This window comes from Diospyros lotus, chromosome 1, assembly GCF_014633365.1.
Source record: "Diospyros lotus cultivar Yz01 chromosome 1, ASM1463336v1, whole genome shotgun sequence".
Lineage (NCBI taxonomy): Eukaryota > Viridiplantae > Streptophyta > Magnoliopsida > Ericales > Ebenaceae > Diospyros > Diospyros lotus.
In genome coordinates this window covers 32,491,427-32,562,282 of record NC_068338.1, presented here as the reverse complement: position 1 = coordinate 32,562,282, position 70,856 = coordinate 32,491,427, and the positions used below count along the sequence as shown (strand labels likewise).

At 36.4% G+C, this 70,856-nt stretch overlaps 8 protein-coding genes and 2 non-coding genes across 17 annotated transcripts in view; 6 read left to right on the top strand and 4 right to left on the bottom strand.

The window, feature by feature from the left end:
• The window catches only part of LOC127814061 (probable inactive receptor-like protein kinase At3g56050), a 6,395-nt gene extending 6,225 nt beyond the window's left edge, over positions 1-170 (top strand). The window contains exon 10 of one of the 2 annotated variants that reach the window (XM_052355293.1): positions 1-170. This exon is cut by the window's left edge and continues 737 nt beyond it. The gene's annotated coding sequence lies outside the window, so the exon portion shown is untranslated. The other variant, XM_052355301.1, reaches the window with a different exon arrangement.
• A 685-nt stretch (positions 171-855) lies between these two features.
• LOC127814053 (ethylene-overproduction protein 1-like) lies at positions 856-5,531 on the bottom strand. Its single transcript, XM_052355280.1, has 4 exons — positions 3,262-5,531; positions 2,476-2,767; positions 2,076-2,385; positions 856-1,534 (listed from the first exon to the last, which is right to left on the bottom strand). Exons 1-4 carry the CDS (start codon positions 5,304-5,306, stop codon positions 1,302-1,304), a joined length of 2,880 nt encoding a protein of 959 aa, XP_052211240.1. The 5' UTR covers positions 5,307-5,531; the 3' UTR covers positions 856-1,301.
• Positions 5,532-8,912: 3,381 nt separating this feature from the next.
• On the bottom strand, positions 8,913-17,005 carry LOC127814072 (pentatricopeptide repeat-containing protein At2g30100, chloroplastic). Its single transcript, XM_052355309.1, has 2 exons — positions 15,773-17,005; positions 8,913-10,019 (listed from the first exon to the last, which is right to left on the bottom strand). Exons 1-2 carry the CDS (start codon positions 16,505-16,507, stop codon positions 9,246-9,248), a joined length of 1,509 nt encoding a protein of 502 aa, XP_052211269.1. The 5' UTR covers positions 16,508-17,005; the 3' UTR covers positions 8,913-9,245.
• Positions 17,006-21,683: 4,678 nt separating this feature from the next.
• Positions 21,684-23,783, top strand: LOC127812452 (myb family transcription factor PHL8-like). Of its 2 annotated transcripts, none has more exons than XM_052352843.1 (5): positions 21,684-22,220; positions 22,340-22,416; positions 22,528-22,564; positions 22,689-22,785; positions 22,981-23,783. In XM_052352843.1, the coding sequence occupies exons 1-5, from the start codon at positions 21,977-21,979 to the stop codon at positions 23,561-23,563; spliced, it is 1,038 nt and encodes a 345-aa protein (XP_052208803.1). In that variant the 5' UTR covers positions 21,684-21,976; the 3' UTR covers positions 23,564-23,783. The 2 variants fall into 2 exon arrangements, with proteins under 2 accessions (XP_052208803.1, XP_052208809.1); XM_052352849.1 differs by having other exon boundaries at positions 22,692-22,785; positions 22,981-23,780.
• Positions 23,784-32,987: 9,204 nt separating this feature from the next.
• Positions 32,988-33,060, bottom strand: TRNAE-CUC (transfer RNA glutamic acid (anticodon CUC)). Its single transcript has one exon. It is a non-coding gene; the product is annotated as a tRNA-Glu (tRNA).
• Positions 33,061-38,398: 5,338 nt separating this feature from the next.
• LOC127811655 (BAG family molecular chaperone regulator 4-like) lies at positions 38,399-40,759 on the bottom strand. 6 transcript variants are annotated; one of them, XM_052351728.1, is made up of 5 exons: positions 40,616-40,759; positions 40,217-40,453; positions 39,420-39,676; positions 39,198-39,329; positions 38,399-38,738 (listed from the first exon to the last, which is right to left on the bottom strand). In XM_052351728.1, exons 2-5 carry the CDS (start codon positions 40,437-40,439, stop codon positions 38,577-38,579), a joined length of 774 nt encoding a protein of 257 aa, XP_052207688.1. In that variant the 5' UTR covers positions 40,440-40,453; positions 40,616-40,759; the 3' UTR covers positions 38,399-38,576. The 6 variants fall into 6 exon arrangements, with proteins under 6 accessions (XP_052207688.1, XP_052207678.1, XP_052207706.1 ...); XM_052351718.1 differs by having other exon boundaries at positions 40,586-40,750; XM_052351746.1 differs by having other exon boundaries at positions 40,217-40,420; positions 40,586-40,746.
• Positions 40,760-54,187: 13,428 nt separating this feature from the next.
• LOC127812151 (probable N-acetyltransferase HLS1) lies at positions 54,188-56,274 on the top strand. Its single transcript, XM_052352489.1, has 3 exons — positions 54,188-54,588; positions 54,733-55,216; positions 55,325-56,274. Exons 1-3 carry the CDS (start codon positions 54,385-54,387, stop codon positions 55,831-55,833), a joined length of 1,197 nt encoding a protein of 398 aa, XP_052208449.1. The 5' UTR covers positions 54,188-54,384; the 3' UTR covers positions 55,834-56,274.
• A 6,782-nt stretch (positions 56,275-63,056) lies between these two features.
• LOC127791807 (zinc transporter 6, chloroplastic) lies at positions 63,057-65,947 on the top strand. The gene is made up of 2 exons (XM_052321904.1): positions 63,057-63,872; positions 65,431-65,947. Exons 1-2 carry the CDS (start codon positions 63,207-63,209, stop codon positions 65,743-65,745), a joined length of 981 nt encoding a protein of 326 aa, XP_052177864.1. The 5' UTR covers positions 63,057-63,206; the 3' UTR covers positions 65,746-65,947.
• Positions 65,948-66,331: 384 nt separating this feature from the next.
• Positions 66,332-66,405, top strand: TRNAI-UAU (transfer RNA isoleucine (anticodon UAU)). The gene has a single exon. It is a non-coding gene; the product is annotated as a tRNA-Ile (tRNA).
• A 2,477-nt stretch (positions 66,406-68,882) lies between these two features.
• Positions 68,883-70,125, top strand: LOC127788881 (zinc finger BED domain-containing protein RICESLEEPER 3-like). Its single transcript, XM_052317582.1, has 3 exons — positions 68,883-69,542; positions 69,626-69,935; positions 70,034-70,125. The coding sequence occupies exons 1-3, from the start codon at positions 68,883-68,885 to the stop codon at positions 70,123-70,125; spliced, it is 1,062 nt and encodes a 353-aa protein (XP_052173542.1).
• Positions 70,126-70,856: the final 731 nt, after the last annotated feature.

Sequence of the window (70,856 nt, the reverse complement as noted above, 5' to 3'; positions counted from 1 at the left end):
CTGCTTCCTGTTTGGTAAATGGTTGTGTCCGCTGTAGGGCATAGAAGTACACCTGTATATATGGAGAAGGAAAGTCTCGTTGGATCTTATTTGCTCTGTTTTTACCATCCAAAATAAAGTTGGGCTTTCGTTATCTACAAATATTCTTATCTCATCAATACAATATACGAGCTTTTCAACTTTACCTAATATATATACAAAATAAAATGGGTAAATTATATGAAACCCTCTTGCACTTAGGGTCATGTGCAACTTATTCCCTATGTTTTTGATTGCATCAAATAACTCCCTTACACTTTTAAAATATTACAATCAATCACAATTTGTTATTATTTTACATAATTTTATGCAATCTATCGGTTGATTAATACAAAATTTTATAATTTTTTGATATATTAAAATTCTATATTTTGTATGTAAATTATTGTATAAAATTGTGTAAAATAATAACAAATTGTGATTAATTGTAATATTTTGAAAATATAAAGAAATTATTTGATGTAATTAAAAGTAAAAGGGGTTTTATATTCCGTGAACTTTTAAAAGTTTTATCACCATATGAACAATAAATTTACAAAAATAGATTTATCAAATGACACTTTGTGTTTGTTCTCAAATCAAACCATATATTTAGTTTTTATTTTTTCAACTGAAAACGAAAATTAAACACAAATTTGAAAATTTAAACTGAAAACAAACACATAAAATCGGACCAATAAATAAATAAACAAGCCTAAGTGAAAAACCTGAGAAGCAGCCCTAAGATCAAGTCAGCCATCCACTCTTACAGATAAAGAGGTGGTTTTGATAAGAATTAAGATGAAACACTAAAAGGAGAATAAACATCTCCAACCATTGCATTGGAACAGAGAGGAATTCAATATATGTATGACCTTGTGCATGTACAAGAGAACATGTATGAAGAACTCCACTTTAATCAGGCAAATTGCACATGGCTTGTGCCTTTCTCAATATATAATGATACAAAGATGCAACAAGACAAACTTTTTTCTGCAACCAACACTATCTTTGCAGACATCCTTTTTGGGTTTTGTTTTAGTTCTTGAGTGGTCTTGTTGGCTACTTCCGCAATGTGTTTTGCCATCCTTGTCTTCATCAACATATATACATACGACAAAATGCAATTTTTCTCCATTCTCACGGACAGGGCCAGTTTCCATATAAATGCTCTCATCCTGACAGCATTTCTGTGTGAACTTAGTTGAATGGACATTCAACTAATACTCATCTTCCTTAAAGACAGGCAATAGGAATAAGTCAATGAATGTAAGCACATTGAATCATGTATGCAGATGGACAGCCCGGCCTTGTGTTCGATTGTACAGATCAAGAGTGTCTCTGTGGTTAGGATCCAAGCAGAGAGCAGCCTCACAGTCTCGAAGAGCAGAAGAAATGTTACCCATGGATTCATAGAATGCTGCTCGGAGATGGAGCATTTGCAAGTCAGGTTTAAAAGCTACGGCTTTTGTCAGTTCTTCGGCAGCTTCATTTTCTTTTTGGTCATCCATAAGCACTGGCGGTATGCGTATTTCATGTTAGTGTGAATCAAAAGGAACAAAACATAAATCTGCACTAAATTAATCAAATCCATATTTCATAGGATGGTAAAAGAACAACTAAAAAGGAAAGGTAAGACTTCCACCCTAATTGACCTAAGTTGATGGGAAAGCACGCAACTTTTTTGGAGCAATAGAGAAGCAAATTTCTTCTGTCCAAACCATCACGACTAAAATTGTACACCCCATGAAAGGTGCAAAACCTACTAATTATACCTTGCGAAAATGAGATATCAACAACTTGCTACAACCTGGCTACCTAAAAGAAACTGTAGATGCTGACACCTTGTTTTTGAGGCTGAACATCCAGAAAAGGACAATTTTCAAACTAAAAAAAAAAAAAAAGAGTTCCCATGTTATTCCAACATTTAGAGCAAATCTTGAGTAAGTATATATCTTAAATCAGCCATGCAAAATTGAGATATCAATAAATCATCAAGGAACTGTTAGCAATAAAAAATTCAGTTTTGGTAAAGTTGAAAATTCACAGAAGAATACCTGCTGCCCTGTATCTGTAAGGATAAGTCCTTAGAGGATCCAACCGTGTTGCCATACTAAGATCCTCATTTGCCAGGTTGCGGTCACAGTATTCTGATCGTTTCTCATAAGCTGATGCTTTATTTTGTGCCTTCTCTATCAGCTTCGTCATTTCATCATAAGCATCTTTTCTTTGATTTTTAAGATGATATACACGTGCCAATCCCTGATGAGCTCTTGTATGCTTGATGTCAAGAGCATTAAGGTAACAGTCTGCCGCAAGATCCAATTTACCACAGTCCAAATAAATACTGCCTAGATTATTAAGTGCCTGTGACATCCAAAAACATAATCCATAAAAAGACCCATCTTAGATATATATTATAGAAATGTGGATTTCTGTTCCATTATAGATCAATACCTGTCCTTTTCGAAGACCATCTGAAGGACATCTGAGGGCTTCCTCCAATAGTTGGATAACATGTAAAGAAGATTCAGGATCCAGAGCTGTATCTGCTAGTATGTATGCCTTGAGGAAAAAGGCTTCAAATGACCTCTGGATAGAGATGGATGATTCAGCCTTAGAGAGTGCTTCTTCGCGATAGCCAGTGTCATATAGAATCCATCCTTCATATATAAGCCTTTCATACTCTGAGCGAGCATGATTTCGAGCCAATCTCAGACTGCGCATAGCAGCCTTTTGACAGTTTAACCTGTGTCACTTATAGATGTGAGTGAATGTTTCATATTTTGTAATATGATGAGCTTAATGCTGATAGTCACTATCTGCGTACACAATTTCCACTGACAGAAAATTTCCATGTTTGCCAATGTAGAATAACATATTAACAGCTAATTAATCCATCACTATATATTACAGGGTTGGAAAATTAGGCTTAAAACTTCAGCACCTTAGAAGCAGGTTACAATATGGAAATGGGAAGCCATACAAAGGTAAATTCATCAAAGTGAAATATTTCCTTACGAAACAGAATGAATTGATTATTGTAAGAAACTATGAGAATGCCGGCTTTACCTTCAAAATCAAGTGTAAGTAAAGAGGCCAAAGTTCATGGTTTACATATTGATTCTAGGTATTAATGAAAATGACTGGATTAACTTAAAAAAAAATCAGAAATGACAGTGAATCACTACATTATGTAGGCACCTTGGAAAGACAGTTCTCATAATTCTAGTACAGACTTACCGCAAAAGAAGTAGAGATTGCCGAAACAGTAAAAGGCTCTTTCCGGGATCATTTGCCAACATTTGGTGAACAACAGCCAGAGAACCAATATCATCAACAGAGGACCATCGATCATAAAGTTGCAACCAGCAGTCACCAGGACCCCGCTGTTGAACATGTTGGTTGAGGAGCTCAACCAAGTGATCACCTCTGATCTTCCCGTTAAACATCACGTAATCAGGTTCCAAAGTCAGAAGAGCCCGGATATCTGTCAAAGCAGCTTCATAATCTTCAAGTGTAACAAAGAACCAAGCCCGCAATTCAAGACAGTCTGGAGAGACCTTGAAGCCAATGATTTTGTTGATCTCTGAGATGGCTGCTTCGATCTGGTTCTCCTCAGCCATTGCAGCTGCTCTATACTTGTAAGGAAATGAAAGAGTTGGATCCAATTCAGTGGCAGTCCTGACATCCAAACTCTTCTTTGCCCCCATATTATACAAGGACCTCTCCTGATAGATCCAACCAACTGTTTTATGTTCGGAGATGAGAGAATCGATTAGCTTGTAGGCTGAAAACCTCTGTCCTTGCTTGTATTTGGTTCTAGCAACACCCGCATAGGAATAAACATGACCCATCTCAGCTGCTGCCTCAAAGCAAGATTGGGCATCCTTGTACTCCCTCCTCTCCAACAACACACAACCCAATTGATGCAATGCCAGTGCTTTCTGCCACCTTTCTGAAGCACATTCTTTCAATCTCTCCAGTAACATTATTGTAATGTTTGATGTCATGTTATCTTCCATAGCCACCTGGCTTAGGAAGGAATACAACAAGAAAGAACAATGCCCCGATGTAGCCAATCTCTCCCTGGCTTCAGAGCCACAAAATATTTTCCTGACCTTAGGATTGTACAAAGAACTCGGAAGCTCTCTTAGAAGGACCTGCAAACAACTGGCTATAAGAAGATCGGCCATCTCCTCCAACCCATACTCAATTAGAATCAAAGCATCCTCTAAATTGGAAACTAAAGAAGCTAAAAAGGCATCGCAAGCAGATTTCATTTCCTCACAACAGAACCTGTTTGCAAAGGAGAGTAGCTCCAGGACTATATTGGGGGAGGAGTCCAATCTTCTCGTCCTACTAAACACTTCCACTGCTCTCATTCCTTTAACCGATATACCCAGGTTTGAAAAATCGATCTTTTTTAGCTTTGACTCCATAAAAATACCATTTAGCATTGTGTTCAAAGGCCTTGAAAGTGCAGAAACATTATCCCTGCGACACCAAATTTCTTCCCCACCAATGCAGAAACAAAAATCACCTAAATCATCTCTAATCGAATGCTCATCAGCCCCATCCCCAATTGAGATATCTCCGGCTGCTTCCTCCGGTTGATTGCTGTGGCACAGGCAATGATCAAAAACCGAATTAGAATCATACCCACAAACCAAAGCAGCCTTTGGACACTCAAGAACTCTGCCACTGCATTGCAAGGATGATATCCCGGCAAGCTCATCCTCTCTCCGGTCATACCTCAACCACGCCGATAGCACCACTTTCCAGTGGACCTCCGCCGCGTGCTGACGCGCCGCCTGCAGGCAGCGCCGAAGCAGCTTCGGGTCGCCAAGGCTGCGCAATACCGAGTACTGCTCCAAGCACACCAACGATTTCTCCGACTCGGGACAATTCTGGAAGCTCTGATAGAGGTCAGCAAAGCCTTGCACCAGATCTACGGGCTTGAGGAAGGGGTCAACGGGCGGCTCCAGAAACTCGGGCCTGGGAAGCCCGTAAGGAAGCAGAGTTTGATCCGATGATGACACTGAAAGGTCGTCTGAATCCGATAGTATAGAACTGATAGTGAGGCTGTGGCCATGCTTGGCGTTGCCGGAGGAGGTGTCGGAGGAATTCAAGGCGTGGACTTGGGTAGTCTTGCACCGGTCAATCAGCTTGAGGCCAGCACGAACAGTGTTCTTCATGGGGAGAATGTATTGGCGGATGAGACCCGCAAGTTTCGATCTTGAAATAGGGTGCTCGGATTGATCTCCATCTTCACTTGGAACTGACATGGAAGGCAAGCGGCCAAGTGGGTGGTCTCTGAAACTGTTGATCGATCACCTCTGTGTTTCCGCCACCATCACCACGGAGGAGACCGGCGGAGAGGCGACGGCGACGGAGGCCGGAGCTCAGCTGTGGCGCTCCTTGTGCAAAGAACGTGTGTCAGATTAGATCTCTACCATGACTTTATCGAAACCCAGGACAGAAAAAACAAAGCAAAGCAAAAATGGTAGAAGTTATTTTATCAATTTATGTAATAGCTATATAAAGGTAGAAATCAAAATAAAATCCCAATTGTATTTTTCAAATATAAGTGTAAAATATATATTTTTTAAAATAAATTTATACTTGTTTACTTGCAATAGCAAATCTAGTTATTTGAAAGTTCAACAGCGATGAAAGACGTGAAAATATCCCTACTTTCTGAGAGGGAAAATGTCATTGGTTTGTGCACTTATTGGGCTACATAAAGATATATTAATGACAAAAAAATTATCATGAGACGGGTGAGACATATGTGAGACACAAGATATTTTGATCATAATATTTTTTTAAGTAAATCAAAATGTACAAAATAATTATACATACTCTCAGAGAGCATGATATAGTGAAATGGAGGAGACTGAAGAATGAATGGCACAGGATTGTCCTTCTCTGGGCACAAGCATTGATGAGATCGGCCTTGTACTGGACGGACAATCAGTAATACCAGTAGGATAATTTAAATTTTAATTCAAATTAAAGAAAGCCATTTGAAAAGGGCCTCAGCACATGGAAGACAGGAGCGAAATTAAATGTTAAGCGAGATGACGAGAGTTTGAAGTCAGTAACCTTATCAATGGAAATAGTTAATTAGTTCAAACGTCTCATCTTTCAACAACAGAATCTTTCAATTAAATCGTCCCCGATTGATGACCAAGAGGAAAAAATATAGAATTACTTGCACTTGGACTTGAAATTTTAACTTCAGTAGCTCTCTCTCTCTCTCTCTCTCTCTCTCTCTCTCTTCCTTATCACAAGTCCAAAATCCAATCTTTCATTTCCAATTTCTTTCATTCTCTCGTCACAGATTCCAGTTCCATACCCACCAAGAAAGAAACAAGAACATAGGAGCCGGTTACTTAAACTTATCACTAGTAATTTGAAAAATGGAAATAATCCCACCTATTACTTTCAAACAATGAAGAAGCAGCCAAACACCGCAATTTAGCAATATATCTTTACACGTATGAGGGCATGTATTCATCAAGATGAGCTAATTATAAACCAATAATTGAACACCCAACTCCAAATACCCAATTATTGAGGGTTGGGTAAACTGTCTCCAAAACCAGATCATAAGCGGTGCTCATTCATCCACAGTGGCACGTCCGGACAGAGCTGTAAATGGTTAGGTCAACAGCTTCTCGGCAAAGTAAGTAAATGAAAGTGAATTAAGATGAAAAGGAACAGAAGGAGCACGTCAGCCCTGGAAAATGACAAGCTAAAGTACAGTCACGTGTCACAATGGGTGGTAGAGGTTTTGAGTTCCAGTTGCATTTGAGGCGGTTTTGATAGTCTACGGTCATGAAATTATCATTAGTTTTAAGGAGAAGGAATTAAAGATAATGTTGTGAAAATTTGTTAAGGAAATATTATATATATATTTTTGTAACTGAAAATTTTATAATACAGAAAAAGCGAAATTATACACAAGCAAAACTAGAACATATCAAACAAAAGCACAAGAAAAACTAAACACATACTAGAGATTTAATGAAATATTATCAATCTAATGAATGACACCTGAGTGAACTAGAATAAGAACTTGACCTGTCAAACCTAACTTAATAAGGGAAGCGATATGGTAGGCTGATTCTTTTTGTCCGCAGGTCATCCACTTAACCATTTGTACCTGTCTGAAAAGAGTAGAATCACGTGTCGAAGCAATCTGAGTTCTGAATTCACATGCCAAGAGGAAGATAGTATCCAGCTTAGATTTACAGAGATACTTGAATAATGAGTACTTAAACGTAGTTACTTTTTCACTCTCTTTGACAGTATAAATGCTGCTGATTGTTCATGAATCATGGCGGTGGAATCTGACCATCATAAACTGAAGAAGGGGTTGGATGTGAAGTGAAAGAACCGAAGATTCAAAATAGATTAGTTGGGGACAGAACATGGAAATGCATGGTTTGCACAAGACGTATATCAGCTCAAAAACCAACTACTTCTTGTGTGGGCAGATAGGACAACCTTGTGGGAAGATTATGTATAAAACGTGAACAATTGTGTCAGAGAGTATCAAAAATAGTTTATTTCACAAATTTGGACAATTGACAACTGGATCCAGTCCACTGTGTCTAAATAAATTACAAATATGTTAGAATCCACGCTATCACTCACTTAACAGCAAATACCCACTTGCCAACAAGGGTCCATCTAATCGCTATGATCTCAACGGAACTTATTCTATGTTCTAAGGTCTTACCTTCTTTAAAAAAAAAAAAAAAACATAATGAAAAACGAAGGCTCGAGAGCAACAAATAGTCAAGGGTACCTCCTTCAAAAGCGGGCCTCCAAGAGAATATCTGAAGCGAAAGTATGGAAGCTGCAAAAGACATCAAGGCAAGAGCCAATCAGCAGCAGATAAATAGCTGAGTATTGATTTTCTATTCGAATGCGGTGGCTCACTACAGATCGAGGTGTGAAACACCACCCATTTTTTTCATCTTTGCTTTGTACGAGGAGTGAAATAAGGATTAAACCCTGCGGCCCACCACGACAATAGAACAGAAAATCATTACCTTGAAAATAAGTGTGGTTTGGAGTAAAGACGCCGTACACAATCTTTTCGATGATTGAGGGGCTCCAACATTCAGTGAACTGGGTTAGTCGTCGACCTAGTTTTGGAACTTGTCAGTGTCATATGATATGACGCAGAATTCACGCATTACATGGGTAATCATGCATCACTTGTTTTTTTTTTTTTTTTGGCCTTCGCTTTTGTAAGAAAAAAATGAACATCCACAAGAAGGCATATCCAGCACTCCTTCAAGTGGACCACAAGAAAGGATGAGGCAGCACGAAACCTATGAACTCTATTAACTCTGTTGTCTGGAAATGCAAATGCAAATAAATTTGCCATCCTGGGCCATTGTCCAGCTTCTAAGTTGGCATTCAAAACCTCTGCAGGATTCAAAGTTCGGATGTTGACATTAACACGATATATACTCCTAATGGTTCTATGATTTCGTAAGTTCACGGATTTTAGCACCAGGTGTGTTGGTGTGTGTGTGCGCGTGTATATATATATATGAATCGGCAGCTAGCTTATATAAATCCTCCATCATTCATGTGGTCCAAAGTAGGTAATAGGTTAAGAAATGGCATCTCCAACTATAGACACAACAAAAGGACCGCACCACCAAAAACCAAAACACCCTTGTGCCCCTTTACCTATTTGGTTTGTGTCTACAAGCCTTAAATGGATTGCATGAGAATGATAACAGTAGAAAAACCAATCAAAATGGAAAGTGAAAAAAACATGAACGTGCACAATCTGTATATAAAGCGAGTTCCCCACTTCAAGAGCAGATTTAGTTCATCATAAAGCACAAGAAATTAAAATTCAGGGCAGAAAGGAACAAGAATATGAGGACATACCTGTGCAAACATGTACAGCCTTTCTATTACATGTAATATTTCTAATTAGGTTTATGGCATCCACCATTTATACAACTGTTTTCAGTTTGAAATTGAGAGCAAAATACTCAAAATGCATTTTAAATATCACAATAATCTGCATAATTGAGCTGCTCCGACAAAATCTTTATACTGCTCTTAAAGCCATGAGAACTATACATATGTTATCTATACATGGATTTGCAATACAAAGTGGGGTCTTAGTAGCTGAATCTCGTTTCTCGGATTCAAAGTAAGTACCTCACAACTTCTTATTTGAGTGATCAAAGCATTTTTATTATCCAAAGCCTGTAATTCTTCATATACACATAAACCAAACAAGGTCCAGTCAAATTTTCATCAGAGAGACGCTTGCAGAGCTTGAGGTAAGCTTCCACATTTCCAGTCCGTCCAATATTTTTTCTTAGTCCTTGCAGCACGGCTGTCCTGTCCAGAAACTCTGGATGCAAACCAGAATCCAGCATTCTAATCACTGTATCTGCGGCATCATCAAAATGACCACCTTTAATATACCCCCTTAGCAACCATGACAACGTTTTTTTCTTACGCACAGAACTTGTAACCTCCATTCTAGAAAGCAATCGTGTGACGGCACCTGTTTCCTTCTGGGAAGCACAGATGGCTAGAACAACATCATAAAGCTCCCCATCTGCCTCCTTACCCACTACCTTCATAGCCCACAACTGTCTTTCAGCCTCCAGTCCGCGGCCAGCACAAATGAACATGGCAAGCAGCCTCTCATGCACCATCCCATAAAATGAAGAGCCTCCCTCTTGAATCAGCCAACTGGACAAACATACTCCATCAGCCAGAAGATCTGATTGATATCCCTCAATAAGCCTAACATTTTCTGAATCCAGTTCAGCAATCCAACCAACCTTGCTGAAACCTTTTAACTTGCGCAATGCTTTGGCAAATTCATTCAGCTCTTTCACCACAGCTGTCATAGCAATCAGGTAGCTGTAGACCTCAGGCTTCAACCCGGATTCTCTAAGGCGAATCACAAATTTGACTGCATCCAGGTATTTACCATCTGCCTGATAGACCAAATTGTTGATAGTGTGTTTACCATTAGACATGAAAGATTATCAAGATAAATGCATGCACTAGAAAAGGCCAGCATTAAATTCAAAAGTCAACATCAAGAGATTTTGACATGCGACCAAAAGTCACTCTTTTTAGTGGGTAGGAATCATTTTTATTATCCTGGACTCAACACAAAAAGCAATAATGAGCCTATCATACTACATTAATAACTTATCAATGAAGTAAGCTGACCCAGCTTGTTATAAGTAAAGCCTGAGTCAACTTGTCAGGTCCAAGACACAGACTACTGCCCCATAAGGAAACTTTTAGCATCCTGAACATGAGCCGAACATAAAAAGGATTGCTTTGAATCATTTTCCTTTGGCCACACTATGAAATCCATTCTACAGAAAAGCTTGATCTATAGAATAGTAAGAGTGACTAGACTCATTTCATGCATAAAATCTGTGGCATATGCAACTTCCAACCTTTTGCAGGCCCAATGGGCAAATCAAATTGAGGAGGACAATGGACAACTCAAAGCCAACAACAAACATGATTATTACAAACTAACAACCATTAACTCGGTAAGTAATTCTCCTACATCTAAAGATATGAGATACAACATTTTTCAAATGTCTATTTCACTTTTGTTGTAAGGTGATAAAATGTATAAAAGAGGTACTCGTCAAATAAATGAATTAAGTATATAATAGAGGTGCTAAGAGGCTGAAATGAAATAAGAAGGATGAAATGAAAATACTGAAATATATTATTTACTCAAAATAACCACACAAACAAAAAAAAAAAGAGATTAAAGTATAGCTCCATGCCATCCTAGAACCACATGTACAAAAAAGGGAAGCGTTCTCCAGCTTTAATCTGACTACCTGCATTCAGTGACTAAACAGTGTATGTTTAACCCAGTCTATGTTAGATATTATAGCCACTAGAATTTCTAGCGTTTTTCAAAGTCGATCTGATTATTGGAATATCTCAGATTCTGATAACCACTCACAAATTTAGATCACTATAAATCACAGTTTAGTCCCGATATTTTACTCTTGGAAATTAAAATAGTTTTGATAATGACTAAATGTTATGAAAATCAATCCTTAAATCTAATAGAATGAGTTTGAAGCAAAATTATGAAAATCAATCTTTCTTGAATTCTATAGGAAGTAAGGTTGAGTATTTAAATTCAAAATTAATATCCTTTTGATAATCTCAACTTGCTTTCAAAAGAAAAAGAGTTAGGAAATGTTAAGTGTTCAGATTTTCAAAGTGGATAGTCGACTATATGTATATGCTCTGTCAACTATGCATGTGAATAGTCGACTATGTGCCTATGTTCTGTCGACTATGCTCGTGGATAGTCAACTATGGGTTATGATCTGTCGACTATGCCCAATCTTCTGTCGACTATATTGTGGTCTGTTGACTATTGGGCAGGCTCTGTCAACTATGAAATTTCCTCTGTTGACTAGGTATGTGTATAATGTCATAAATTTTTTTCATATTTTTAGATGTGTCGACTATGTGAAAGTGTTTGTCGACTATCAGTAAATTTGGTTTGACATCTGTCGACTATGCCTTCTTGTCTGTCGACTATGCCTTAGTTTTATTTGAAAATGTAGTCGACTAACTTATTTTGTCTGTTGACAGTTTGTTTCACAGAAACTTGTAACAGCTAGTTTTTCAAATCTCCAACAGCTCAAAAATGGCTAGTTCGGGCAAGCTCTTGGGATGCATATAAATACAAGTCATGGAGATCAAGAAGAGGCTAATGGACAGAAATGAGTTGATCTAGAAATTACAAATCACTTTATTCGAGCTTACAGTGTTTTGTGCTTTCATTGTTATATTTTTCTCTCCAAGGCTTCGTTCTATCATTGTAAATTTATTTTTAAACCTTGTTTTAATTGTGAGAGAACTTGTAACTAAGAGTGTTAACTCTTAACTTCTCTCTTTCATTTGTATCACTCTTATTTTCCTAACTTGATGTGCTAGAGAACTTGCTCGTTGAAGCAAGTGGGTTGAAATTCCTAGCTAGGTGCTAGAGGGCTTGCTTGTATAAGCAAGAGGTTTGTAATTTCCTATTCTTGGACTAAAGTGCCTACTTGGTTAAGTAGGAGGTTTTAGTGGATTATTTGTAAAATCCTTAGTGAGGAGCTAAGGTAGTGGATTAGGCTTGGGTTAAGCCGAACCACTATAAATCCTTGTGTTCTCTTGTGCTCGTGTATCTTTATCTTTCCAAGCATTCATCTATTCCTCACTTGATTCACAAATTTATCTTTCTTGATTTACATTTGTCACTTTATATGCTTTACGTTTTAAATCACTAAAACCTCAATTTGTATCAAAAAGTTTTTCAAGTTCAAAATAGTTTTAAAATATTGGTGTGTGCCATAGCACCTCCCGGTCTAATAAGTCCATATCCAAAGAACAAGTTCCACAGGTATTAAAGAGAACTAAAAACGATTAATTATGCCAGTTTTACTTACATTTTCCAAGATTAGTTTTAACATGTTACGAGCTTATAATTGGTAATTAAGTTCTTTAACAACCCCCAATTTCATAACAATTTTTCACCTAACAAATGAAACACAGAGATTGTTAAATCTATCAGCTGTCACCTCCAACAGGTCTAATTTTTTTTTATTTTACGCCCCTTCAAAATATATGGACATATTTGCATATCATACCCAAAACATAGAATTAAAAAATCTTTTTTTAAGGTAGCTTTTGTTAAAATGGGTAAGATAAGATTGCATCAAGATAACTTATCTGTAAAGTCCAAGATAACTTACCCGAATGGGGAGAGAGATAAATTTATCTGGAAAGTCCAAGATAAAAAATCACATGACTTCTTTCCAAATAAATTTAACAAATATAATGGAAAACAATTTTGTTTAGGATACTTTTCATATCTCACTTTTTTCGGTCTATATCTTGGTTAACAAATAATACCTAAATAGATTATCCTAGCCCCGCCTTAGAGTTTTAACAAAATTTGGAACTATCTTAAAAATAATATACAAAATACAACTAAGAAAAAACTAATTTCCAACCTAAAAGCCCTGGTCACATCAATAACTCTCCTTGTTCAAAAATAAAGCAAATACAGTAATGCAGTTTCTTCTTTGAAGTAGAAATTAGATTTGCAGTTTTGTGCTTCGCCTAGAAACCAAAGGGTTTCTAGTGAAGAAACCGCTAGTGGGTTTCTACAACAAAATATAAACTGCCAAAGTGGTTTATTCTTTGTAACAAAGAATAAACCACCTTTGGTGTTTTTGGTTTGGGAAAAAACCATTTGCTTTGGCAGTTTATTCAATAAAAGAATAAACAGGTTCAGATTTAAAAACTACCTGCTTTCATCCAATAAGATTACACATGTCTCCTCCTACTTTGGAAGGTTGCCTACAAGCTAAGATGCAATGAATGCTAAGATGCAAGAATACATACATGGAACTCAGAGATGATGTGACATGGACAGCTTGATCAAGCAATTTTCAAAAGCATTAAAAAACACGATGAACAAAACGACACAATATGGACACATAAATAGATAGATAGACAGTTTGCATGTTTACATGAAAATAACAACTACTTTTCTTCTTTGCACTACAAATACATTAAAAATTTATTACATCAAAGAATTATATTATACATAATAGGAACAAGCCAATCCCATACAGCAAGACAAAGGCCTGATTCCACGCTCATTATTCTGTATAGGTGTACCTCCTAGTGGTAGCTTTTATACAGGGTTCACCACCACAAGATGCCTTTCTATATATTCAGTCTTACCTTAAAAAAATTAAAAAAACTAAAACTAAGTTTGGACTATAAAATTCTTGAAAAAAAAAAAAAAAAACCTAAACGAGAAGAATTAATAGATGGCAGTGCACATTATTGTTTATTTTATAATTGATTTCCATTTTACTTTTTTAAAGTTATACTGTTGTAGTGCAAATCTTAACTAGTTGAGTAATGGAGATGAATATTCTTGTCATGGAGAGAGAGTTCCATGAAAAGTGCCTCATAAGTGTAATACTAAAAAACTAATAAAATAGTTGAAAATGTTTACACAATAGGCCAAAATGTACTCAGAAGTTCTACCAAGTGTCAGCATCCGGCTTGCTGCTTCACACAATATGGCACCTTCTAGAAAGTGCCTGTACTACTTAGCCTACTTGAATTGTTGTCAAATCATTGGTTACACTGAAACTTGGCATGCTTAACATGGGCGAGATGGATATAACAGTCTATTTAATGAAATATGACATTTATAAAAATCTATACGAGGAATACGAAAATGAGAAGTCTTACAATAATAAGTTGATCTTGCCCAGAGATATAAACTATTTAAAAGAATAAACCTCGGTCATTAAAATTAAATCCCTAACATCTGTTATGGCAAGGAATTTCCCAAGAACCAAAGCTACTCTTAAGGACATGCACATCAGATATTCAGTCCTCAAATACTCCTTGACAATGGTGGACACTTCTCCAAGCATGTTGTACTATCATATCAATTTCAGTTCATTTTCAGAATATAACACACCTCAAACACTAGGACATGCACTTCTATTGGTTGGATGCATAATGTATTTCATATTAATGTCAAGGACTTGTCCAAGTATGTCGTATTATCATATTAATTTCATTTCTTTTTCAAATTTGATGAAAAAAAAACTTTGATCCAATGATAAAGGAAAAGTAATGGAAAGGTATCCCATTAATCGATAATAGCTAGTGGTCTATCTCTCTTACAGTTGTTAATATGCTGTGTGATATATGTGTGTTTCAATCATTTGAACAACTTCTTAAATTGAGATGATTGAAAAATGGGAACTAGCAACAAACTGAAAAGGTCTGCCTAATTCTGCATGTCCAATTCAACATGAAATCGGCCTCCTTCAGCCATGTGAAAGCCTATTGAAGTTTGGACACTTGATTCAAAAGGAAATCTCCATATAACTAAAATGCCAAAAAGCACAAACAGATTATGATAACAGGTTTGACATGGATAAACAGAAAAAAAAAAGGGGGAAAAATCAAATTAGATAAATTAATTCCACCTGTAAGACAGTACAGATAGCACCAAAGGACATCTCCAGCGCACAGAGATCTCCACTTTGCAAGGGTCAAGGAGTGTCATTTTCTTGTGCAGCCCTACCTTTGTTTCATGCAAAGAGGCTGTTTCTACAACTCAAATCTATGACCTTCCGTCCACAAGGAGCAACCTTACCATTGCTACCAAGGCTCACCCCTAAGGTAGAGCTAGCAGCAAAATTACATAATATCAATAAAGATAGTTCAGCAATGCAATCAAGTTGAATGACTCTAGATTTTATGCAATATTACCTATAGACATTTCTAACAAATACCCAATAACAAAGAGAGAGAGAGAGAGGTGCATCAGTGGGCTAGATCTAATAACGGGAGCATAGTTAGTGGCCCACTGTGTTGAAACTAAACAGATATGGCAAGCACAATTTTTTGGAACAGCACAAATAAAAGACCCTAGTACAACAGAAAACTCAATAACTGAGGCAATTTACTCACACTAGAATTCCAACAAAGATATATAACAATAGTACGACATTGCATTAGAGAATCACAGATTTTTAATGTGAATATAAACCAGAATTCAGTTTTTTTTTGCTAGGATACTGAAGAACAAGTAGCGTGAGTCCTGTTACAAAATTAAGCAACAACATGATGATATTCAGAATTATACAAATAAAAAGAATCTCACCATCATCTTCCATGCAAGATAACCAGTTGGGCCTCCCTTATGCCCTTCCTGACCATCCTCTGAGTAGGCAATACCTCGTCTCAAAACCTCCTTGGCAAACAAAACCGCTCCCTCCCTCTCCCCTACATCCCAATACAAAGATATTACCTTTTCGATCATACTAAAATTAGGTTTCAGACCAACACAATCCATGTCCACGAGAAGGTCAACCACATCTCCAACATCACGCTTCGCTTCAATCAACTTCTTCACCCACCCGCACATTAAAGAAACCATAAGTTCCATTGTCTCCTTATCAACTCGATTCTCCTTCTGAAGCCACTCAAACACCTCCAACGCACACCAAGAGTCTCTCCCCTCTTGTGTGAAGTAAACCAACACAAGTTGCAATTCACGGGCAGAGAGCCTGTCATTCATTTCCTCGAGAACATCGGAGGGCTCCCTCGTCATCCGCTCCAATTCCTCAATCGCCTCGAAGAAACCCTCACTCATTTCATCCTCACCGTTACTGGTCACAAACCTATCCAACTCAACCGACTTCAACAACCTAAAACTCCTAATTTTACTCGGCTTCGCCACAGCAAACCTGTTGACTGTAGCAATCGAAACCCAATAACACGATTCAATGGTAAAATTCCGATGAAATTGCGGAAGAGGAAGACGATGCCATCGGGACGAATAAACATAAGTCAATCCCGGACCGGAAAGAGAAGCAAATCCGTGGGCATAAACCATTTTTAGGTCTTTGAATCCAGTTGGGTAGGGTTTCAGAAATTACTCGGTTTGGTTGCCACTTGCCAAGAAACTGCAAGAAAAGAAAAGAAAATTTGCTTGCTGGAAGGAAATGACCAATTGTCCAAGGAACGAATCAGATTTTTCAGGAATAATAATTTCCAAATGTTTATCGGAAACCAGACGGCAGGGTACGAGAAAAGGAACCATTAAAACCGAACCACCCAAAATCTCGAGAGAAACAATAATCGCTAGCCTGGAATTACCGAAAAAGAAGCGAAATGGCTTCGTACAATTAATTACGTTAACACCAAATTTCAGATGAGAGAACGTAAATTACAATGGACGTGGTTTGATGGCACCACTGCCAGTAGTGGAAGAAGAAGAAGAAGAAGAAGAAGAAGACGACGGCGAAATCCAGTAGAAAGAGAGAACACTCCGCCAAGCCAAGTCGTTCAATGCGCCGTTGTTACGTGTTCGCTTGCGGACGACTCCACGAAGCTAGCCGCGAACGGTAATGGCAATTTACTTTAATGGCCCGGTGACACCGTGGGTGTTTCTTAATTAAAATATAATATATAAAAAATATTATAGATCTTTGACTTTTCTAACATATTTGTTGAAATTTATTTGATCATTTTCAATAAAATCCTCACATGATAAATTTATTTGATCTCTCCATCCAAATTTAAATTTATTAAAAAAACTTATTTATTTAAGTCTTATAATTAATATTATTTAATATATTTTTAAATTATTATATGTTTTAACAATTTTTAAAATTTAAATGACATTATTCCTTTCTTTGATTTTTAAAATTTAAATTTCTCTCTATATATATTTTATTAACTAATACAATTTCTTTTACCAGTTTTTAATTATTTTATTTAATTTTATATTTTATTATCTATTATAAAAATATATTTTGGCTATTTTTAATTATTTAGATTAAATTATTGTAATTTCAACAATAATTATTTCTATTTTTCAACTCTTTTTAAAATATATTTTTAACATGGATTTAAAAAATAAAAATATTATTTTTAATTTTTATTCTTTTACAATTCATATTAATCATAAAAATTTATTTTAATTATAAATTTATTATTGATGTTAACAAACAATTTTAAATGAATTTGGTAATAAGAATATTTTGATAAAAAAATTCTTATCTTAGTGTTTATCATATGCATTAACAAACACATAAAGAGAAAAAGTATAATTATCAATAAATTCCAAAAAAAATAACAAATACTTTGATAGAAATCTTAGAATGCTTTCTAGTCTTATATTGATCTGAAAAACATTTTAATTTTATTTTGATACTTCTTATATTACTCATTTTAACAAACACCCCTTAAAAATTTTACTGGATTTAAGCTAATTAGAGTAGCTTCAAAGTTCAAAGTGAGGCTAGTGTTTGTGTATTCTAAATTTGTTTATGTATAAGTTACAAAATTAATAATACTCTAATATAGCTTTAAATTTTGAATGATATAAATAATGTAGCCATAAAAATTTTTAATGATGAAAACATACATTATGTCAAGATAATACTAGCAAAAAAAAAAATAAAAAGAATTGAAGAGACATTTAAAGATAATTTTTAAATAATAATTTTTTTTGAGTAATGTTAGTTATTTGGAGATGCATTTTTTTAATTGATATATTTTTATTAAAAAATTAGGAGGTGTTTTCAATGAAAGGGTATTAACTAAATTATACATCTCTAATTTAGAAAAATAATATTATTTAATTAATTTTATAAATAATTTAAATGCGGGGGTGTGAGTGTAATTTACATTATATATTATTTACAGGTGGAACTTGTATATGAATATGATGAGTGGTTGAAACTTGTCACGCATAATCATCCTAACTAAATTATTGTACCGAATCATTTGGCATCAGTATAACAATTAACAAATATATTTGTTGGTGCAGCGAAGGACCCACTAATTTTTTGTTGAAGTTCTGTTCGACATATTACACGTGGGAAGAGAAAATACTAATTGTATTTTATTTATTACTAGATAATTAATTATTTATTCCCCGCTGTGACGTGACCAAACTTATAAATTAAACTAACGTGTCTTAAAAGATTTATATAAATGTACAATGATGCCCATGCGAGAGATGCTGGCCGTTTTGTAAAAGAATTAATTATGTTAGGAGTTATTACTAATAATAATGGTGGTGTTTTTTTAAAATATAAAAATATTTATATTTATATTTTAATAATTATTATAAAATAGCATTTATGTATTTATATTATGTATTTCATATTTACATATTAATCGTTCCAGTTGAGGTCCATAAACCTGAAAGATTGGGCATGGAAATAAATCGATACACTTATAAAACTAGAAAAAAAAAAAAAAACTGAACTAATTATTAAATAAATTACTTTTTTGTATAACACACCTTAATTCAATTTAATTATTGAATCTATTTAAAAACCGAACCAAAAGCCAATGATTTAGTGTACCATCTATGAATACATTATACTAAACCAATATATATATATATAAACTGATAGTATAGTATATTATCAGTTTACTGGACCAAAAATGGGTACTTGTATTTACCAATATACTAAACTAATTCTCAAATGATCACTTCTTGGCTTAGATGTTACGTTACTTGAATCAATTTAATTCTCGAGTTTACCCAAACTTAAAAATTAAATAGCTAGTAGACTAACAAAATTGGCCAACGGTAAGGTGTTAGTATCATTGTACAAGAAGCGCACGAGTAAGGAAGTCGGTTTTAAACGGGTCGGACTACGTCATGGGATTCCAATAATGCCCGACATATAAAGGGGTCCAATGGGCAATTTTAAACTTGCATTGGGTGGGTTCGACTGGCCTGCCCATAAGTTTACTTACAGATTGAAGGTCCAATACGATTTTTTAAATTATTTCAGAGGCCGACATAATATTTTCCTTTTAGCCCATAATTCGGTTCAGTTCAAAATCCAAGATTCAGAGAGAGGCCCAAAACCCATGGAGATAATAGTACTGGAGGGGTTATTGAACTTGAATAAACTGCTTCCTGTATAACACAGCAATAAAAAAATTGTAACAAAATACATATAAATAATTAAACACTAATGAAATTAAAGACTTGAAGATATATATATATATATTTAAATATCAGATTTGCAATAAAGTTGAAACCACTTAACTAATTACTTGATGAGGATGTTCATTCACTAGTAAACGTATATATTCATAAATATATATATATATAGTTATACCTTTTGTAATGATGAGAATTTACAATTACTATTATTTGGATAAATACTAAGTACACTTACATATATATTTAAAAAAATTATGTTTAAGCTCGAAGTGGATGGAGAAATTATTATCCACTAAATTAGGAAAATTCAAAATTATTGAGCAAGAGCGGTCAAATGATGACAGAATGGGTACAAGGGATGCATGTTGTTCATGGTCATGGTGGTTGGGAACAGTGATTTAGAGAGAGAGAGAGAGAGAGGGGGGGGGGGGGGGGGGGAAGAGGACAAACATGCTCATTCTGGAATAATGGTTCGATCCGCATTAGTAGGGGGCTACGTATTCTCATGCAATTAATTAATTTGGTTTGGGGGGTGGATGGGAATCGTGATACAATAAAATAAAGGCAAGGATTGGTAGGAGTTGACCTTAACAAATGCCAATGTTTTCAAGCCTTTTCAAGTCTCAATGGCCACAATAATATTAGATTTGTTTATTCATATATAAATGCCAACAATCTGACAGGCGTTGGACCAGGGCCAGCTTTCCAAGAACTTACAGTAGTAGATCTTGACCCTCAAATAATTCATTTTGGTAATATATTATTATTATTGCTATATATTTTCATCACCAAGATCGAGTTCCAAAACAACCCAAGTTTGACACAGAAAAATCCATCCATTCTTATGGGTTTTTTCATTTAATTAATTATCTAAATTATTTTACATAATAATTTCCTAAAAATTAAACATGCCACACACATATATACATATTGGCTTATTGGCTATAGCGGATTCAACATATATATGTTGTTTTACAAGAACCTTCATATAGATTTATCTTTCATAGAAAAAGTCAAGAAGCTTCATATAGATTTATCTTTCATAGAAAAAGTGTCAAACCAGTAATAGTACTGTTTGGAAGCATTCAGCCTCATCAAAAGTTTGCCTCGGGAACGACCCAATATGAATTGGAAATGTTTGTATTATAATTTCGATGTGTTACGGGGCAGGACCTTTGTATTCTTAATCAAAGAAATAAATATATTAATTTAGAGAGGAATCTGAAAAATGTGCATGTTCTGTTGTTAAAGATCGATGTTATGCGTGGTAAGAAGCAAAAACAAATCCGTGAACTCCCGACAGTGAGTATCCTTAGTACAGAATTCCCAAAAAGCATTGCCTCTCTCCATTATTTACACACACATATATATATATGACCCATAATTAATGCGCCTCCAAAGCACAATGAAGAGTAATTCTAGGATTTCATAAGAAAGGTTGAAACCAACATTTTAAGTTCAAAGGTTAAAGATTATATATACGTACAAGCTGCATGCTCTATTATATATATATATGTTTACCAATGCGTGATCATATTTTAAATAGTCGTTCACGTAATGAAAAAATTAACCTGATTTGCGTATTGTTAATATTAAACAACATATATAAATTTTATGTATATATGCATAATAAGCGGTCGTTTTGCTTATATTTGAGGGATTGTTCAGTTAAGCTAATGCATGTGTTAGATAGTGAGAAAATAGTTCTGCTGTCAGTTTCAAAGGGTTCCTATATATGACAATGTGTATAAGTACTTCTGTTGTATCTACGTAGGCATCAAGATTATATATATATATCTATATATATTGATGTGCAAGATTAATCGTATTAAATTAACATATAGCACAACAGTGTTAGGTTCCAATTCTGCGAGCAGAACTAGTAGAAAGTAGAAAGACCAAGCATGGACAGCTGATTGATTCAAGCCTCGACCCATATTGATTTCTAGCCATCTCATTCACACTTTTCCCAAGATTCTAACAGGAAGATTTCACCACCTCTCACAGCTAGCCAGCCAATTCTTACTTTTCTAGCTTGTCTTATCATGCGTCATACACACTAGATGTGTCTTCTATATATATATATATAACATAATTGAGAGAGAGAAAGAGAGATGCAAGTGGGGATGCGCGCGGACAGGCCTATCTAGACGCTTGGACTTTGAGAGTTAGGTTTTTCTAATTTCATCCATTCATGGACCTGATCAGCTGCTCCTGTTGAAATTTGCAATGCACATCGAAGCCATACCAAGCAGCTGTTTGGGATCAGTTTTCCTTTTCCACCCAGCTGTTGATCGACAGGCTGATTCAAATATTGTTCGAAATGTAAATCACTTCTTGTTGAAGTGACACTCCTGTCCATTTTACGTTTCATTTTCGGCAAGAAATATGAGGGAGATTGGGGACATCGATGCTTCAGAGCGCAGTCCTTACAAAGAGGATGAGGGGTTTGACGAGAACAAGCCCAGAACCAGTGCAAGCTCAAGCAACAGCTTAGCCGACGAGAGCGAGAAGACGGCCAGGTCTAGCGGGGTGCGGCAATATTCGAGATCTAAGCTGCCGAGGCTGCGATGGACTCCTGATCTTCATCTTTCTTTTGTTCAAGCTGTAGAGCGACTTGGCGGCCAAGAAAGTATGTTCCTAATTAATTAGTTAATTTGCGATCATCTCTTAATTATCTATAATTCTTTGATCATCTCTTCTTTGATATATTCATATCGATCTATCATATATATATATATATATATACAGGAGCGACACCTAAACTGATTCTGCAACTGATGAATATCAAAGGGCTAAGCATAGCTCATATCAAGAGCCATCTGCAGGTAACTAGCATCTTCAGTACAAGAAACCAAATTAAAGAATTAATATTTTTAATTTTGGAAGTTATTTTCCACTCAATCTTGATTCGTATTGTTGTGGACTTGCTGTGAAAGATGTACCGGAGCAAGAAGATCGACAATCGAGGCCAAGGTATATGCATATGCATGCATCTATATATATAGATTCATCCAAATGGTCATTTCCTATGTTTTGAAAATTAGGGTTTTTTTATTACCCTTTAACTAGTAAATGATTATTGTCTTTATTTCTTTAGCAGTCATAACTAGTGGGGGATTTCAAATCGGGAGTGAAGATGGCCTCCAAAAATTTTGGCAACCCTCTATGCTTGATCAACAGATTAGGTCTTTCAGGTTTGGCGCTTCAAATTTCTATTATATATCTGCATCAATTAGTGCCACATATGTACATCTTCAAGTTCGTCTTGACAACATCAATATACTAAATCTTCATACCACTTTATGAGATCTTAGACTATATATATGAATTTTACTTTTTTATTAATTTCTATCCATCATGGCTTGATCATCGTCTGTATTTTTTAACAGATATAGCAATGTTTCTTCCAGTGGCCTTGGAAACTGGATGCCAAGGTCTTGTGTAAATGACACCAAGAGAATCAGGGCACGAGCAAGCCTTCATGGCTTTCTAGGTGAAGGGTTCCATGGCCAAACTGGAAATATGAGCATGGGAAATCAGCAGTATTTATGGAAGGATTTCGCGATGCTATATGGGTGTGAATCCAAGCATCTGATCACTAAACAAGCCCCAATAGAACCCTCTTTGATCAGCAGTCAATGGAATAATGGAAGCCAGCATGAGAAATATTGCTTCAGCAACTCAGTCCATCATATCTCAGACATCAGCTGGAGCAGCGACCGAGATCGAACGCGAAGCTCGTCGAAGAGGAAAGCTCAGGAAATTAACGATCTTGATCTTAATCTGTCACTGGGCATGAACTCAAGACAAGAAGAGGATAGTAATTTATCGCTTTCTTTGTTTTCAGATCATTCAAAGAGAGAAAGCCATTCTCTGGAATTAGATTTGGAATCAGAACTTAGCAATAAATTGAATAATGAAAATAAAAGAATGAATCCGAGATGGGCAAGTACTCTGAATCTCACTATATGAATTAGAGAATTCTAGTGAGATCTTGTTGGTACTTGCTTCACTACATAAAATGATCATTGCTGTTTGGAGCTGGACATATGAAACTGTTTTCTTTATGCTTGTGTTAATTAGTTCTTTCTTCTTCTTTTTTTATGAACTTGATTTCTTGATTCTCATTGTGCTAATTAATTAGTTTTGATACATAACCAGTCTGAATTCTGGTTTATCTCTTCATTGGAGCATCCCCAGGAAAGACATCAATAACATGCAAATCATAGTAACATTTATTCTGGGGTTTTGTGTTGAGATATGGAAAGAGTATTTGGTAACTGAGCTTTAATTAAATAAATGTAATTACTAAGGAAAGTTCTCTCCTTTTACTTTACGTAACTTAGCCTTTTTTTTAGAGAAACAACTGTCATATAAAAATAAAATTATGCTTCACTGCAACAACGTCTAAGTTTGCAACTTTGCGTTCATTTATTTCGCAAACCAGAGAATAAAAGTCTTTTCTCTTCATTATGATGTTCTCACGTCGTCTGTTTTCAAATTAGAAAATATTATTGGTACATTCATTTTGTATATCTTAAACTACATAAGGGGGTATTATAATAAAAAAATTCTTCATGAGACGCATAGAGGCACGTGAAGCGTAAGGTATTTTGGTCATAATACCCCTTTATATAGCCCAAAATGTATAAAATGGATATACATCTACCATGATTCTTCCAAATTTCATTTTCTTCGTAAGCCGCAGAGAGACAGAAAGAACGGTCAAAAAGACTGAAGCCTATGCTAGCACCATTAGACAGGTCCTAATATTGACAGGGTAATTCATAAATCTTAACTTTAGTTTCATTTTTATCCACGAGTCATGTATGTGCCCCAACATTCATGACACTAAGGTGACATGTTGATGTGTTTAATAATTGATACACCAATAAAATGACGTAATTTTTTTTTTAATGCAAATTACAATACAAAACAATGTCGTTTCGATGAAATTAATAATCAAATATGGGATGGGCAAAATGGTAGATTGGGTTAACCCATATCTAGGTTGAGATCTGGGTTAGCTAAAGCTTTTTGTTAATGGCAGAAAATGAAAAAGCTTCAACAAAGGCTAGCGATGGTGAAATGGCCGAAGAAGATGACAAGGCAAGGGCTAATGGCGATGGGATTGCCAGAATCGACGATGGTTGGAGTGAGATTGGCCAATCGAACTTGGAGGGCAAAGGAGGCCGACGATGAAAGCTAGCTAGGCTGAACATATTAGATGTGACCAAGGAGTCGACGGCGATGGCATGTCTTCCTTTTCTACTACCATCGCCATAACACCATCTTCGGTCACCTTTACGCAAATCATTGCCTTGTCTTCCTCTTGCAATGCAGCTGACAGTAGCTTAGATTTGCCGCCTCCGATTGCCATCATACGTCGGCCATCTTGCCATCACGACCGCTGACTCTCACAGGCCTTCACCGATGGCTCACACATGCCATCGCCTTTACCAGGCGGTTGCCTCTAACTTGTTTAGCTGAGCCTTTAGATCACCGTCGGTCTTCTCTTTCTCCAAGTTCGATTGGCCAATCTCGCTCTATTCGTCATCAATTCTAATAGCCCTATCGTTGTCAACCCTTACCTTGTCATCTTTTCTGGCCACTTCACCATCGCCTATTATTGCCTTTCACCAACCTTTATTGAAGCTTTCTTATTTTTTGCCATTGTCAAAAGGAAAATTCTTGTGAGCTAGACAGCTTGACAGACAAACTTACAGAATGGAAGCTAAAAAACTAAAATGCCTTCACCCACATTGCATTGCACTTTTTCCAATGCAATATGGGTGAAGGCATTTTAGTTTTTTAGCCCTTATTCTGTAAGTTTGTCTGTCAACTTACCTGGCTCTGTAGAAAAACTCTTATCAAAAAATTTCAACCAATCTAGATCTGGGTTGACCCATTTCATCATTTTAGCCCCCCTAGATTTGATTATTAATTTAACCAAAATGATGTCGTTTTACCATATAATTTGAGGCAAAAGCAAGGTAAAAGAATGTCGTTTTATTGGTGTGTCAATTGTTAGACACATTAGCACACCATGTATGTTGGGGCACATGCTTGGCCGATTGAAGATAAAATTGAAATGAAAGTTAAGGTTCATAGATCAAATTGATTCAAATATTAAAATTGGATAAAATTATAACCCTAAGTTAAGGATAAATCAATTGATTTGGCCTTTGAAATCCTTTTAACAACCCAAACTTATCTCAGTATGCAAGAATGTGTTTTTCCTCAGGAAAATAGTTTATTTAGCAAATAGTCTATTTAGATGTGTTTTTTAATTAGTTGTTTGATTGTAATTTAAAAATGTTATTAGAAAATATTTTCCAATGTTTCACTAACACTTTAGAAAATTATTATCAAATCTTTAGCATAAAGATAAAAAATATATATATGATAAACACATAATAGCAATAAAATCAAAACATAATAATATTATATATTATCCAATCAAGTTTGCTTATAATCATAAGGTCTACAATATTAAAAGTTCTATATAATAAACATAGCAAAAAGAAGTTATATATGCAATATATTATAAGTTCTACAATATTAAAGTAACTAACCTAAGAAGCTCAACTCTAATTAAGTTTTACAATATTATTAATTGTATGTCCACAATAAAATAAAAAAACAGAAGTTTAAATCCAAGTAACACTATTAATAATATCAAGATGTCGATCATATCCTTTATAAAGTTATGTACCCAAAGCTTCCTTAATCTATCACTCTTGATCAAGAAACTTTTATAGTTTTCACATTCTCACCCAAATAATCAAAGAAAACATAAGGGTGACTTCAACATCAAGTGCTTGTTTGCCTAGCTCTCAAATTGTCATGACCATTTTTTTAACTTTTGCAACTAAGATTGAAGCAATTTATAATATGCTCGGAGTTGAAACCCCTTTTTTTGTGAGATTTGTTTGCAAAAGATACTTTATATAATGATATCTCTCTTATTTTTAATTAAATCTTCTGCATGTCGACATCATCCTATATATCTAATGGAGTAGATTGCATTTCCATGATCTTATTATTATTGAGGCTTGACAAAACTTCCAATTGCCATATCATTTCCACCAATAAGTCTTATCTCATTAATACATCTCTATTTTTTATTCAAATTACTTTCATGATTGAGATGTGCCTACAAAATCAAATCACAAATAAAGTTTAAATTTGAATTATTAATTTGAAGTAAACAAAAATATATAAAAAAAAAATAAAACAAAATAGTTACCATTATTTTCTCATCGTATACTTCCTTTGCAATAGGTGTCATCTTCATAGAATCATCAAAACTGAAATTAGTACTTTTCTCTTTAAGTTGGTTCATAATTCTCCATTCCTTCTTCATTTTCTTCAGATGGTTCTTAACATAATCAAGCACATAATCCTCCCTAAATTTCAAGTTGATTTCTCTAGCAACACGTACGTTGAAAACTTTCAAACTTAAAAGACGAAGATCTATTCTCTTTTGTAGCCTCCTCAGCTAAGATTTGAAGTAGAATGTGAGATATAGGTTTAGTCCACCTAAAATATTTCACCTTACCTTTATCTTGCTTTACTTTGCTCATATCTATACCCATTATAAAAAAATTATAAATAAAAAAATATCATATTTATTCTACACTTGTTATAATGTAATTATTTTATATAGTTGAGACTATCATATCTCTTTTTCGTGCCCATTCGCTTTGCTCTCCTCTTTTCTCTATTTGACTTAAATAAGGTAATTCACTACATGAAAAATAGTTTTTAGTAATAGAATTTTCGTTGCTAATATTTTTAAATATTTTTTTTAATTTAACGACCGGGTCAACCCCGTCGATAACAAATAAAAAAAATTACATAAAAAAAATAAAATTTAGCGAAGGGGCCACCCCATTGCTAAAAAATAAAAAAATTAAATAAAAAAATTAAAATTTAGCAACGGGCCACCCTATTGCTGAAAAATAAAAAAAATTAAATTTTAGCAATGGGTCAACCCCATCACTAAAAAATTAAAAAAAATTTAAAATTTAGCAGCGGGCCATCACTAAAAAATAGATAAAATTAAAAATTTATTAATTTTTTTATGTAGGGCCTGTGGAAATGAGGGGAGAGCAGGGCCTGACACATGTTGAATTTTGAATTTGAGATTGAATTTAGCGACGAGTTTATCTCCCGTCGCTAATTAGGGACGGGGGATAAACCCGTTGTTGATTCCGTCGCCAAAAAAATCTTATCGCTAACCCTGTTGTTAAATTTCAGCGATGCCCTTTTTAGGAACAAAAAGCTATCCATCACTATATCCATCGCTAAAAAATTTATGGACGAATTTTGATATTTTAGTGATATAATTTTTTATCGCTAAAACATTGATTTTTTGTAATGATTTGTGTGTCACTTTGATTTGATGTAGAAATGTCTTTCATAATAAAATAATTAGAATCTCCATTACATGGTCACGTAGAATGCAACTAGCAAGCACAACATTAACTTATGTTTTATATAGGACTAATATGGATGACAATCTATTGCACGAAATCATTTATTAAGTATACCAAAATCGCATTTCAATTGTGGTTCTCAGTGAAGAGTAATGAAGATTAAATAACTGTCTTTTGTTTTCGGGTGGGTGATCAATAAATTCCCTAAGTTGATATCGAAGGCCGCGATATGAAATTATAAATACCCCACTTTGAGTACTATAAGTAGCATCGCCAAGATAATATTTTTTGACACATTTAATACAAAATATATTACAATTAAAATATATCTATATTTGTATAAATATAATAAATTTTAATTGTATGAATACCTTAAAAAATCTTAAAGTTCTCCAACTCTTGATAATAAATCATTTAAAACACGTAAATCATGTGCGTTTTTTTTTTCAAACAAGTAAAATATAGGTAAATTTTAAATAAAAAAAATATGGCTGCCAACACACATTTTGATAACATGAGTTTCATTAAGTGCTCCAACACAATCTTAATTAAAAAGAAAAAAGGTTCATGGTGAAAACTTCTTCTTTTGTTAAATTAGTAAACTAAACACACACATATATATAGAAACAACCGCTTATCTTAAAATAATGATAATATATTTTGTTATTGATTATTTGTATAGGGGTGACGCTTTTAGGATTTTTAATGATATGTCCGTATAATTTTAGAATTACACATAGCACAATTCTAAAATAGAGGTGTACAGTTTCAACCAATCTACACAAATTTTCACTAATAACTCGAAACCTAATATTGTTTCTTATTATTTGTAAGAAAATCATCACTTGCTCAAGACACTCAAATTTAAAGTTGGTTATAAAAATTTGAGTGTTTTATAAGATATCACACAACTCGTGAAATAGTTTTTGTGTCATACGAAATTGTTCTAGGACAATGTCTATCACCTTGATTTAATAAGCTAAGTACATAAAATTTCATAAAAGATGCTATATCAATATATGAGGTTGTCTCACCATGCTATTCCCATTCTCACACTCATTAATAACTAAATCATTTACAACAATTACAATTGCAATAGCTCCCTTGCATATGGCACAAATAAATTAGTCATCTATATATATCGAGCATATTGATACAAGATCACAAAAATGTTATCAAAACTTGATCAAATTAGACCAACCCAATTATACTACACAATAAAGCATCAAAAAGAGTTTTGGTTCAATACTTCATGACAACAAAAAGAACATTAAAAGCATCACAAATCAAAAACAACAATGACTGCAATATGCAAGAATGGAGTATCACCAACAGGAAACAACAGTAATAGAACATCAACAACAAAAAAAAAAAATTAAATAATAGATCCCCAAGAAATAATAGGGAGCATGCAACAACATCAATGATAGATTATCAAACAATAATATCAAGTTTTGATGAAAGTGAAGAACAAAATGGATAATAGATCACCAAATGCATAAATTTAGCCCAAAAATACTTGACAAGTGATGAACAGAAAGAGAAAGAGTGTTCGACAAAGGGTCAAATGATGACAAAGGTGCAGGCGGACATGGCAAAGGCAATGGTGATGGAGGCTCAGGCGGATATCGAGAGAGGTAGAGCTCGACAGTGATGGCAACGCAAGTGAAGACGAAAAGAGATAAAGAAAAACAGACAACGACCAATATATACGACGATGTAGAGAGGTGGATTTATTCAGGGACAGACGAAGACAACAAGGCAGGTGGAATTAGATGGAAAGAGGTCGAGAAAGACGAAGATAGTGACCAGCATAGAGATGTGGATAAGAAGATCTAAATGGAGATGTAGCCTAACGGAGATGACGACACAGACACAAGTAGATGGGGTGCAATGGAGACGAAGAAAAGCTGATGGGCATAGGCAAAACTTGACGAATAGAGGCAGTGATATGCAAAAAGAGCTTGACGAACAAAAGTGGTGACACAGGAAGAGCTCGACGAATGGAGGCGAAAAAGGCTATTGAAACTCTAGAAATTGTAGGTGATGAAACTCTAGAAAATGATTTTCCAATTTCAACACGATAAGTCACTTTTAGAATTTTCTTTGTGTTTTAAAAATTTCATTGATCGAAAAGTGATTTCCTTTGTCTTTGTTATTTTTCTAGAGCTAAACTCAAGAAAATAAGGAAAGTGTTTTCGGAGAAAATGTTTTTAGCCAAACAAACGAAGCCTTGGAGTTTGTTTAGTTATAGAAATATTTTTTATTTTTTATTAAATAATTAAATTTTCCATTAAAAAATTAATAAACAACTGCCATTTTAATTTGTCAACTTTTTACCATGAATTAGAGAACTTCGTTTCAGTTTGATGTCTTTCAAAAACGAACCTTATGACTTTTTGAAAAATAAAAAAAATATGAGGACTTAAAAGGACACACTCTTGGCGGTTTGGATACCATTGAATAGAGCTACCAAATAAAATTAAATTTTATTAAAAAAAATAAATGTTCATGTATTTAGTTAAAAAAGTGACGTGCTGTGTGGGCTATTATTCCACGAGACGAGTGCGCGCGGCAAGTTTACCTAACTCCTATTGGGGGAAGATATATAATTTCAATTGATGTGACTTAAAACCAAGTTAAGTGAGAAATGAGTTGCCAAAGAAATTACAAAACAATCCTTAGAAATCTTTTTTCAAAATAAAACCGTAGAAGAATTATATATATATATATATATAATGTGAGACACAAGCTTGGTTTTTTACCATATATATTACCAACTGCAAATTTTTCATCTAGCTAGCAACTCGGAGAACTTAACTTCTTGGGTTGGGTCCATTATCAGCTTGGACCTGGCTCACAATAGGCCTCATCTGTAGTGCCCATTAACAAGCAAACAGTAAAGAGCCCACCCAACACTGGCTATTAAAATGCCATAAAAGAACATAACTGTTTGCTACTCCAAAAATACATATAATTAATTGAAGTATATATTATTATACGACATTAATTATTACTAGCTCACAACAAATTAAATTAATGCGCATATAAATTACTACTCGTGAATGCAAATGCATATGCATATATGCAAGCAATTATGTGTGTTATATATATAGAGATGAGTTTTGTTTAAAGGTTAAGAAACTAAAGTTGTCAGAAATTAATTAAGGTAACTTTGAAAGTATGCCCATAATTAATTTTATATATGGTAATTAGCAAGGTGGTGTTATATGTCATGTAATGTAAGTTTAATTTTTATAATTAATTAATTTGTAATTCACACATGCATGCCTAACATTTGATTAATTAAAATAGATTAGATAATTTTGATGATATTAGAATATTGTTGTCTGTTTATTTATTTATTTGTTTCCTTTACATTCATTATTATTGCTGTAATTTGTCTGTAAATTATTTGTGAACATATATAATTTTCAATTTAGAGATAACTTGGACCTATATCTATATATAGCCTTAATTAACCCTACAACCATAATTAACTATTTGGGGGGGGGGGGGGGGACTATATATATATATATGGAGTTAAATGCCATATATAATGAGTATATAATAGATTATTGGGTGCCACCTTTTCAAAGATCAACCATACACACACACACACATAAAAGCACTTCTGATCATTATTAGCAAAAGGCATAAATAAAAGTAAATGAGTCTCTTTCTTAGCGCCTGTAAATATTCATGCATTTCATATATATACATGCATTCAGAACATAAGCATTAGGCGAATAAAACTTGAACAAATTAATTAAATGGTAAACACGAAAACCTGAACCTATTTATACAGGAGGACCGATCACACACATATATATATGTATGGCAGAATATGTAATTTGTGGTTAATTATGGTAGAGCAGCAGTACTCATGGCGCGAAATCTAAGGTGAGTTACGACGATGATGACGAGGAGAAAGATGCAGAAGACAGCTATGACTGTCAATGCCGTGATCTCTCCATATAACCCGTAGTGCCGGTCGTGGAACATTCCTACCTCGTCGGGCGGCCGGTAGTACTGAGGAGACATGGCTGGCGCCGGCGGAGAAGTTCCAAGTCCACGATAATGATGAGCAGCCGCCCACTCCATTAATTAATTAATTAATTAATTCTGGGGTTCGATCGATCTCTATATCTGATCTCTCTGCGTAACATCAATTGATTTATATACGAAACCAAAGCTTCCTCGACTCTCTTCCTTGTGAACGAAGCAACACGCAGACAGACTCGCTGGCTATATATGATTTCTGCCGTTACCTACCTAATGGAAATGCGGATCTAAGGGTAACTTCATGTTGAAAATCTGGGGTGTGATCGATCGATGTGTGAATAAACGCTTAATTCTACGTACGTACGTGTTGATCTAAAATGATCTGAATCTGATGTTAAAGACAAAATAGGCATGTCCATGGCAAGCACCATAGGAAGAAAGCAAGATATGAACGCATGAGAGACAACACAAACCATATATATATATATATATATATGTGTGAATCGGAACTGTCATCAACAGTATATATTTTGGAAGGACCCATTTCTTCACCGCGTGATTCAGTTGGAGCAACCCGTAAACGTAAACTACCAGAAAGTGACAAAATGGAAAGAAAGAAAGAAAGAAGTAATTATGAATCTTCAGGTGACGTGTGTAATCTGACTTGTGAGTTCTTCAATTTGAATAACCGCCATGGAAGAAGAAAGCGGGGGAGTTGCAAGTATAGTACTTTAATATTAGTATTATTATTATTTTAAAATAACTTATAATTAGAAAAAAAAAATATTTTATGGCCAATATCACCCTATTTTTGAACGTTAATGCTATTGGATAACAAAAATCCGCATGGATCCATTTAAACAAAGGGCCCATGTGGGCCTGGCCCATATAATAACGAAATGTTTTCCTTTTCACTATTGGGGATTCCAAAATAAACAACAAAAAATATTTTCCGTTGCCGGGAATCGAACCCGGGTCTTTCGGGTGAGAGCCGAATATCCTAACCAACTAGACTACAACGGAGCACTGATGTCATTCTCACATTATTAAAATAAAATGTAAACTATGATGTTCACTAATCTATATATATTATATAACAAAATAGCCGTCAAATCATTTTCCTGCCCATTTTCAGTTTCTATTTTGATATTTTATTATATTTTGTTTATTTTTTTTCTTACCCAAAATAAAATTTTTGTAGATCATTAATTAAGTCTAAATTTATAGAAAACATGTAATTCTTGGAATCTGTAGATAATTTTTTTTAGCAGTAAAGTGCTTGGAGAATGTGTAAACATGGTATATGAAGACACAAGAATTAATCTATATTATTAATTCTTAAATATTAACATAAAATATATATATATATTATAACAAAATAGTCGCCAAATCCTTTTCCCGCCCATTTTCAGTTTCTATTTTGATATTTTATTATGTTTTGTTTATTTTTTTTCTTACCCAAAATAGAATTTTTGTAGATCATTAATTAAGTCTAAATTTGTGGAAAACATGTAATTCTTGGAATCTGTAGATAATTTTTTTTTAGCTGTAAAGTGCTTGGAGAATGTGTAAGCATGGTATATAAAGAGACAAGAATTAATCTATATTATTAATTCTTAAATATTAACATAAAATTTTAATTAAAATAAATTACAGAAAAATAAAACTTTTTTAAATCAGGATAAATCTTGAGATATCAGGTAATAACATTGGATACCGATTGCCAAGTAATTTTTAAAAAAAATAATAATAATTTTTTATTTTATTTCCCATAATTTATCTCTCATTTTCTCTCAATAAAACCATCACTCAAAACTCTAAAATCCTTAATTAGTTTCAAAACCATGCAAAAAAAGTACAAATCTTATATATATTTATGTTATTACTTAATTTTGAAAAATAATTAATTGGTAGGTTATGTTAAATTAGTTATTTAGACAAAATTAGATTATTTTAAATAAGTCATTTAAGTTATTTTGACAAAATTAATATTTTGTATAGGCTATTTATATTTATCATATGTTGTTATATTTTTTTTGAAAAATTTATTATATTTTATATTTTTATTATTGACAGCAAAAATATGTGAAGTCATTATAGATAATTAATTTTGAAAATTTGATTATTATCATTTATATAATTAATTGATTATTTAAATTATCTTTATTTTTTTATATAGTTTAGTTAATTTAAATTTAATTTTTATAATTTAAATGTTATAATTTTGTTTTTAACTTTTTTTTTGTTGCTTTATTAAAATTTTGACTTATCTTCAATGTTATAATTGATTGATGGGAGAAATATGTAAAGTCATATATGGATAATCAATTTAAAAAATTTTATTATTGTTATTTATATAATTAATTGATTATTTATATTATCTTTATTTTATATATAGTTCAATTAATTTAAATTTATTTTTTATAATTTTAAATGTTATAATTTTATTTTTTAACTTTTTTTTTTTTTTTTGTTACTTTCTTAAAAATTTGACCTGTCTTGAATGTGGTAATTGATTGCAAGGAAAAATATGTGAAATCATGTATGGATAATCAATTTCAAAAATTTGATTATTATCATTTATATAATTAATTAATTATTTAAATTATATTTATTTTATATATTTTTTAATTAATTTAAATTTATTTTATTATAATTCAATATATAACTTAATAAATTATATCATTTATTTAATTAATTTAACCATATTTTCTTATTTTCAACCAATTAGTTTTAACCGTGTTTCTCGTTTGTCAATGTAAAGGAATTTTGTGTAACAGTTTAATTTTTTAGAAGTCGTCCCAGCTTTAAAATTTTCAATTAATAGTTATTTTTTAACTTTAAGTTTTCTAAGAGAAATATGTAAAATCATGTATGGATAATCAATTTCGAAAATTTGATTATTATTATTATTTATATAATTCATTGATTATTTAAATTATCTTTATTTTATATATAGTTTAATTAATTTAATTTATTTTTTATCATTTATATAATTTAATTTATTATTATCATTTATTTAATTAGTTTAACCAGGTTTTGGTTTTCAATCAATTAATTTTAATTGTGTTTCTTGTTTGCCAATGTGAATAAGTTTTGAGTAACAACTTAATTTTTTGAAAGTCATCATAACATTAAGTTTTTCAGTTAATTATTATTTTTTAATATTATTTTTTCGTTACTTTATTTAAATTTTAATCTATCTTAAATGTGGTAATTAATTGTCAGGGAAAATATGTGAAATCATGTATAGATAATCAATTTTAAAAATTTGATTATTATAATTTATATAATTAATTAATTTAAATTTATTTTTTAAATAAGTCTTTTAAGTTATTTTGACAAAATTAATATTTTATATAGGCTATTTATATTTATCATACGTTCTCATATTTCTTTTTGAAAAATTTATTATGTTTTATATTTTTATTATCTGTAAGAAAAATATGTGAAGTTACATATGGATAATTAATTTTAAAAATTTGATTATTATTATTTATATAATTAATTGATTATTTAAATTATCTTTATTTTTTATATATATAGTTTAATTAATTTAAATTTATTTTTTATAATTTTAAATAAAAATATTTTGTATAGACTATTTATATTTATCATATGTTGTCATATTTTTTTTAAAAAATTTATTATGTTTTATATTTTTATTATTGGCAGGAGAAATATGTGAAGTGACATATGGATAATTAATTTTAAAATTTTGATTATTATCATTTATATAATTAATTGATTATTTAAATTATCTTTATTTTTTATATCTATAGTTTAATTAATTTAAATTTATTTTTTTATAATTTTAAATATTATAAATTTATATATAGCTTAAATATTATAATTTTATTTTTATTTTTATTTTTTTGCTTTCTTAAAAATTTGACCTGCCTTGAATATGGTGATTAATTGTAAGGAGGAACATGTAAAGTCATGTTAATGTGAACAAATTTTGTGTAACAATTTAATTTTTTAGAAGTGGTCCTAACGTTAAATTTTTCAGTTAATAGTTATTATTATTTTTTTTTTTGTTGCTTTCTAAAAATTTTGACTTATCTTGGATGTGGTAATTGATTGTCAGGAAGAAGATGTGAAATCATGTATAGATAATCAATTTTGAAAATTTGATTATTATAATTTATATATTTAATTGATTATTTAAATTATCTTTATTATATATATAATTTAAATTTATTTTTTTATTTTAAATGTTATAATTTTATATATAACTTAAATGTTATAATTTTATTTTTTATCTTTTTTTTTTGTTGATTTTTAAAAAATTTGACATGTTTTGAATGTGATAATTGATTGTTAGGAGGAATATGTGAAGTCATGTATCAATAATCAATTTTGAAAATTTGATTATTATTATTTATATAATTAATTAATTATTTAAATTATCTTTTTTTATATGTAGTTTAATTAATTTAAATTTATTTTTTATAATTTTAAATGTTATAATTTTATATGTAACTAAATGTTATAATTTTATTTTTTAACATTTTTTTTTGTTTCTTTCTTAAAAATTTGACCTATTTTGAATGTGGTAATTGATTGACAGGAGGAATATGTGAAGTCATAAATGGATAATTAACTTTGAAAATTTGATTATTATTATTTATATAATTAATTGATTATTTAAATTATCTTTATTTTATATATAGCTTAATTAATTTAAATTTATTTTTTATAATTTTAAATGTTATAATTTTATATATAGCTTAAATGTTATAATTTTATTTTTTAACTTTATTTACAAACATAGTGAAGTTTTTAGTGTGATAAAGTTAGTAATTAACCCTAATTTGATCTCTAAGTGCATGTGTATACTAGAAGCAAATCAAGTTAGTATAGTATTTAAGATTTTAAAGTTTGCAATGTGTTAAGAATGACTATGTGCTAAAACATGTTCTAACATATCATACCCACATTTATCAACAGCAAGAGTCTGCTCTTTATTGAAAAATTGAAAAGACCGAAATTGTGGAAGAAAATGTACTTCATCAATTTTCATAATTTAATATTTATATTTGTAAAATAAGTTTGGGGGTTCCTAATATGTATGACATAAGTATTAATTAATGACATTATATTCTATATTTCTTCATCTAATGATGAAGTTACTACGTCGCCAAAGTCGGGTTGTGAGTTATACATACATTGAAAAACTATGAAAGGTGTTTTGCCAAAAGGGTTCTCCTTGACGATTTGTTGACTAATACAACTAAAAAGATTCAATCAATGATCAAGAAGGAGGATAACTGAAAAAAGTTTACATAATTGGTTTTGGATTAAAATATATTTTTTTGGTTATTACCTATTCCTATAAAACTTTTCAGGTTGTTTTGTTAATTGCTACTAAATTTTATTTGTTGGATTTTGTTATAATTTCTTATGCAAGGTAAACTTGGTTTGCTAATTTTTTATTTTTATATTTTTTGTTGTTGCTGGATTTATATTTAGGCAATTTGTTTGATTTACATGTTTTTTGTTTTCTTTTATTATGTAATTTTTTTCTTTTTTTTTTCAACTGATTCACACTTATGTATTTGCTCATTTTTTATGTTCTTTTCTATTTATTTGTATATTTTTTTTAGTCCACTAATTTATAGTGGGTGTTTAACGTTTCTACATTCTTACCTGCATTCTTTTTTTTTTTTCACTACATAAATTATTTTTTCGAGCATATTGCACAAGAATTTATAATAATTAAGTTATAATTTAATAACATACACAATATTGAAATTATAACGAACGAAAACATCTTCAATCAAATAATTAATAAAATAAATCGAGAAATCACCATTTATACTAGTAATCAACTCTCTTGCTACTGAGAGTTCAGAATAAAACATGCCACATTTTTAGTATTTCGTGCATTAAAGTGAAAATAATGTGTTAAAAATAGTAGACGTTAATCTTACTCTAACAAGTCGTGAATACTATAGACGTTGGATATAATTTTTTGTTAAAGACACACATATGTGTTAGTAGAAAGACTATAATAAAAGCATAAAAAATGTCAAAAAATAAAAAAAGATCAAACAAAAAGGGGCATACATATTTAATAATAATTGAATAACTAATTTTGTTGTATGTTTGTTCATTTCTCATGATTGCAATATGATTATTTTGTTTATTTTATACTTCTTTATTATGATGTTAATTTGTTATAACTACTGAATTATGTAATTTTTATTTTAAAGATTATTTTTTTCTTACAATATCCGTGCATCGCACGGGTGATGCACTAGTACAGTTTAAAGTGGATAAGTTACGCAAATCATATTGTTTTCTTTCCAAATCCTTCCACCAATACCATTATTCATTCATAACAACAAAATTCCAATTTTCCAAATGTTGTTACATATATTCATGAATAAGTGTTTTTCTTATTAGTTAACAGTATTTCTGTAATAAAAAATTACAGAAAATTACGACATCAATTAATATAATTATATTTATTCTCTCAATATGAGAACACACCCCCACCAAACCCAAAACGATTAGAGGTAGTGTTCAATCTATCAAAGAGTTCCCAGTCCCGATTGATTTGTCTGGTTTTTGGGGGCACTGAGGCCCCCTACTCCACAATCAAATGTTTCCCACTTTGCACTCCCTGAAACAGCGCTAGAAGGATTGGAATTCGCCGCCTTTAGTCCATGAGACTCCGACCTCGTTGAACCTGACTAGAGCATCAAATGCATTAAGTTTCCATGTTGAGGTTTATTTCAAAACAATGAACATCTATGAGGTGAAATATGATGCTTCGTACGTATATGTATACTTTAATCACATCGGTCACATGAATGCAATGAGGTGAAATATGAAACAATGCATTAAGTTTCCATTACATGGCTGTTCTCTTACACAGGCATTTCACATATGGAAATTAATTAAAGCATTTTGGAATGATGTACAAAGTTATCAGCCACATTAATAGGAATGATGGAAGAAACAGCGACAGAAAACCTGAACTAAAAATGGCTGTTGCCTATACAAGAGATCAAGATATAAGCCCATACAGAAGATGAATGCAATTAGAGTTGAATTTAACAGAATATACCTAAGAGATAAGCCCAACTCAAATTTTGTCGGGATTCTTCTATTCTTGAGAGGAGACATATAAATTAACAAGAGCTACTAACCTCGACCTGCCTCTGCACTTTGGCTTCCCCGTCAGCCTCAATGGCATCTAATTTAAGCAACTCCGTCAAGACGACAAAGTCCTTGTCCGCGACAGAAGTACCATTTTTAACGCTTGTCTCCAGGGAAATAGCCTAAGCCACAACAATAGAAAGCCATTAGGTTCGCCTTGGCACGGTTTACTGTGATTCGTGTATAAGTTTGTTCATTAAAGTGGTCCTGACCTGGTCAGGGAGCTTATCCGCGTCTGCTCGGACTTTGGCTACAGCCTGGTAGGCGTTTAGTATACATTGATTTCTCTTCTTCTCCTTGAGCTTCCTCTCTTTGCTAGCTGGATCTTCCAGTAGTATCACCTTTGACATGTCTACTACACCCACCATGTGCAAATATTCTTCGTCGTTCTTTTCTTTCCCTCTGAACAATAGCCTCTGCTCCTTGGGCTCCAGGCCAGTTTCATTGGCAAGAACCCTTTTTAAATCCCCTTTTTTGAGCACCAATTCCATGAGATATATATATATCAGATTACATTGACATAAAACTCGGTACTAAATAATGAAATCACACTAAAAACAAAAGAACCCTCCAAAAGTGGGGCAATTGATTCCATAATTGACTTAGAAACCATTTCAAAATTAAGCCAAGTGACTCAAACATTTTCAATGCGTCCTCCTTGCTTTGTATTGATCATGTTCTTCTAGCGTTGAATTCACTCATATAACCCTGCTGTTAAGAAATGGAGTTTTTTCAAGGTTTCTCAATTTGACTTTAGCAAGAGGCTTCTATCATCACATCCATGAAACTTCATCGCTCCGTCAAATTGGCAATTAATGCTAGGTCTCACCAAGATCAATCATTCATCCACTTAATTTATCATATGCACAATTCGAGTATCAGAGAAAAAGAAACAATAGACACGTAGCCTGGTTTTAATCCGCCCGAATTGTAGTACTGGAACTACACAAAATATCTGTGATACAAAGTCAATGAAGAAAGGAAGAGAAACTCAAATGGAAGGACATACCAAAAGTGGACTGAGCAGGCAAGGAGATATCACGGTGAGAGGAGCCATGAGAGACCTTGATCCTGATCGTCGGACCTCCGCCGGCGCTGGAATTCTCGTCAACGGTTCTCTTCTGAACAAGCATGCCTCCGGGCCTGAGCTCCCAGTCAATGGCGACCCCCTTGTAATTGGACTCGACACCATCCCGGCCACGGCTGCCTTTCTCTGTAGACGATCTTTTCATGGTCACCAAATCAACTGATAGTCAATCCAGTAAAAGGCAAAGAAAGAAAGAAATTAAAAATAGATGGAAAGAGATGAGAGGGGTTTGAATTGATCAGTGAGGAGTGGTTAAACTTAAAAGGTAAAAAATGATAATTAAAAGCATACAGAGGCCGGGAAAGGAGCTTTGGAACACACACTGATGAAGACAGACAGTGGGACAGGACAGCAACTTTTCAACTCACGACTCCTCCGACGAGTTCTTCTTCTTCCTAAGCTGGTGCTGGAGCGGGTGGTGGTTGGATGGTCGGTTGCCGCTCGATGGTCCAGGTATGATGGAAGTAGACTGGACTAATTAGAAGCAGGATAGGAGCGAAGTTGGAGTTGTGTGGGCAAGCCCATATAATGGACTCTATATGGGCTTCAGCCAACCGTCTGAAAGTCCATTGGTCTGAGGTATTATGAAATTTATTATTATATAAAGCCCAATATTATTATGAGGCGTCCATTTAACCACATTTCCCTTTTCCAAACCATTTATTGTCCAGTTCTTTATTATCTAAGTTCCCAAACCATATGATGATGCAGGCTAATTGCTACCGTAGCAGCCAAACAGAAGTAGAGTGGACTCTTGTAATTGTTTTGCTAATGATTGACTTGCTTGTACTTAATTATAAACAAAATGTTGGCTCCAGATCTTGAATTAAAGATTGTACGTACAGTCTTAAATATATATATATATATAAGGGGATGAAAATCAATATATGATCAGTTTTGAGTGCCTAGAGGCTTATTAGCCGCCTATGATTGTAAAGATATTTAATTATCATCGACCATCATCAATTTAATTAATAATTGAATGTTATATATATATATATATATTTTAGTATTACCATGCATGATATTGTCAAGAATCATAATCTTGTATCCAAAAAGCTATCACTAGCTACCTCCCTCATATTTATAATTTGTACACAACACTCCCTCCCTTGTATTAGTTTATACTACTACGTACACGTACAGTGTATCTTTTAATTTTGTACTGAATTTTAGTTTGAACATGTAAATAATGTTGTAATATAGTATTTTAAATATGAATAATATATAATTGAAGAATTTAGTAGTTTCTTGTTATGGGTATTTCTCGCTTCACTCTGTGTGAGCTGGACTTAACATGATGATTCGGTCCAAACGTCCGAGACCCAATAGATTGAACTGAGCTCGTTAAAGCGAGCTCGGATAGTGCTGAAGCTCGGGGTCAAATATCGAGGGCAAGTGAGCTCCCGGTAGCACCTCTAACTTTTTGGCATATTCAAACGGCCCCCAGCTACACTCTGCGCGAGTTCCCAGCGACCTTCATAACTCGTCGGCTTAGCTCGTAAGCTTGCATCACAGAAGAGGCGAGTGTTGCGGCATACTGACAAGCCAAGGGCCGCCCTGACTGGGCCCTTTAGGCCCATTCTCTCAGCCCATCTCACTGGCCCATGCCAGTCCCATCCTGACCTTCTGGCAACAACATCATTACAACCGCAACTGGATTTCCAAACATCCTCATCAGATCACATCCGCATTAATGGAAGATCCCATCCGCATTAATGGGAGATCCCATCCTTATTAATGAGGGTCTCGTCGACACCTCGCTGGGGCAGGGACACCCCCGCCAGCTATTCCATCCCATCACCTCTACACGTACGGAGAAGACAAGAAAGCTTTTTGCTGATATATATATCAACCAGCCCTCTTAAGGGTCACGGTACGCACTCTTTACAAGAAAAAACATAAAAACACCCAACATATTTGCTTACTCGCTCATTAACTGAAGCGTCGGAGTACCTTGCAGGGACGGGTGGTCGGCTCGGCAAACCAGACCGGATACCTCATTGTACACCTCTTGGATCTACCATACAAGTGCGGGTTAACAAATCTCCGTCGACCGATTCAGAACGTCGACATTTTGGCGTTAGAAGGAGGGCCGCTCTGGTAAAAACATCAATGACGAGGACTAGAAACACGAGAGGTTCCGAGGCAACAACCAATCGACCTGCAAATCACGTCAACCGTATGCTGAAGATTTTGCAAGCTGGGGGAGTTATGGCATCTGCCTCCATGCCTCCTCCGGCCGAAGCTACTCTTGGAATCCCTTCGCGGTGCCCTTACCCGCCCGTGACTCCAACCGCCGATGTAGAAGTAACACAGATATGGCAGCAACGTCAGAAAACACTGGAGAACACTGTCATGCAGCTCACCAATGCAGTAAAGGTGTTAGCCCAGACACAAGCCCAGGCAGCACAGGCGCACTCAACCTCCAGGTGGCGGACCCCCTCCAGAAGAAAGAGAAGGTAGGAGGGACACGAGGCGAGCTGGCTCGGTCCGTTCCTCCAACCTACATTCTCGAAGGGCGGAACAGTGGCGATGCTACGACAGGGAGCCTGGGGCACACCTCGCCAAACAAATGACGGGTACCAGCCCTAGTAGAAATCGCCACGAATATGCCCATGAAAGGGATCGCCGACTTGGGAATCCACGACATGGGAATTCCTTGGCAGGGATCAGCAGTGGCCATGGCACCCACCGCAGCTCCCTTGACCGTGAGAATAGGGGGCGGCCTCCCCCGCGAGATCGCCATTGCTCAGGACCAGTTTTCGCACGAGAAGAACAACCCCCCACCGGACGGTCGGCGAATCAGGACCCCATAATGGGGGAACTAATGTTGAGAATCCAGCAGCTGGAGGAACTAATTGTCTACCTAGGGGTGTCTGAGTACGCAGTAAGCGCCGCCCTGATTTGAGATGAAGACCGGGTTCAATACCCGGTATACTATGTAAGCCACAGGCTACTCAACGCCGAAACAAGATACTTCTCCATGAAAAAGCTCGTTTTTTCCCTAGTGGTCGCATCCCGAAAGCTACACCCCTATTTTCAAGCCCATCAGATCAGCGTGTTGACCAAACATCCCCTGAAGCAAATTTTACAGAAGCCTGATTCATCCGGCCGCCTTCTCAAATGGGCGATCGAGCTCGCCCAATTCAACATAAAATACAAGCCAATGACAGCCATAAAGGGTTAGTTACTGCCAGAGTTCGTTGCTAAATTTATGGGGCTGGCAGAAGAACCAGCCCCCCCAACCTCGCCATTCTGAGAATTATTTGTTGATGGCTCTTCCAGCGAGCATGGGTTGGGAGCTGGCGTACTCCTGGTGAGCCCGGAAGGACACAAAATCCCCTACGCATTGAGGTTCGGGTTTAGAGCAACCAACAATGAAGCCGAATACAAAGCACTACTAGCCGGTCTCCGCCTAGCAAAAGAAGTCAAGGCAAAGCGGCTAAAGATTTTCAGCGACTCCCAGCTCGTGGTCTGCCAAGTGCAATGGGAATATCAGGCAAAGGGCCCAAAGATGGTAGCGTACCTCCAGAAAGTTCAGGAATTGTTACACTTTTTCGACGAGTACGAAGTGAATCAAGTCCCGCGCAGCCAGAACTCTCATGCCGATGCCTTAGCTCGTTTGGCTTCAGTTGGAGAAACTGACTCATTGGGAACCATCCCCATAGAGTTCCTAGCAACACTGAGCGCAGAGAAAAGAACTAAGACATTGACAGTCAAGCTAAGGCCAGATTCATGGATGAAACCGATCGTGGACTATTTGCAAAGGGCACAGTTGCCAAATAACAAACTCGAGGCTCGACGCCTTAGAGCCCGGGCGGCCAAATATTGTATCTACGACGACATGTTGTACAAACGAGGGTTCTTAGTCCCGTTACTCAGATGCATCGATGAGCCTGATTGCCAAGTGATTCCCAATGAAATCCATGCCGGCCACTACGGCAATCATGCTAGGGGGATATCCCTGGCCCAGAAGGCATTCCGCTAAGGCTTTTACTGGCCTACCATGAAGCAAGACGCTACGGACCTAGCAAGGAGGTGCGATGCATGCCAAACGTTTGCAAGAGTGCCACGAGCTCGCCCCGCCTATCTTCAGCAAATGAGCAGCCCATGGCCTTTCGTCGTGTGGGGCATCGACCTGATCGGGCCGCTTCCAACAACTCGCGGCGGGTGTAAGCATGCTATCGTAGTTGTAGATTACTTCACCAAGTGGACGGAGGCAAAGGAGCTCGCACATATATCCACCACAAAGGTAGAAAACTTTGTGTGGAACAACATCATCTGCAGGTTCGGCGTCCCTCAACAAATAGTCACCGACAATGGGACTCAATTTACCAGCGAGCAGTTCGTACAATTTTATGAGTCACTGGAGATCAGAAAAAGTTTCACAGCCGTGGACCACCCACAAACCAACGGTCAAGTCGAAGCCGTGAACAAGATCATCAAACAAATATTAAAGACCAGGTTGGAATCAAGAAAGGGAGCGTGGGTGGATGAACTACAAACCGTGCTCTGGGCTTACTGAACCACAGCTCGCACAACCACAGGAGAAACCCTATTTTCTATGGTATATGGATTCGAGGCGATGATCCCAGCGAAAAATAAAGTAACAAGCCAGCGAAGAGACACTTTCGACCAAGAGCATAATGACCAATTACCGGCCTCAAGTCTCGACCTGCTTGAGGAAACAAGGGAGATAGCTTGCCTAAGAATGACAACTTACCAACAGCACGTGGCAAGATACTATAATCGAAAGGTCTGAGTCCGATGTTACAAAGTCAACAACCTCGTGCTACGCCTTGTCCTTCCCGGAGCTTAGAAGAGCAGTGAAGGGACATTGGGCCTAAGCTGGGAAGGCCCCTATACTGTGAAGGAAAATCTTGGCAACAGAGCGTATCACTTGGCCAATATGGACGGAGCAATTCTCTCGCAAGCTTGGAACGCGGAGCATCGGAGACCATACTTCCGATAGGCAAACATTTTCTCCCTCTCTTACATTCTTAATTGTGAACTTTGTTGACATTTATTTCGCTAAATCGAGCAACAAAATTTTGTTTACACCATATTAACGTGTTCTTTATCTCTGATAAATCTTTCTACACCCATGCTTTGGTTGTTAAAAATACGAACCAGAAAATAACTTGAGGGATAGAAGACTACGGTTTGCGAGGTGGGGCCCATTCAACTTGGACAACGTGCCATGGTTTGTGGCTTATCTGAGCATTCATCTTAGTCTTCACCCTAGGTCATGGTTGACAAAGCGAAGCCCATTCATCTTGGCTGCAATGTCATGGTTTGGCGCTAAAACGAGTCACCACCCTTTAAAAACAGTCATGGTTTACTGGCCGGGGTCCTGTTATCTTGACAAAACGCATGAACGGCGACCTGCCTCACTGATCATCTTGATCTCACCAAAGCCCTCAAAAGTCATGGTACGTTAGCTGGGGGCAAACCATAACCCACCTGGGCATATAACTTGATGGCAAAATTTGAATTAATTTAACAACTATCATGCTACGACATGTTAGTTTGGATTTGATCCCGTAATCCAGGATCTATTGAGCATGGGGTCCGAGCTAGCGCTATCTTATTCGATGTGTCATTTAAAGCCGTTTGTTTTCAAATTTCCTTGTTTACAAGTTAAAGACACGCTCGAGTTAACTGAATTTAAGCTCGTTTATATGCTGTGTTTTCAAAGATCGCAGTAAATGACAAGGAAGTAGAAAGCTGATTAAACGAAGGAAATGTATTGTTTCCAAAATTCAAAATACAAAAATATATATATAATAAAAAATAATAATAATAATAGTCTAATGGCCTAGAGGATCTCGGCTTGGAGTCGCCACGCCTTGGGAAGTAAGGTTGGTGGTGTCCTTAGCAGAAAGATCGACCACGACCTGATCGGGTTTGGACGTAGGGGCATCGACTTGGGAACTCGCAGCATCGGCGACGTATTTCTTCACCGCCTCCACCGCTTCCTCCCCAAAGAATGAGAAATTGAGATCTGGGTGCGCTTTCCACAAAGTAAAAAGAAACGCACCACAGACGTTGGACTCGACCTTCTCGCGCTCCCTTGCAACCCGGAGCTCGATATCGACCTTCAGCTGCTCGATCTCTTGTCAGGACCGCTCTAGTTCGCCTCGCATTGCAGCTAAGTCTGCTTCGGCCTTATTCAGCTTCGAGGTGGCTTGGGAACAAGCCAAGTCAAGCACTTGTTTCTCACGATACAGCTCGTCTTCGGCCTCTTTCTTGGCCCTCTCAGCCTCCCTTACTCGGTCCTATAGGCCTTCGGCCTAACCTCGATATCTGCGTGATTCACCGGTGACGAAGGCCAGGCTGTCCTCCAACTTCTTTTTATCCCTTTAAAGCCCCTCGGTAGCAGCCTCAAGCTTATCTGCTTCTTTCTTGGCACGAGCTCTTTCTTCCTTCAACTTAAAGACGCCCAAAGAAGCCTACAAAATTGGAGAAGTCAGCACACTCAAAAACAAAAAAAGATTAAGGTAAAATAAAGAAGTACAAGGACAAGAAAAGGAACCTCACCAGGAGACTGTGACGAGCGACGTAATCCTCAAGCGCTTTGCCCAATACTTCCTTCCTGTTCAGGCTCTTGGCATAATTACCAAGGATCTGGTTCATGCTGTCAAGAAGAGGGGCTAAATACGTCCCACCGGCCATGACGTCAGACGCGTCCGGCCCTGCGGAGACGCTCGTTTTCTTCCTCTTGTCCGCATAGGCCCGCTGATCGAGCTGCGAGGTTGGAGGAATCTTCCTTTTGCTCCCAGAAACTTCCTCGCAAGCCACAGATTTCCTGCGACTCGCAACGATCTCGGCTGCCCCAGGCTGTGAAGAGGTCCCGGCAAGAATGGACCTTGAGGTAACCCCGGCCACTGGCGCAGGTTCAGCACCCGAAAGACAGAGGGGGTCGTGCCTCGAATTGGCCACTTCAATGCGAGCTCCAAGCCCTTGGGCCTTCGCAAGGGAAGAAGATGCACGGACAGCCTTGGGGACGCTGGAGAGCGCAGAAGAGCCGGGTCATTCGAGCTGGAGCCTCATCGCCTCAGATAGTGTCGGTAGCGTTGCAATGGTAACCTCACTGCAAGCTCTACTCTCCCTAACTAGACTCCTGTCGAAGTCAACTTCGTCAAAAACTGACCTTATCTCCCTTTGTCCACGAATTCCGATGTCGCCTTTTTCTGACTTCCTTGATACCAAAATGAGGGGCAAGCCGATAATCGCAAAGAATGGACTCACAGAACTTGCAGTCGTCTTCGTCAGTCTTTAAGTCTGAAGCCGCTTAAAGACCTTGCGCTTCGGAAATGGTTAGTTCAAGCTGCCCCCCGATGACATCTGTAAAACCAGAAAGACATATGAAGAAAAGATAGGCATAGTCGAATTGATGACTACATGTACACAAAAAAAAAAAAAAAAAAAAGAGAATGGGGGAGTGGGAAATTACTACTCACTCGGCACAAGAACGAAACTGAAGTTGTTAAGGTCTTTGAGAGAGGAATAAGATAGGTAAAACCATTGGGACTTGTAGTCTCCAACGTTAGACCTGCCCTTGGCCCTTCCCTAAGGCAAGACTCTCTTGCATTCTGAGGAGTGAGCTGCCATGTAATACAGCCTGTCCTTGGTACCCTTGAAAGAATAAAGGTACCTAAGTACTCTAGGAGTTGGAAGAGGAAGTTTGTTCCTTTTGAAAAGAAGGGCGAGAGAGGTTATTTGGGCGTACGAATTAGGCGTCAACTGGAAATGAGCGAGCTTAAGGTCATTCAAAATATCTATGAGGTAAGTGACTGCACTCTCACCCTACAATTAAAACATAATAAGAACAAATCATAATAAAACTTTTATATTTTTTTTATTTTAGTGAGAGGTTTATACTCGCCAGTGTACGAGTGCAGTCGTAATCCAAATTTAAATTTATATTTTCTAGATGAATCCAGGTCGTCCACTGAGAGATTTATTTATGGAAAAAGAAAAAGAATGTCACACACACGCACACCCATTTGGACAAATTGGCAAAAAGGTTTTTTTATGAGTTTTTTTTAGACAACAGATACTAGAAAATAAGGTAAGGCAGAAATTGAAATAAACATTAAACGTAAAAATATGAATTTGGATAGTGCTTGAGTTAAGACAATTTCAGTACCAACCCGATGATTCCCAAATTTTAGCATAAAAGATTAGCAACATTAATTTAATTTCAGATATGAGGGTTTGTTGTTAAATGCAATTAGAGATGATGATAGTTCTAGGTTAAGCAATCCCCATACATGATATGCGGGATTCTAATTTAAGCAACCACCATAAATTCAATTGCAATTAATACACAAAACAACTAAATTAATCATCTGAGTTTGGGTATGATAGCGTTTCCAGTTCTAGTAACTCTCATACATGGCATGAAAGCTCTAAGTTAGGCTTACGCTCCAATCCAAACCTAGTGATTTTTCAATAATTAATACACACTCATACTGAAATTTAAATTAATGTTACTTATTTAAAGCGCAGCTTTCTTTGGGAATCATTGGCGTTGGACACTGTCCTTGCCTTAACCCAAGATTAGATTTAGCTACTCATTTTTATTTGAAAGTTAATTGACAGGAATTTAAATGACGTAATTTAAATAACAGAATTTAAATGGCAGGAATTAAAATAGTAAAAACTAACCGACCATTTAGGCGGTGGATAATTAAAAGACAAGAATTAAAATTACAGAAATTTAAAGACATAAACTAACCGACCATTTAGGCGGTGAATAATTAAAAGACAAGAATTAAAATTGCAGGAATTTAAAGGCATAAATTAACCGGCCATTTAGGCGGTGAATAATTAAAAGACAATAAATGACATAAGAATTTAAAAGAAGAAAAAAAAAAGTAAGATTATAAGAGAAAGTACTAAAGAAAATGAGAAAGAACAAGAACAATTCTCAAAAAGAGAATTATAAGGAAACAACTAAACTTTTATTCAAGAATAATAATCACACTTACAAATGCAATCAAGTGATCTATTTATAGGCCACAAGATGCAATACAAACCACACAATTTCAATTATTCAACTAGACATAATTATATCTAATGGGCACTCACACACTTAAAGTTAAATGGATTTTAGCTATAATACACACTTAATATTAAATAGATTTTAGCTAAAATACATACCTAATAAAGCACTCATAAAGTTAAATGGATTTTAGCTATAATATCCACCTAATAATTAAATGAATTTTAGCTAAAAAACACACCTAATAAAGCTCTCACATAAAAAATAAAAATAGATTTCTATAAATTGGTTTTTAATCTTCATTAGGATTAAAAATAATCCTTGGGCCTTCTCCAAATAATATCTTCCATGGGTTGCTCAAATTGGGCCTTAATTCTTCATGGGCTTGAATTCTTCATGAACTTTAATTTTTCATGGGCTTGATTTCTTCATGGACTTGAATTCTTCATAGACTTTAAGTCTTCATGGATTTGAATTCTTCATGCCTAAAAAAAATAATAATTTAATGTTATTAATAAATTATATATTATATATTGTATTACACATAGCACATATATATATATTAGATTATATTATATATATATATATTACATGCATGCATATAATGATGTATATGTATTATATATAATTTTATATATTATTATTATTATTATTAAATTTTACTTTAAAATTTCATTTCATTCATTTTTCAATTTAAACTTGTATATAACCATAAAATATATATTAATATCTAATTTAAACCATTTTTAAGATCAAAAGAAGGGTATAATTATAACAAAATTTTTATAAAATTAACCACTAATCAGTAAGGCTAGAGTGGACACCTAAAACCGAACTCTAAGTGTTGGGGGCTAATGGCAACAAACCCCATGGGGGGAAAGCTGTGTGGTCACCAGGGGAAGGGACCATCAAACGAGTCCCACAAGGGAGGCGGTATGTGGCGGCGTGCAACGTCAGCTCGCCTATCGTCAGCCTCGAGGGATACCGCTTAAAGATCTCACGAGCCGCATGCTCCTCGGCAAATCGCTAGGTTAAAACAGGGGCAGTACGCTGAAGAGCTCTCTCAGCGACCTCTGAACGAGATGAAGCCATGTCTTGAACAGTCCACAGAAGCATCATTCTTCTTTGCCCCAAAGAGCTGGAGGTGTCATCGCTTTCTACCCTGTAGTTGCGACACTTCTGACCTGATGTCGACATCTAAAAAAGAAGAAAAGAATCAGAGCGTCGAATCAAAGCTCCTAGAGACGCCTTCGACATGTCAGGTCGCACGCTTCGCAATAAGGCATGACTCAAAAGAAAAAGGGGGGCTAGAATTTCTAAGTTTACCGAAACTCCTGAGATAGGCGGAGCCTACTTCCATAATCCACCCCGCCATTGCCAAGAGACAAGGTACAGGGGCGAAAATAATAAGAAGGATAGAAGCAGAGCCGAAGCACACTGAAGAGATACGAGGAACTCACTGTTCTTAAGTGGATTGCTGCAAAGATCGCGAACAGGAACGAGTTGAGAAGTTGGAGCGGAGAGGCTTTGGGACCGATGGCGATGGAGTCTAGAAATCGAAAGAAAGCAAGTTGCAAGAACTAGGGAAATCTTTGAAATGAGACGGTAAATGGGGAGCCAAATGACCCCATTTTCCCTTTTATAACTCAAGACACCTGCTGTTGGATGAAGAGACTGACGAGTTTCCCCAGATCCAATGGCGGTGCGTGAAAGCGTAGGGAATACAGACATGATGATTAACAGTTATGGGAAATGTGCACATTAAATGCGTCGCAGACAAGATGTGCAGCGTGAAATAATGTGATTTGAAACGATTGGGCATGAAGCTAAAACGACGTATTGAAGACCAAAGCAGCCAGGCATGTGTCAGCTCCTAGCCCGAAAGTCGCGCTGTGAGCTGGGGGGCTTAATGTTATGGGTATTTCTCGCTTCACTTTGTGTGGGCCGGACTTAACATGATGATTCGGCCCAAATGTCCAAGGCTCAATAGATCGAACTGAGCTCGTTAAAGCGAGCTCGGATAGTGCTGAAGCTCGGGGTTAAACATCGGGGGCAAGTGAGCTCCCGGTAGCACCTCTAACTCTTTGGCATATTCAAACGGCCCCCAGCTACACTCTGGGCGAGTTCCCAGCGACCTTCATAGCTCGTCGGCTTAGCTTGTAAGCTCGCATCACAGAAGAGACGCGTGTTGCGACATACCGGCAACCCAAGGGCTACCCTGATTGGGCTCTTTGGGCCAATTCTCTCGGCCCATCTCACCGACCCATGCCAGTCCCATCCTGGCCTTCTAGCAACAACATTATTACAGCCGCAAATGGATTTCCAAACATCCCCCTCAGATCCCATCCGCATTAATGGGAGATCTCATCCTCATTAATGAGGGTCTCGTCGACACCTTGCCGCGGTAGGGACACCCCCGCCGGCTATTCCATCCCATCACATCTACACATACGGAGCAGGCAAGAAAACTTTTTACTAATATATATATATATATATATATATTATAACCAGTTCTCTTAAGGGCCACGGTACGTACTCTTTACAAGAAAAAACTTAAAAACACCCAACATATTTGCTTACTCGCTCACTAACTGGAATGTCGTAGTTCCTTGCAAGGATGGGTGGTCGGCTCGGCAAACCAGACCGGATACCTCATTGTTCACCTCTCGGATCTACCATACAAGTGCAGGTTAACAAATCTCTATCGATCGATTTAGAATGTCGACATCTAAACTTAATTAAAGTGTCAGTATTTTTATTAATGTAATGAAATTTATTAAAACACAATTACATTTATTAAATTCTCAATAAAAAAATTGACAATTTACTAATTTTCTCAAACTTTAACCCTTTTTATTTAACTACTGCAACCCGTGGCCGAGCAGGCATCTACTTGTCCAAACTAGACCTACGGTTTCCAGCGGATTCCGTGAGAGACAGGTGACAGTGTAATCAGCCCTTGCCTGACTCCTGTTCCTTGGGGGGGGGGGGGAGTGGGGCACACCCGATTCCTCCCGCTCCACAGAAACTACGTGGGGCCGACCGAAGCCGATGTGACATATTGTAAGTGGTGAATTGAAAGAGGAGAAAACGGGGAGAGAGAGAGGAGCCGACAACATAATGCAAAGCGAGGAAAAACTGGGAGCCGACAGATTGTACACTCCGTTCCAGCAGCAGCAGAGGCAGCGAGCATTTTCCTTTCCTTTCATTTGTTTTGTGGGGATTAAAAAAATCTCGAACCGTGAGAATAAGACCCCACATCTGTGGTGGGGCCCGCATGCCATACAGAATTTTCACACGTGTGAGCTGCGCGATTGGCTTGCCCACATGGGCTGCACGTGTCCTCCTTCCTCATAATGCCCGGACGGCGGGGGGTTGCTTTTTACAATTAACAACAATGAATAATTAAGTTGAGCCAGTAGTTGCCATTATATATATATATATATATATATATGGTGCATCGAAAGTGCCCAAGGCAGCAGAAGAGAAAAAAAAAAAAAAGATGAGAAAGAGACGTATAATAATCACATAAAAAGCTAATAATAAGAGTTCATTGTAATATATTAATATCCTCGATGATTTACAATTAACCAGGTGATTAAAGTTGAGACGAACCAAATCTCTCAATAGGCATCATATATAGATAGAATTAATATTGTTCTTCTAGCTAGCTATATATATATCTAGGAATTTTCATCATCCACATCCAAGGTTAATTACCAACCAGTTTTATAACTTGGGAAGGAACCCTTCATGTATCTATCTACCTGTACAGTAACTCAATCTAGAAGAGATTGGGATAGAGACAACCGATGGATGGATGCAACAGTACCATAAAATCTAAGGAGGTTGAACAAATAATTTAATGGATAAGACAGAACATTACAGGTGCTCAATCCATATAATATGTGCTAATTTTATTGATCCCACTGACTTAGCTGAAAGCGAGACATGGTCATAGTGGGTTTCGCCATTCACTTTCGAATCTAAGTGCTTAAGAAGATGGGAGGGGGGACCACCCTATATATATATTTATATATATGCAATAAAATAAAAAACTCCCCTACTTATTAATTAAACCCGTTAATTAATAATTAATTGAATCATTCATATCATATGGTTTAATTACGAATTTAAATTACATGAGAGATTGATTAAGTGCATGCATGAAGGAGTAAAAGGAAAAACAATTTCTCTTATCAGTTTTTCTTCTTCTTCTTTTTTTATGCGAAATTGGGAAAAGGGAACACACCTCTTAATTATAAAAATGTAGCTAGCTAGCTTGCTCAATCTACCAGGACCCTCAAACACACACTAAATGTAGTCATGCACTTGATAATTATTATTGTTGCAACACTAATTAAGTTACCAATATCATAAAGGGTATATTTATTTCTTGTTAATCATCAATTTTAATATAAAATTAGAGTCACCCATGACACATTTAAGATTAATTCTTTGAATTTACACCTATTTATACATATATACATATAAATAACAACATCACAAATGAGAATATACACATACATATCTATTGAATATACAAGCTGCAATATTAACAAAGAAACACAATTTTTTTTTAAAAGTACATTCATCCAATAAGATAACTTGATACAATTCTTTAATACTGTAGTAATATATTATATTTTAGAAAATTAATAAAATAAAATTGCATTCAAAAATCATTTTCCAAGTCCCATCAGGGTTGGCCAACAACAACTACTGATCACGTACGAACTTAGATGTACAATGGCGTAAGCATGAGGTTATATATCTTACCATGGGTGGGCCGATTAAGTTAAGCTTTGTGGAAAGCCTAAAGACAAAAAAAGGGGACACATTTTATCATTAATGACCTTTTGTCTACCATCATATTGTTTTCAGGCTTAGAATTGGATGTTGATCAACTCGTTACACACACGCCATATATATGTTTTATACATGTATGATATGTATATAAATCATAGGGCGCCAGCCACCATCCATCATCAATCTCATCAAGACCACAACCCGGCCGGCATTCATTCTCCTCTCTAGCCAACTAGGGTTTCACAGTTAAAGGCTTCTCTCCAGTTCTATGCTGCAGCAAATACATGTGTTAGAAAGAATGGCATTTAAGGGTTTGAAGATACGAAGCTATAAAGCGCAAATCGACAGAGACCGAGTGGAAGAGCTTGGAAGGCGATGCGAGGTAGGGCCGGCCGATCAACGTGTGTTCTTCGTGGATACAATGGGTGACCCCATTTGTAGAGTTCGCAACTGTCCACTGTACAAAATGCTGGTACTTCCACTTGTTTCACGCCCACCATTTAATCTCTCTTTTACTAGCTTCCTTTGCTGCTTTCTACTTAGATTTTGATGTCTTATCGGAAAAGATACATACATATATATATGTGTGTATATCGAAATTAACTTGCTTTCTTAGGTGGCTGAGCTCCACAACGAGATTGTTGGTGTCATTCAAGGCACTATAAAGGTGGTCACGCTTCATCACCGGCCATCCAAGGACGGCGCCAAAGTGGGTTATATCCTTGGCCTAAGAGTCTCCCATTTTCACCGCCAAAAAGGGATTGGTTCGAGCCTGGTTCAGCGTTTACAGGAATGGTTCGTCGCCAACCAAGTTGATTACGCTTACATGGCCACCGAGAAAGACAATCTGGCCTCGGTTAACCTCTTCGTGAACAAGCTCGGATTCGTCAAGTTCAGAACTCCGTCAATTCTGGTCCAGCCGGTTAAAACCCACTCCGTTTATAATCTGTCGCCAAGCGTTGAGATTGCTAAGCTCAAGATTGAACAAGCCGAGTTTCTGTACAAGAAGTTCATGGCTTCGGCCGAGTTCTTCCCTCATGATATAGACAAAATACTTTGCAACAAGCTCAGCCTGGGGACTTGGGTCGCCTACCCTAAAGGCGAGTTTTATATATTTGTAGTTAAATTATATATATATATATATTTAAAATAGTACCGATCGATAAATAAAAACCAACGGAGATCAAATTTTGTTATTGGCTCTGCAGGGCATGCAAAACTTTCGGAATTCGGGTTGAGAGGGAGAGTTCCTAGTAGCTGGGCCATGCTGAGCGTTTGGAACAGCGGCGGCCTGTTCAAGCTGAGGATGGAGAGAGGGACGTCGTCGTGCTTCCTATACGAAATGTATTCGAGAGCTATCCGCAGGCTATTGCCGTGCTTCAAAATCACAGAATTGCCCGACTTCTTCGATCCGTTTGGATTCTATTTCCTCTACGGAATTCTCCACGAGGGTCCATCGTCCGGCAAGCTGGTCCAAACACTGTGTAAATTTGTCCACAACATGGCCACCATGGCGGAAGGCTGCAAGGTTATAGTGACAGAAGTTGGTGGTGGCGACAGCCTGAAGGTTCACATCCCACATTGGAAGTTGCTGTCATGCCCGGAGGATCTGTGGTGCGTAAAGGCCTTGAAGAAAGAAGAGAGAAGCTCCATTGACGAATTGACAAAAACGCCACTAAAATCATCAGCTCTCTTTGTAGATCCAAGAGAGGTATAATCAATCAATTAGCCGTACAATTTCAGCCGAAATTGAAAACCCAACTCTGATCGATAGTACTGTTTAATATCTCCGTGTATTATCTATCTAGTATCTACTACACATCTCGCTGCCGGGGGCTTTGCTACGTTCCTCTCCTCTTGTTCTTTTCACATCTGTGACACGATGTATCTCGAAAGATTTCCCTAATTGGGTGCCTCCTTTCTGCCTGCCTGGCTTTGATGGTTAAGTCCATCCTTTTTGGTAGCTAGCTTTCGATTTGGACTAATCGAGCGGGGGGCAGTGGTCCAGCTTATTTGTCCCATCTACTTTAGGATAGCGAAATGAACTATACTTCGGCACGTTTGCCCATTGTCCCGTCGCTGTAAGCTCGACAAGCCAACGTGCGACCTTAACAGCTTATGGTCTCCATGAAGTGAAAGAACAATAACATAGCCAATAAGCAAAACAAACATCGAAATATTGTAAGCGGGTTTCTAATTATCTCTGGGTTATTTATTAATTAATAAATCAAACAATTAATCCCTCGCACCACACCTGCAGTGTCTCGTCGCATCGACCTCGATAACCGATATATATATATATGCAGACGTAAATATATATAAATTAAATGGCCATCAAATCCTAGATATATATATTCGTGTTCGTGTGCATGTGTTCGCCAATTAAATTTATATTAAGCAGATAGATAGATGATCATTCAATATATTGTAATTACCTTGAAACAAAATAAACGTATTTGCGCGATGTGGTTGGGTTGGGTGATGACCCCCCCCCCCCCCCCCCCCAAAAAAAAAAAAAAATCATGGAGCACGGTTTGGGAATTTATTCCATTATTCAGCTAATTAAAGAAGAATGCTATTTTTCTCGCAGATCGAGAGATATATACCACACGTACGTAATTAAATATAAAGTAAAGTACATATCTATATATGTAAATAATAAAAATTCACTCTCTCAGTGCACAAATGGCACGAACCGTGTGGTGACATATATTGCTTCTCCACATTATCCATCAATTATTATGTATGTATATGCGCCAGCCAACGAGGACCTGACCACCTGGTAACAAATTAATGCTAATGAAATGATGATTAGCATCATGAGAGTGACGACGAAAGTGAAGATAATTGGGAGTCAGTCTAATTAACAAAGAAAGCAAGCAAGCAAAGACGATATCGATATTTATTCTAAAGTGCACCGATTCTTAATTTGTGGAGAGCTTTAATTAATTGACTGATTTGATCATCTAATTAATTCGTCGGGGCCGGGGAAATAATTTTGGCCGGGGAACGAGTGGTCCGCATGATTCAGCGGGCGGCTTTGATTGTCTGCCGTTGACATCTGTATTCCCTTGCTTTACCTTTGTTGTTAATTAGTGTGCCGAATAATATCCAATAACTAAAGTGTGGTAACTAAGAGAAGGGAATCTTCAAAGTGTAAATCCATCAATTAAACAGCCAGCGATATCACGCTGATGATTAATATACTACACATCAAGATAATGTATTATCATAACTAAGATCAGTACTCGATCGAGAATATTATTTATACATACATATATATATATATTCCTTTGATATCTATCTTAAATTATATATGTTTAAACATGTTAAACACATACATATATTTATAATAATTACTATATATATTAGAGTTACAACTCAAGAATAGATGATAGCGCCCTATATTATAACTTTCAATTGCTATAATTAAAATCTAGCTAGGGATAAATTGTTTTATTTATTTAATCCTATTTTTTTGTAACATAAAAATATTTTTATTCACAAAAAGAATATTTTTTATAATTATTATATATTAGGATATATAAAGGGGGCGGGGGGGGGTCAAACAGATTTTTTCATAATTAATTTTCAAAATATAAAATAATATTATTTAATGTCATCTATTTTACCTTATCATTAATTAATTTCAATTATCTTGTGACTATTTAAACAGACAGTGAGTTAATTAGTATGATATAGCAGAAAGTAACATATTAATTGGTGGAGACAAGCCAACCCTTTTCATTGGGAATTTTCCAAAGAAGAAGACTAGGAAAAAGTATTCAATGTGACAATGATATCAAGTTCTCATATATTAATGGTATATATATTTTTACATAGTAATCATATATATATATATATATATATACTTTGTGATATACAAATCATCTATAATATACATATACAAGATAATTAAACTCTATATATGTTTATTTTTAAAATTTATTAAAAAATCATTCATTCATTGCTTGTATACTTGACAAGGTATAATTTCACTGCGGTGTACCATATATATCTATTCTATTATTTAAGTTGCAAGCACCAGAATTAATTTTGAAGCATTTTTCATTTTCCCAATTACTTTTTATTATGTATTTTGCTGAAAAAGAAATTAAACAACCAAAGAAATTGTTTTTTGTCATATGAATCTATAACTTTTAAGCCACAATATTGAAACAAAAACAATTTTATCATTACAATATATTGAGACTTATTTCTTTTTAAAAAAACAAAAATTAAACTATATAAATAATATTTTATTATTTTATAGTTGGACGTGAACAGTATAGATTATCTTCCAGTTAAAATAAAACAATTAACCACGTAGCCAGGTAAAAGACACCCTGGGTCACCAAACTTATAGGTTCCTTCTATTTTGGTCACCAAACATCAATTTATTGAAGGTGTATCTCTTAATTTTAATTTTCTTTATAATGTGACCACATTTTGAATTTTTCGACAATTCTCTCACTGGAGTTAGTGACCTGGCACTGGCTAGATCAGCATTAGAACACGTCAGCATTGATTTCTTGGCACACTTACTTAATTGGGTTAAGTCACCCAGTGAATGTGTGACATGTGTCGTGTAATTGTGAATGACCCAATCCAACGGACAGGACTCAAAGAATCAAGCAAAGTCAAATGTGACTTTCAAGTAGTGGGACTCATCGAATTCGATGTGCCCCAGCATTCTTCGATGGATGGTGTTATATGTATCGAAGATATGTACAAACTCGATAATTGAATTGAACTTCATTCGATAATGAAATTTAGAATTCATCATTACCCGAGCTTCATCCTGGATGAACCATACCCGACTTAATCTGCAAATTAAGTTCGATCGAAATTGATTCATAAAGCCTAATCCGACTTCATCTAAAGGCAACAACGACGAAATGGTACAGCAACGGTTGGCTCAAGGCGTTATGACTATGGCGAGAAGACGACAAGATGTAGCAATAATCGTGTGAGGCATTATAACGAGGCGATGACAAGATGCATCAACAGTCGACAAGGTGAGGTGGAGCTTGCTAGTGATGGCCATGGCTGAGGAGAGATGAGGCAACTAAGAGTAGAGGTGGTAAATTTGTAAATTGGATGAGAATATTTTTATGATTTTACGTCTTCAATCATCTTTTTGATAACTCACTTATTTATTTGTACAAGTAATATTCTTTTCTTCAATTTGATTGTTGATGCAAGGTAGCGTGAGCTTGACACAAGATCGATGGGAGGAGACAAATTTGATGACATGTGAGAGTAGAGGACCACGCAACCTGTGTCGCACATTTATTGGGTGACTTAACCCAGTCAGCCAATGTGCCAACAAAGCAATGTTGACGTGTACTAATGCTAGTACAATCAGTGCTAACTCATTATCTCTAGTAAAGGAATTGTCAAATAATTCAAAATGTGGTTACATTGTAAGGAAAATTAAAATTAAGTGATTTGTCTCAAACACAAAAGATTTACGTGATAGATTCAAATTGGGAAAAATTTTGAACAAAGATAAAAAAATTACTATGATAATATTAGTATAATAATTATAGAATATTAGGTACTTATCGATAAACCTAATACTTATATATAAATATACAAAAAAAATATTACTTTATATATCTATGTCTTTATTAGAATATGAACTAGGAAATTAAATTTTCAATTGTAGATATCTTCTTAAATTTGAATTAAAGGTCATAATTATTATAAAATAATACAAAAAATTAAAAATAAAAATACAGATTTTCTTTTTCTGTGCTGGATTCACATCACTAGGAGACAACATTACAAAAACAGAATGAAACTCAGAATCCTGAGAAAATTTTAATACTAAAGATTCTTCGATCCCACCAAGTTTGGTATTTAGATCTGTTGTCGGCTTCAGTACAAGTATATATAGAGCAGCCAAATAAAATCATAGCAATTAGAAAAAATGGAGGGGTGCATGACTCATCGTCCTGAATGAGATGACCACCGCCAGTCCTCCTTACGTCCCCCCCCAAAATTAGAAAATACCCCCCCTTTTTTTTTTCTTTATAAGAAATAATTACAATACTTATAGTAATACCAACACCAAATTTAAAAATAGAACCTACTATATATATATATATAGATATAACAATATACTAAGCATTATATTATACTTAGATCATTACACTTGAAATAATAATTAACCTAAGCCTTTTGTTATATATAAAACTCTAATTGTCGGGAGGAGCCGAAAGCTCAACCCTAATCAACCCCCTTAATACTCAAATAGCAGCGACCAAAAAACATATACAAAAGAATGGATAGAGAACTATAAACAAGTATAAAATAATGAACACAATATAAACACAAGAGATTTATCGTGATTCACTCATTAAAGAGGGCTATGTTCACGTTGAATTCCGACAAAGAGAGTCCACTGCATTATAGGGATAAAAAATTACAGCCAGCGAGCCACCGATTACAAAACCAAAAAACAACAACTCTCTTATCTCACTGTACAACGAAAAACCCTATGAAAATTAGGTCGACCCTATAACTACAATCTAAGGTTAGAGGCTTACAATTTAGATAATAGAGCAAAAATAGAGAACATCCAAAAAAACTAAGAGAATGAGAACAGAAGAATAATCAAAACAAACCCTAATGTAGCAGATAATCGGAGGCCGTCACTCTACCGATCCCGAGGAGACTGTAGCTGATATAAAGACGACTCAAGCAATGGAGATCAAGTCATATAAAGAAAAGAGCAGAGCATCGATGATCAGGAGAAAGGCAAGCTAAAAGATAAAAACCAGCATGTCAAATGAAATGACAGGGAGGTTGCCGTTTTGGCCCTCCACCTTGGGCCCAAAATGCTGCCATTTTGAGCCGTCATAGGGGTTGCCAGAAAAAGACCCTCCTGCCCCTACAAGAAACGATGTCATTTTTGAAGCTTCACTTACAACACTAATAATTAATGGAATCTTTAATTACTTGACTTGAGTAGTGTACGGTGGTGTTATCCTTTCTTAAATCAGCAGCAATTAATTTTGAACTATATATAATTAGGCACTGAAATTAACGCTTGTTATTGGCAGGAGGAGGAAATTAAGTTTGTCCACAAATTGGTGATGGATGATTGAGTAGGGTAGGGTAGGGTCCACATACTAATCATTTAATACAAAACTCTGTTCGTTAACTTGAGCAGTAGACTTATTAAATCAAATATCCCAAAGTCTTGTATTTAATACTGTCAGTTAAAATGACATATTTAAGGATATTCTTTTAATTAAATTCTTCTATTTATTTTTTTATTCTAAAATCACTTTAAATTTAAATTGAAACGCACGCAAATTATTCTTAATTAACAAACTTATATCGAAACCATAAAACTTTAATTTCAAAGGATAGAATCAAATAAGCAAGCCCAAAAGCAGCAGCAAGCAACCTAAGTTTGGGTACATATATATATATATATAATAATCTACAAAATTTGAACATTATGCGGTCTCCTCGGAGCATGATGATAGATAATGCCTCCTGTCCGATTAGGTTAGGTCAGTCTGCCATCAAGCTCACATCTCCAGAATTGGGACAAAATCGAATGATTAAATTTGGTAGTAAAGGACTCAAAGGGAATTAGGATCGAGAACAACCTTATTATAATAATAATAATATACATAATAATATACATAATAACAAGAAGCAGCAGCAGCCCACTATATATACAAATTGAATTAATTGTGCCCAATCAATCAATCCAAGCACTCACTCTCTCAATTAATTGTCATCGTCATCATAAAACTATGACGATAGATCTCAGGTTATGCAGCACTTCGATTTTGCATTATTCGACAAATTATATTTTCTTTCATTATTTTAAGTGCTTATTAATCTACTATGGTTATTGTTAACTCTTGATTCAGCAGAATATTCCATTGGTAGGTTGTGGGCCTGCAGCTCAATTAAATGGCCACTGGATGGCCATATGGGCCGGGCTTGGCTTAGCACGGCACCTCAAATTGTTACCATCGCTCCAAACAAAACTTAAGACGACATCAACCTCATGAAGCATGCTGCATGCACCAATCATTTTGTTCTTTACTTACTTCTTCTTCTTGTTCTGTTCTAATAATGCACGTAATGTTAAAGAGCCTGGCTAATATCTGATCAAGGAATGACATCATTTAATTTTTTTATGCATTAACATTATAAATTAATAATAATAAAATCATTAAAAAAAAAAAGAGAGAGAGAATGATCTGTCCTGATCATCTAATGACGTGAATTGTTTTTTTTTTTTTTTCACAATCTTAATTATTTCAAAATTTTATCATTTGAAATTCCCTTATTAAATTTTGATTCGGCCGGCCCGGCCTAGCCTCGTTGAGATATATATGGGCCGGTCTCTAAATTGAATACTGACCTCCAAGCCCAACTGAAGGCCTTTCTTTCACATAATGAACCGCAGTTGGAATGGAATGTTCAACCAACTACAACTAGCGGTCCCGCGGTCGGTCTTAATTATTTTATTATTATTATACACCCGTGAGCGCGAGCCGTGAATCCGATTTCACAATTCATCTGCGGTATTAATGCATGAATTTGGTTTTGAATTTTGAAATGGTAACCCTGAGAATGTTACGTATAGAATAGAATAGGGGTGTCTGTATATATTATTTTATTTTTAAGACCCAAATTATATTATATTATATGTTAAAAATATATTATATGTGTACATTAAAAGAGGAAGAGGAGTGAAAAATGCCCCAAAAAATCAATCAGAGCGGATCTTTGATCTTTCAAACAGAGTCAGTTATATATATACCGTACCCTCGTCGGACTGGACTGGATGTTCAATTAAAGATTGATTAATTATTCAGAGCCTGTGGGACCCGAATCTTAAATTCTTGGCCCACTCTCCCCGCTGCTGTCACTAACATACAATAAAATCCCGAAAGTGGACTCTTCTTGCCTACAGCCTCCTCCTCCTCCTCCTGCCGCTGCTCATCAAGACTCCAATCCAGGCTCCAGAGTCAAGCCAACGCTCTCTGTGTCTCACTGTATATTTTTTTGTTTTCTTTCTTCCTTCTCGCTGACCTTTAGGTATTGCTAATTATGGCTTTGTGCGCCACCGATACGGCTCGGGAGCTGGCGTGCCGCGACGGCCGGGCCGCTGCCCATCTCAAGCTGCTCTCGATCTTCATCATATTCGTGACCAGCGTCGCCGGCATATCGTCGCCGGTTATGCTGGCGCGGCTGTTCCAGGGCAAGCCGGTGTACGACAAGGCCATCCTAATAATCAAGTGCTTCGCTGCCGGAGTGATTCTCTCGACCTCGCTCGTCCACGTCCTCCCCGACGCCTTCGGCGCGCTCTCCGATTGCCAGGTGGCGTCGCGGCACCCCTGGAAGGACTTTCCCTTCTCCGGTCTCATCACCTTGATCGGTGTCCTCACCGCTCTACTCGTCGACCTGAGCGCTGCCTCGCACGTCAATAGCCACAGCCACGGCCATTACGAGCCAATCGGCACGAGCGAGAAGAAGAAATCGGCGGAGAGCGGCGTGGAGATGGCGGTTGTCGGCGAGATGCAGCAGGAGGAGATGCTGAAGATGAAGCAGAGGCTGGTGTCTCAGGTGCTGGAGATCGGGATAATATTCCACTCGGTGATCATCGGCGTGACGATGGGGATGTCTCAGAACAAGTGCACCATCCGGCCGCTCGTCGCCGCCCTCGCTTTCCACCAGATCTTCGAAGGCATGGGCCTCGGAGGCTGTATTGCTCAGGTAAGGGTACCCTTAACCAAATTCAACAAATTACTCGTATAGGAATAGGAATTGTACGATAGGGATACGACCGTCCGTCGACGACGGGTGCAGAAAAGTCAGTAGCCCTGCCGGGCTCTTCCAATCAGTGACGTACGTGGACCAATATTAGCCCTTCGATTAGGAAAAGAGTCTTGGCGTGCTCGCCTTGACCACCCATTGCGATTATGCATATCCAGCCAAACGTAAGCCATACCGTCTGGGATTTAATTGGCAGTAACCATTTCGTGTGAAATATATCCGGGCAACAAACTACCACCATTTTGAAATTATTGAAACTCATATATGAGATCGAGGTTTAGCGTCATCTACTGCACAGTTTTCGTTGAACCGAGTGACCCAGTCTATGCCAATTGGGCAGTGCTAGAGAAATTGACGGAGCGGCTTACTTAATGGGGTCAAAAAAAATCAAAGTACTCTCTGTGTATTTTGTAAATTTATAAAATGTGCCATTGTCCACTTCTCTCTTCTCTTTCTTCCCATGCTGCCGATATAACTGCTACATCGCCAACCATTGTTGCATTCTTAGTGGAGGGAGGATGCAGTGACGATTAACAAGGCGAGGCAAGGTGGTGAGGTGATAACAGTAAGGTGAGACAATGGCAGCGAGACGACGACGGTAAGACAAAGGCGGCGGCAAGACGACGGTTGCATCGGTGGCCATAGGAAGGGAGAGGAGAGAATAACCATTGGCACATTTTATAAATTTATAATTTAGATGAGAACATTTTACTCTTTTTGACTTCCTTGATAACCCACTCTGTCAATCTCTAGGGCAAAATAGATTAGATTAATTCATGCCAATTAAGCTCACAAATATCTGATGAAGTGGACTCATGAGCATATACGTGCTGACCATATTTTACCCACTATCTCAAATCGTAACAATATTGATGCCCAGCAGTGATTATGAAGTAAATGAGTATCATTTCCTGTACTCTTATAATAGTTTTAGAAACAGGTAACACTTAACAGTTACCCACCCGAATTAATTTCTCCTTTGTTGGAAAGGTTATGCTTTAAGTCCTAAAGTGTCGCATTGGGATTTGAGGTCTATAATATATATGTGTGTGTGTGACGTGGCTTAACTTATCTTATACCCAAAAAGAAGAGAAGCACGACTCTGTACTGGGCATCTATGTAATCATCTGACATGGTGCAGGCCGAGGAGGAACGCATATGATATGCTGATGCATAATACGTATTATATATATGGGATAACATTTGGGTCCAATTTTTTAACCGTATTTATTATATCTAACACTGCACGTGATATCCGTTACATGGATTGGATTCACGGGCATCCCCCTATGCACGTAACCATGAATTTCTTAAAATCCCCACCTCTAACTTGCAAGTTGTTCTTAACACTTTAGTAGCGATATACGTTAAGTGTGTATAAAATTTATGTATGCTAACGATCTCGGCTGATGAGATTAAGGATATATTGGAATTGTTGTTGTTCTTGTCAGTTTTGTTGTAGATATTGCTGACGATGTTATGGCGTTGGTAATGGCAGGCGGGATTCAGCTTCGGGACAACGGCATACATGTGCTTCATGTTCTCGGTGACAACTCCGATGGGAATAGCGTTGGGGATGATCATCTTCTCATTGACCGGCTACGACGACAACAGCCCCAATGCCTTGATTTTGGAAGGGCTGTTGGGTTCCCTATCTTCGGGAATACTTATATACATGGCTCTGGTGGATCTCATTGCCCTGGACTTCTTCCACAGCAAGCTCATGAGCTCGGAGGCATGGCTGAAGAAGGTGTCCTTCGTTGCCCTTGCTCTGGGCTCTGCCTCCATGTCAATCCTCGCTCTTTGGGCCTAAAAATTAAGCCTCTTCTTCATTGCAGATGCAGTGCAAAAAAGTCACTACTACTTTTGTACATCCCATATCGGCCTCAATGGACAATGGATCCTATCAATTGATCCGCCAAGGGTCCAAGTAGTATTTTGTTGTCTGTGCGGATGCGATAATGTTTAACCTAATTTAAAGTTGTCACACCATCAATTGTTGGGTGGTTTACTCCCATGTTATTGTTATTAATTATAAATAAAATGAAAGAAAAGAGAAAGAAGAAAGCGCAGGGAAGTGGGAAGTGACTAGTTGGCCAATTTTGACAAAGTGGAGCTGTGGTTGTCTTTTGTTGGGCCCTAAATAATTTGCAGGGGGGAAGGGACTTTGTTACATGACGGGGTTAAGTGGACTTCATTTGAGCCAGTCAAGTGGCTTCCTTCATAATTAATCAATTTCCTTCATACCTGTCTCTCTTTTTGTGGGTAGTGCCCAATGCCATCACCCACAACATCGAAATGGGCCCTAATTTTTTATTCATTAACTTAGCCCTCAAGTCGGTTTATATGTTCCAACAACAACTTATATGTTAATTTTAAGTGCAACGCCCCTCTCGTCCGATCCCGTAGCTCAGTTGGTTAGAGCGTTGGTCTTATGAGCCGAAGGTCGCGGGTTCGAGCCCCGCCGGGATCAAACCTTCCTTTGCCCCAAGAATCGAGATCGTGCATTAATATTGTTCGATTTTTGGTCTCAAGACGTCGGGCATGGGTCGGATTCAAGTAAAAATTTGTTCCATTCGTAGGTTGAGGGTCGGTTGAACAGGAATGATATGCATGTGCTGCCAAAAGTGTTTTGGCTCAGTGGACAACCCAATCCCAATTTATAACGACGTAACGTGCTCTAATTAAAGGACCATTCCAATTGATGCTCCCAAATTTTCACTTGTACCTCTGTTTAATTAGTTCCCTGTCAAATGTATGTTCATTTTGACAAAACAAATTATCAGTCACATCCAAACACCAAACTCCATGGCTCGATAACAAATAAAATCATCCACTTAGTTGGGTTTGGGTTGTGATTAATTGCAATTCAATTTGATCACTGTAATTGCTGGGGGATGAATGTGGAATTAGGGGCTAGTTGGAGTTGGACTGTGCTTTAAATGGTTAATTCCTTCCAGATATTCCAGCCCGTCAGATGCTTCAGCTGTCTCGCCTACTTCCTGCTTCTTTTTATATATAACGCGTACTAATAAATATCATTCAAATCAATGGTCAAATCACAAACCTATCATTAGAGATGGCAAAATGGGTCCGGCCCGACGGGCTGGCCCATTGGGGCCTGGCCTGGGACCGGGCTAGGGCCAGCAAAATCATTAGAGATGGCAAAATAGGTCCGGCCCGACGGGCTGGCCCGTTGGGGCCTGGCCTGGGACCGGGCTAGGGCCAGCATTTTGCTGGCCCATTTAAGGCCGAGCCAATTTGGCCCGACCCGCTTGGCCCGGCGGGCCAAATGGTGGCGAGCCGGGCTGGCTTTCTTGGCCCGCTAATCGGCCACAAAAACCCCCTCAGCCTCGCCCTCACCCTCTGCCTCGCTCTCGACCTCGTCTCGCCCTCGCCCTCGCCCGCGCCCCTCGCTCTCTCCCTCGCTCGTCGTCGCCATCGCCCTTGTCTCGCCCTCGTCTGCACCCCTCGCTCTCACCCTCTGTCTCGCCCTCGTCCTCGCCCGCGCCCCTCGCTCTCGCCCTCGCTCGCCCTCGCCCTCGCCCTCGCTCGCCCTCGCCCTCGCCCTCGCCCGCGCCCCTCGCTCTCGCTCTCGCCCTCGCCCTCGGCCGCGCCCCTCGCTCTCGCCCTCGCCCTCGCCCTCGCCCTCGCCCGCGCCCCTCGCCCTCTGCCTCGCCCTTACCCTCGCCCGCGCCCCTCGCTCGCCCTCCCCTTTGCCCTCGCCCTCGCCCTCGCCCTCGCCCGTGCCCCTCGCTCTCGCCCTCTGTCTCGCCCTCGCCCCTCAGTCGCCCTCGCTCGCCCTCTGTCGCCCACGCGGCCCCGCCCCTCGCCCTCTCTCGCTCACGCCGCCTGCCTCTGTTGCCTAGCTAAAGCCTAAAGGTAAGTTAAGTTTTGTGTTAATTATTTGCCTAGCTAAAGCGTAAAGTTTTGTGTTAATTATTTAAAATGAATTGTTTTAATTATTTACAGCGTGGATTCTTCTGTTAGAAACTTAGAATGGATGGTGATGATCAAATTTCGAGAGGAATCCCTAGTAATGTTAATGAGGAACTATATCACAATCACAATCAAAAAAGCCTAAGATTTTAACCTCTGATGTGTGGAACCATTTTGTGAAAATTGGTGTTGGTAGTGATGGCAAACCAAGGTGTAAATGCAAGGGGTGTGGTAAAGAATATTCATGTCCATCTAAATTAGGAACCTCTCATTTAAGTCGTCATATTCGTAAATGTATGATGATTTCTAAGTATAATGATGCAAGAGATATGCTTATTGATTACGAAGGGAAGTTGAAGAGAAAAAAATTTAACCCTAAAGTAAATCATGAACTTATTGCTCAGATGATTATTTCACATGGTGCTCCCTTTAATATGGTTAAGTGGAAGGGGTTTAGAAATTATCAAAAATTTCTGAATGAACATTGTAAGTTCATTTGTAGAAATACTGCTAAAGGGGATGTCTTGAGAACATATGAAATAGAGAAAGAGAAGTTAAAACAACAATTGGCTCAAATTCCTGGTAGAGTTTGTTTGACTTTTGATGTTTGGACTGCATGCACTAATCATGGATTTATTTCTCTTACTGTTCATTATGTTGATGGCAATTGGAAGTTGAATAGTAAGATATTGTCATTTGCTCATATGAAGCTACCACATAGTGGACATGAATTATCATTGAAGGTGTTGGAATTTTTAAAGGATTGGGGATTGGAGAAAAAAAAAAATTTCCCTCACTTTGGACAACGCCACTTCAAATGACAACATGCAAAATATATTGAAAGAACATTTAAATTTATCGAATACTTTGTTGCTTAATGGAGAGTTCTTTCACATTAGATGTTGTGCTCATATACTGAACCTTATTGTTCAAGATGGTTTGAAGGTAGCTAGTGAGGCATTGCATAAAATAAGACAAAGTGTTCATTATGTGAGGGGTTCAGAAGCTAGGATGAGACAATTTTATCAATGTATTGAGCAAGTTGGTGGAATTGATACAGGAATTGGGTTGAGACCAGATGTTGTCACTAGATGGAACTCCACCTACATAATGCTTGAGAGTGCACTCAAGTATCGTCGTGCATTTCATAGTTTAAGCTTATGTGATAAAAATTATAGGTGGTGCCCATCAAGTGATGAGTGGACAAGAGGGGAGATAATTTGTGAATTCTTAAAGCCATTTTATACTATCACTAATTTGATTTCTGAATCCTCTTACCCTACATCTAATTTGTATTTTGGGGAAATTTGGAGGATAGAGTGTCTCTTGACATCCAACTTGAAAAATGATGATGAGTTGATTGCAAGTATGAGTGCAAGGATGAAAGAAAAATTTGATAAGTATTGGAGTGATTATAGAGTGGTTCTTGCATTTGGGGCGATTCTTGATCCAACCAAGAAGTTTAACTTTTTGAGGTACACTTATTCAAAGCTCAATCCTTATAACTATGAAGAGAAGTTGGAAATGGTGAAGACGGCTTTGTATAGGCTTTATGGTGAATATGTTAACAATGGTTTATCAAGTTCAAGTTCAATGCCTTGCTCAAATGTTAGTGGATCACAAATTTTCATTGGAGGTGAACAAGCAAAGAAGTCAAAAAATATATATGATGTAAGTCTATATTTTTTAAAAAAACTTGTTCATATATAATTGATATAAATATTTGGTTGACTATTTTTTTGATTATTTGATAGGATTTTGAAGCATTTGATTGCCAAGTTTCTAACGATGTCGGAAAATCCCAACTTGATCTTTATTTGGAAGAGCCAAGGATTCCAATATCGGGAGCATTTGATGTCTTGGCATATTGGAGAGAGCGAGCTAATAGAGGAAAAATTATTGCAAAGATGGCTTGTGATATATTGAGTATTCCAATAACAACCGTAGCATCAGAGTCCGCTTTTAGCATTGGATCTCGTATTTTGAACAAGTATAGAAGTCGTTTCTATGATGAAACAATTCAAGCTCTCTTGTGCACACGAAGTTGGTTGCATGGTTTTGGAGGTAATTTTTTTTAAACTTTCTAATATCTAGGATTTAACATAACATTAAACATTTCTCTTATATGATAAATAATTAACATGTGTAATTTTTTATTATAGATGATGATGAGGAGGAGGAGTCAAGCATTGATGATATAAGACTTTCTAAACAAGACTCAAATGTTGTTGTTGATGAAGAGGATGAAGATTAAAGGCATACTTTTTAATTGTTTTTTTTCTTCTTATTTGTAATTTGGCGTCCAGAAATGGCTCTTTAAGCAAGTTGTTTTTCTTCATCTGGAATTTGTATGCTCATGTAGTAGTAATTTTAATTGCTTCTCTGGTTAGATAGTTGAATGTTTTGTGATTGGATTGCTTTACCAGTTTACTGCCACATACCACTTTCTTTGATACAATGTGTAACCTTGTAGCATTTTAGTTGCGGTGGCTGCTATTTTCTTATTTAATTTAATTTTAATTGTTTTAAATATCTGTAAAATTATTTGTCTATTTTGTAACTTCTAATATAATACATTACAACTTTGAGAATGGCAGGTGCCTACAACTAAAGAAGGAAGTAGGTAAACGAAAGTGGGCCATGTAGTCAAAGTGGACTAAATGGCCAAAAATGGTATCAAACAAAAAAAAAATGGGCCGGCCCGTTTGGCCCGCGGGCCCGTGTAGGGCCAGCAATCTGCTGGCCCGTTTTTAAGCGGGCCGATTTGACCTGGCCCGCGGGCCACTTGGTGGCGGGCCCGGCCCGACCCGTTTGCCATCTCTACCTATCATCAATTCAAAGTCAACCATCAGATAAAAGAGTACTATATGGTGGAAATGTTACACAGAGAGAGAAAGAGAGTTTTGACATTTGGCCTTACATATGGTGCAAATGGTAAGACATGCTTTTATGTTCACATCTAATTAATTAATTAAAATCTAGAGA

Coding starts and splice junctions, on each gene's coding strand:
- LOC127811655 (XM_052351728.1), bottom strand. CDS start 40,439: ATGAAAAGATCGTCTACAGAGAAAGGCAGCCGTGGCCGGGATGGTGTC. Junction 39,677..40,216: donor GCCTGCTCAGTCCACTTTTG/GTATGTCCTTCC, acceptor TGCTCAAAAAAG/GGGATTTAAAAAGGGTTCTT. Junction 39,330..39,419: donor CGGATAAGCTCCCTGACCAG/GTCAGGACCACT, acceptor GTTGTGGCTTAG/GCTATTTCCCTGGAGACAAG.
- LOC127812452 (XM_052352843.1), top strand. CDS start 21,977: ATGAGGGAGATTGGGGACATCGATGCTTCAGAGCGCAGTCCTTACAAA. Junction 22,221..22,339: donor GCGACTTGGCGGCCAAGAAA/GTATGTTCCTAA, acceptor ATATATATACAG/GAGCGACACCTAAACTGATT. Junction 22,565..22,688: donor GATCGACAATCGAGGCCAAG/GTATATGCATAT, acceptor TTATTTCTTTAG/CAGTCATAACTAGTGGGGGA.
- LOC127791807 (XM_052321904.1), top strand. CDS start 63,207: ATGGCTTTGTGCGCCACCGATACGGCTCGGGAGCTGGCGTGCCGCGAC. Junction 63,873..65,430: donor TCGGAGGCTGTATTGCTCAG/GTAAGGGTACCC, acceptor TGGTAATGGCAG/GCGGGATTCAGCTTCGGGAC.
- LOC127814072 (XM_052355309.1), bottom strand. CDS start 16,507: ATGGTTTATGCCCACGGATTTGCTTCTCTTTCCGGTCCGGGATTGACT. Junction 10,020..15,772: donor ATCTTGCATGGAAGATGATG/GTGAGATTCTTT, acceptor TTGGTCTATCAG/GCAGATGGTAAATACCTGGA.
- LOC127814053 (XM_052355280.1), bottom strand. CDS start 5,306: ATGTCAGTTCCAAGTGAAGATGGAGATCAATCCGAGCACCCTATTTCA. Junction 2,768..3,261: donor CAATCTCTACTTCTTTTGCG/GTAAGTCTGTAC, acceptor TAAGTGACACAG/GTTAAACTGTCAAAAGGCTG. Junction 1,535..2,075: donor TTACAGATACAGGGCAGCAG/GTATTCTTCTGT, acceptor GCATACCGCCAG/TGCTTATGGATGACCAAAAA.
- LOC127788881 (XM_052317582.1), top strand. CDS start 68,883: ATGAGACAATTTTATCAATGTATTGAGCAAGTTGGTGGAATTGATACA. Junction 69,543..69,625: donor AGTCAAAAAATATATATGAT/GTAAGTCTATAT, acceptor ATTATTTGATAG/GATTTTGAAGCATTTGATTG. Junction 69,936..70,033: donor TTGGTTGCATGGTTTTGGAG/GTAATTTTTTTT, acceptor TTTTTATTATAG/ATGATGATGAGGAGGAGGAG.
- LOC127812151 (XM_052352489.1), top strand. CDS start 54,385: ATGCTGCAGCAAATACATGTGTTAGAAAGAATGGCATTTAAGGGTTTG. Junction 54,589..54,732: donor GTCCACTGTACAAAATGCTG/GTACTTCCACTT, acceptor TTGCTTTCTTAG/GTGGCTGAGCTCCACAACGA. Junction 55,217..55,324: donor TTGGGTCGCCTACCCTAAAG/GCGAGTTTTATA, acceptor TTGGCTCTGCAG/GGCATGCAAAACTTTCGGAA.